Source organism: Pseudochaenichthys georgianus, chromosome 11, assembly GCF_902827115.2.
Source record: "Pseudochaenichthys georgianus chromosome 11, fPseGeo1.2, whole genome shotgun sequence".
NCBI lineage: Eukaryota > Metazoa > Chordata > Actinopteri > Perciformes > Channichthyidae > Pseudochaenichthys > Pseudochaenichthys georgianus.
The window spans coordinates 11,109,941-11,173,439 of NC_047513.1; the positions used below are offsets into that span (position 1 = coordinate 11,109,941).

The 63,499-nt window shown below is 40.1% G+C and overlaps 1 protein-coding gene and 5 gene segments (V, D, J or C); 5 read left to right on the plus strand and 1 right to left on the minus strand.

Moving 5' to 3' along the window:
* Nucleotides 1–8,375, minus strand: part of LOC117454945 (CD209 antigen-like protein E) — a 16,768-nt gene extending 8,393 nt beyond the window's left edge. The window contains exons 1-5 of the mRNA XM_034094245.2: nt 8,105–8,375; nt 4,028–4,156; nt 1,959–2,135; nt 982–1,157; nt 171–286 (exon numbers count right to left, since the gene is read on the minus strand). Of these exons, the coding sequence (XP_033950136.1) occupies nt 171–286; nt 982–1,157; nt 1,959–2,135; nt 4,028–4,156; nt 8,105–8,213 (707 nt within the window). The 5' untranslated portion in view covers nt 8,214–8,375. The remainder of the gene's footprint in view (nt 1–170; nt 287–981; nt 1,158–1,958; nt 2,136–4,027; nt 4,157–8,104) is intronic.
* A 7,736-nt stretch (nt 8,376–16,111) lies between these two features.
* Nucleotides 16,112–18,051, plus strand: LOC117455493 (Ig kappa-b4 chain C region-like). The segment is given in 2 exon segments: nt 16,112–16,203; nt 17,570–18,051. A coding segment is annotated over 1 exon segment (261 nt).
* Nucleotides 18,052–26,595: 8,544 nt separating this feature from the next.
* On the plus strand, nt 26,596–28,311 carry LOC117455494 (Ig kappa-b4 chain C region-like). The segment is given in 2 exon segments: nt 26,596–26,681; nt 27,835–28,311. A coding segment is annotated over 1 exon segment (258 nt).
* Nucleotides 28,312–36,767: 8,456 nt separating this feature from the next.
* Nucleotides 36,768–38,522, plus strand: LOC117455495 (Ig kappa-b4 chain C region-like). The segment is given in 2 exon segments: nt 36,768–36,875; nt 38,038–38,522. A coding segment is annotated over 1 exon segment (267 nt).
* Nucleotides 38,523–47,676: 9,154 nt separating this feature from the next.
* LOC117455497 (Ig kappa-b4 chain C region-like) lies at nt 47,677–49,029 on the plus strand. The segment is given in 2 exon segments: nt 47,677–47,763; nt 48,554–49,029. A coding segment is annotated over 1 exon segment (258 nt).
* Nucleotides 49,030–57,524: 8,495 nt separating this feature from the next.
* On the plus strand, nt 57,525–59,283 carry LOC117455498 (Ig kappa-b4 chain C region-like). The segment is given in 2 exon segments: nt 57,525–57,632; nt 58,799–59,283. A coding segment is annotated over 1 exon segment (267 nt).
* The last annotated feature ends 4,216 nt before the right edge of the window (nt 59,284–63,499 follow it).

Here is a 63,499-nt window from a genome sequence, read left to right on the forward strand (position 1 = left end):
AATTGATGAATATGTGGGGGAGTACCTCTGCTGCAGCACTGGTCAATTTAACAGAAGCTCTAGCTAGTCCTTTGCACGATTGATGATTTTACTGACACTTACAATCACTGTAGTGGAGCTAATTTATCTCAAGTAAACCCCAGGAACCAATGAAAAAGGTTTTGACCTACCCTCCGACCAGCGGGGTGCCATCCACCCATTTCCATGTATCCTCCGTGTGCTCGTCACTGATCCCAAACCAGAAGGCATTCCAATGACCTCTGGGAAGAAGACTCCACAGAAACGTCTGAGAAGAAACACACACAAGGAGATGTTGAAATAGTTCCCACACCAAGGGTTCAGGTGAGGTGCTGGTCCCTTCTTCAAGATCAACACTGTTTATATACGTACAATTATATTCAAGGAACACATTCCTTTATTGTGTTTCTATGTTAGAGAGACAACTCATCCATATCTTTAATATATCACCAGACAGGATGTTGATAGAGCCTAAATTGAATTCAATGATTGTGTTTTTTTAGACTTGTGATATATATATTATATATATACACAAATACATATATATATTTATATTATTGCAACATATCCCAAAATATAAAAGCAAAATACTTGCAAGAGCATCAAATGTGAATTTATACGCCCCCCTAAAAATATGAATGAAAATAGTCCCAAACAAATGTACTAAAGTTTTAGTAATTTAAGAAACCTTAAGAAAATAAAAAATACATATATATTTGTGAAGAGTTTTAAATATTAACATTGTTGGAAACATCGAGCTTGGAGCTGAGAGCCACAGACAGAAAGTCAGTTCTTAGAGACCGGTCAACACATTGATGTTTTTTGGGGGGGATTTGGTGATTGTAAGATATGTATAGATTAACACGATCCTTTAACCTTCAATGCCATTGTGTTTTATCCCGTAAGCAAAATGTAATGGCGTTCCTCAGGACCCTTGGCAGTGTTGTGACCGTGCAGCTCTACCTGCTCCTCTGCTGTGTGGATGATGGCCAGGTGAGCTCCTTTGCTCTGGCAGAAGGACTGGCTCTCGGGCCAATCCCTTGTGGTTCTCGAGATGAAGTAACAGCTGCTGTTAAAGAGATGCCAGTCCACGGGGCAGACGAAAGGGGCCTTTGTTGTCGGTTGGATCACCTCAGGAGCTGATGAGAAAGAGAGATTAGGTATCAAGGAAGCAGAAGAAATGCACACTTCTATAACCTGATAGAATGTGCCAAAGTTTTACAGGAATGAGACTTATTGACACCTATGGAGCCATATGAAGCACAGCGCAAGTTCTTTCAGGAAGACTGGTTATATATTCATTCACCCCGCAGCTGTCAGCTCATCACGGGTGTTCTCTTTAACCTATTGCATTTCACCTCAATCTCTAGCAGTGTTGGGGTCGTTACTCAAAAAAAAGAATGTATTACACATTACACATTGCTTTAAAAAAAAAAAAAAGTAATATATTACTTTACTTCTTTACTCTCTACATATAGTTACATTACTCTTTACATTACTTTTGCGTTACTCAGCAACAGCCTATAGCTAAAACTTAAAACTTAGGCCTACATGTGAAGACATAACACAAGTTAATAACGGTGAACATTCTAGTTCGGAGTCAAAACTTTAAAATGGTTTTCCACTCTCCTGCAATCAGCTGTGACTTCAGGTGTTCATGCTGCCGCCTCCACCTCATCCACCTCCTTTCATTGCATCCAGTGCCAGGAGAGCTAATCTAAAGACCTCATCACACCTCCTCTTCATCCCTTCTCCTCATCAAATCTAGATCTTCAACATCACCACAAGTGTCTAGACCAAGTGTCTAGACCCCGGGGTTCCTATAAGCTCACGGCTGAATTTCCCCCTTTAGATATACGATTTCAGGATCGGGGTCTATGACTTGTCAATAAATAAATGTTCTTTAAACCAAAAAATGAAGTCTTTCCTGATGGAACTACCTTTAGTGTACGTCTTGGTAGCCAGTTTGGCCAGCAGCTCGTCCTTCTCTTTCTGCAGCTGGTTTTTCTCCTGCTCCAGTTTGCTGATGGAGGCGGTGAGAGCCGACACGTTTGCGCCCTGCGTCTGCTTCTGCACCTCTGAGGTCGCCTCACCCTCGCCCTGCAGCTTGTTCTTATCTGTGGAACATATGGAATGATGGACTGTTGGTTCATACGTATAGTTCATGTAATCAATTCACTTTAAGGAAGGATTTTAGAAGAAAATTCACACCCAACAAGACTACGGTGTGCCACCAGGAATGATGGGTAGGTGGACAATCTTTTCTAAATATGGCCCTTATTCAACGTTCAAGAACACTGTCCAGATAAATGATTTCTTCTGTACCAAAAGTGTAAAAAGTCGTAAAAACTATTGTAAATATATAATACTAGTAACAGTTAGTCCTTTTACTTTGTCAATGTCCTCTGAAAGCTATTGAAAAAACACACACACTATTTAATTGATAAATGAGTGCATTTAAAAAAATTCAAATATTTGCTTTTATTAAAAAATATCTTAGCATTTGTAGTTTATATTAAAAGCTACTTGGAGCTAGTATTAGGGTGTTTATGAGGATTACAATTACCTCTCTAATACATATGTTATATTGCTGTGAAAACATCTCCTTCAACAGCTGTATTGGTTTAAGTTTCTTGACAAAAAGCTTTATTTTTGCAAGATTGCAAGCATTGAATCCTATCTTGATGAAATTATCTATTCTTAGTTATACTCTTTTTTTACTAAATATAGATTGAAAGCATCATAGAGTATTTTAATCATATGCAACCTCCGTTAACGTCAGCTTTTTGGTCTGGTTTTTAGCGGGACTATGAAGCCGCAGACAGCTAACACTAACTGAGTTATACTTTCCCTTAAACTTTCTACCTAATGGATGAGAAAAAATGAAGTTAAAATGTGTTTTCTTTATCCCCAGAAATGTGTTTTTCACCAAAAAGTCTTACATTTTAATTGTATATTCTTAGAAAATGTACTCTCAAATCGGGAAAATTATCCAAATAAAAAAGTAATCTATGTATTTGACCTAGTATAATTGTTTTAATTCATCTACAGCACTTTGAAAATGTCCACTTCAGACTTCTTATCACTTCACCCTGAAGTCTCACTCTGGCTAACGGGCTCTTTAAAGCAGCTCATCGGCCTTCTGACTATTTCAACATAACAAGCAAACACGCACACACGCTTTACTGTATGTGTAAAAACAAATCAGGGATACATTGGGCAAATGTTCCTGAAAAATCAATGTTGCAAGGCTCCCCTCTTTTATCTTTCCTGAAACTGTTCATTCTGCAATTTTTAACTCACTGCTTCTGCTTTTTTTTCATCACAAGCGTGTCACAAAATTGTATTTTGTATTATCTTCCTGACTAGTATCCTGAAATGTTTGCTGGTGCTATTAGATTGTCAACAGTTATCAAACAACTGTGTTGACAGTTAATGTGGTAGAAGTATAGGAGTATACCCTCAACATTATTACATTAAATAAATATGACGTTAATACAAAGGAACTACAATGGTGTTTCCTTGGTAAAAGGAATGCAGAAAAAGCGAAATATAAACATGTGTTACTCCTCATAGCTCTCAAATTAGTAAACAAACGTATTCTTGCTTACTAGATTAGCATGAATACTTACTAGCGTATACGTATAGACATATGTGGAAATGATCATAGTTGAGAGATATAAAACACAACATGACATAAATATGAAACAAATATTTGTAGGCTTTGAACAGAAAAGGGATCACAAAACGATGTATGTTCTTTTCCTAACCAGCATTAAGATGGCATTTGCTACCACATAAAAACGTTTGCCTATGTTAAAGTTTTCAAATGTGCATCACTTTTTTTCTGTGTTTAATTAGCACTTGGATGTCTTTAATGGCACATTGCAGCTTCTAAATGTTGAAGTCTCCTCTGTGTTCAGCAAAAATCTCCACAGAGTTTCTTTCTAATGTATTGTTTTAACTTTAATACACACAGCAATAACATAAATAGTGTGTGTGTACTCACAGTGTGCCGTGACGGCTATGATGGAGAAGAGTAGGACGGCACACAGCGTGGCCAGGCACATGGTGGCGAGGCGGTAGGGCACGGGGCCGCTCGGCCTGGGGAGTACTCTGACTGGGGATACTGGGTGAGCTGGGAAAACACATTGGGAAAAAAGAAAACAATAACTTTCCATTCATGTTAAGGATAGGGAGTTAAAGAGGTCACATTTCTACATTGCAGTAAATGGAGAGGAGGCAAGCCCTCCTTTCCCTGTTTCATAAATGATTTCAAGTCCTTTTTGCTGTCCCTTGGAAAAATACAATCTTGTAACCTGTCTATAAAGATTTACAATGATATTTCCAAATGGTTATTATTTTAAGTAAGCTTAATGCCTCTTAAATGTTTTTGTGCCTTTATGCTTTTTCTTTCCCCCTGGCTCTTATTGGATGTATTATTTATGTGTTTTGTCTTATTGTGATTTCATGTCATTTTAATGTATATTTTTCTTTGCACTTATGTTGAGAACTTGACGATATCCTCACCGAGCTTTTGTATGTTCTATCTATGTTCAATAAAAAAATTAAAAAACAGGTCATAATTAATTTTGGAGTTTTGATTTTATATTAAAACATCTCCTTCAAACAACTGTATCCATTCAAGTTTCTCTCCAAAAAGTACATTTTAGAGCATGAAAGCACCTTAGTGTAAGTTGTATGACACTTCTGGCTGCTAACGCTAATAGCTCTTCTCCTGAAGAATTCAAAACAAATGTGTTGTTCACAATGTAGCATATCAAGGAAAAAGGAGGGGGTGCAATAATGAGTTTAGGAGTTTACTGCATCCCAAACATATTTTCCATAACTCTTAGGACGCTGTTAGTCACTAGCTCTGACAGTCGTATGGTACTCGTTATACAACTTTTAAATCCAACCAGGCTCTGTGAATAGAATTAAAATCTCAATGCATTGTCAGTAAAACTATTGTACAGGCAATTTACATTTCTGCACTTGATTCCAAAAATATACAGTCCCTATCATTATATCTGCAGCTGAACACTGTTAATCAATGCACATTACACTTTACCAATTATGCCCCCAACTTCACTCCCAGTATCACAAATGTTAGATGGACTTCTTAAGTGACTAAACTAAATATCTCATGTTTATTTGTAAAAAAAATATGAAACCATCAAATATATATGTTGTAATCTTTGCAGCAATGTTTAAAACACAATATCTCCGGGAGAACACATCAACCCTTCACTACATACAGCTCTGAAAAAACTTAAGAGACCACTGCAGCATTATCAGTTTCTCTGGTTTTACTTTTTATAGGTATGTCCTTGAGATGTTTTATTTTATTCTATAAACTGCTGACAAATGTCTCTGTGTTCGAATTCAACAGACACTGGAATGGAATGGTCTCTTAATTACAGATGTAGCACATTAAATCAACCATACACAATTCAACAAAAAATGCTTCTTTCGCTTTTTCATATAAACTAAAGCTCAAAATAATGTATTCAAACTAATTGTATTAATTCCCGCATGCTCTGTTCAGACTTGTCAAAAACAAACGTTTTCCAGGATGTTGCAAAACTGGCTGAACTCAAATAAACAAATCAAGCAAACAGCAGTTAGGGAAATAAAGCCCCAGGTGAATTGATTTATTCCCACACTGATTCAAGGGTGTGTCCTTATAGCTAATGCTGCGAGGATGTCACTTACAGCAATGCATCAATTGAAATTCATGATATTTAGTAAATTCAGAAAAAGCAACCATTTTTGTATATATCCATGTTGAATTTCTACCATGAGCATTTGTTTGGCCTTTCACCAAAGAACTGTTCTTTGTTTTAGATATTGATTTATTTTTAACTCTTTTTAATGCCAGGGAACTTACAAGGAAAAGCTTACAACCAAATGCTGAAGAGGTTTATTATTCAACAAGTTCAACATCTCAATTAAGCATGTTATAATCAGTAGCGTGGCGTGGGGAAACATTTAGGGGAAGCCAATAATACGTCCTTTCTTTTGGGTCGGGGTGTGGTGGTCAATGTAAAAACGTAACCAGATGAGTGATTACAGCACCCGGTATCATTTTACACACATTTGTATCATACAGATGCAGGACTTACACACGCCTGTTATCTAACCGACAGGTCCGCACGCACTCTCCAGCCCAAACTCTAATAAGCATTCATTCACAAACTAAATCAGGAGACCTTTAACGTTTTACGTCCGATTCACTCCTTTTTCCCTCGCTGTACACAGCTCCAGTTTGGGCATTGGCCTGTCATCAGATTTTATTTGTTGATGCTTCTGTAGCGGAAGTTTAGTACAATTATTTTTGATTAAATACTCCAAATCTCCACCCTCCATAATTACACTTGCTTCAGTTGCTTGCTACTTTCTAACGGCGGTGAGAGTGGTGCAGTGGCGCTATCTATCTTCTATCGATTAGATTTATGATTAGAAAATTATAAAAGGAGGGTGGACATGTGGATATTATCCGGCTGAACAAAACGTGCATTTATCGAACGGCCCGTCCACACAGCGGCGTGCGTTGAAGCTTCCAACGCTTCTGCCCATTCACTTTGAATGGGGTGACGTCACTTTTAGCCGAACTGCATTTTGGGAAGCGACGTGGAGCGTTGCTGGCGTTGCTCGCGTCAAAAGTTGAACATTGCTCAACTTTTGACGCCTCAACGGAGGCGTCAGCCAATGAAATCCCGTTTATGCAAATCTGCCTGTACAAGCGCTAGCCAATCAAACCGTGTGTATGCTGGGAGAGACTACGCAGGTCATTTCCTCATATTCAAAAAATTGAGCGGTAGTGAATCACCCGGTGCTGTATGATCAGTCTCTGTTCATCTACCGGGATACAAACCGGAGGAGCAAGGCATGGAGGGAGGTGGCAGAGACAGTGGATGAAACTGGTAGGTTTTCGCCTGTTTGGGGATTTTATATCCAGTTTACTTCGTTTTAACATTGCTATTGCTTTGTATGTCGGGGGCGGGAGATTCATGTGATTGGTTGTTGGTCGCAAAAAATCCCCAAGCTTCAGGATACTCCCACCTCCAAGCGTCAACGCACGCTGCTGTGTGGACGGGCCGTAACAGGTTCGTTTTCTACTGACCTTATTTCGAGCTATCTTCCAAAATCCTATGGAGAAATCCCATTGCTTTCTGTCGAGGGAACCCGAGCGCAGCTTACTTCCGGGTTTTAGGACCCTGAAGTAACACTAAATTGATGTGATTTGATTGGATTGTGAGGCAAGGGAAGCCAGCTGCCTCTGGCTTCCCTTGGCATGGCCCTGACCAATCACAGGTCGGCAGGGGCATGACGTGAGCCTCATCTGATTGGTCAATCCCTCCATTTTTTTCACCAAGGGAAGCCAATTTCGGCTGGCCTCCTCCAGGCCTCCTCTCGCCACAGAGAGTGCAATCTACTGTTTCACCATAACATCTAGAGGGGCGCTGTTTCACTCTTTGTAAAATACTCGATGAGAATGGGGGAGATACGGGCCGGCAGCAACACACAACAAAGAATTTCCAAAACTAAACGAAGTGTTTTTATTTATTTATTAAAATTATAACTACAATCCGAAAAAACAGGGGAAGCCTGGCTTCCCTTGGCCTCCAGGAGAAAACGCCACTGGTTATAATATAAATGTCGCAATAAGCAGTGAAACACTGAAACTAAATGACTGCTAGAGGAAAAGTCAATGACTGTCAGAGCAGAGGGTTCATCCTCCAGGGATCATAAATATGACGATGAATAGGATTCTGCTACATTTTTATAAACTAAACAATCTTGTTTTTAGCCTGTTTGGTTGAGTTAAGGTGTAATTTGACACCGTTGCGTATGCTTGGTATACTTTCATGTTATACAATCGTAATTGTTGCTCTTGTTTTGTAAAGCAACTTTTGTATTCGTAAGTCTTTACAGATGAGTGAACAACTGAGTTTTAGCACTGTGTTTTGATTTGTAAGGTGATCCAGTATTTTCTTCCTTAGCAGCAAGCAATAACTGTGAGAAAGCTCCTTTATAGTGAAAACACATCAGTTAGATTAAAGAATGAAAGTTTAATCCTTACCACCGAATTCTACATCTGGCCTGCGGTTCAGATCGTCGTAAACCCCGTCATCGTCTATCAGTTTGGAGTACATCCCCTCACGGGCCAGGGAGATCCCGGCAGTCGACATTATATTTACGTTTTAAATTAAAAACTACAACGTTTCAGTGTGGGGTTTAAAAAAAGCAGGCTCTGAGTCAGTGATCTCCTCTCCTCTCTCTGTTTCAATTGTTTTTAAAACTGTCCCTGGCTGGTGCCTCACTGGAGTGAAGCCATGAGTCAAGAACATGGTCAAGCACCGCAGCTCAGACGATTTCTGGTCATCCATTTCAAAATAAAAGCCCAGATGATTCAAAAGCGCTGCGGTTTTTTAAACATTTTACTAATGTTAAGTAGGTCAATTGCAATGTAAAACTTTGATACAATGGTGTTTTAATTTTACGAGGCCATATTAGTTGTATTATTACTGGATTTATGTCAAATGATAGCTATGCTGCATACTTTGTGTTACTTATTTTCTGGTACCCTTTTCTAAAAATAATACGTTTGTAATGTATTGTAGTCTGCTAGACCATTGTCTTCCCAAACTTTGAGTAGGAAACTTAATTTGTTATTAACTTAGAAAATAGTATATATATTCAAATAATTGAACATTTAATCTACTATAACAACTGTTTATTTATGACCTAATGATAATTATAAAAGCACTTGATTGTTCACATTTTTCACATGTTGGGAACTGAGAAACTCAGGTTCCCATTATTTATGACTAAATACAATTTCTAACTGCGGACATGATGCATTATTAAAAAGGGAAAGACACATGAACATGTTGAAGCAATGAAATACTTCCAGAAACCCTTCATAAGGGATGCCCTGTCAGAAAGTAACTAGTAAGAAAAAGGTCTGCTGGCAAACTCAAACAAAAAAGATCAAATTCATTGTGTTTTGCCCGGGACAGATCCAATGAATGCAGATGATGAGGAACTGTATTGAGCAACAGTGCAGAGTCTCTGCTTAGAGATGCCCTCCATCAGCGTGTAGTGGCACTCATCCACCACCTGAGGGTGCAGCAGAACAAACTATGTCAGACAGAGAATTATATATGTGTGTTGATAAAGAAACGAACATTTAATCCTGGAGATGAACTTTGACCTCCATGAGAGCAGAATAATTCATACTTGATAAATAGTTTTAGTTAAATGTTCAGGCAAAGCTTGACTGTTGCAGAATGGAGTCAGTACTTGTGGGTAGATGGAGGCATACTGCATCTGACTGAACACTAAATCTGTTGTTTCTGGGACAAAGCTTGCAGTAAATAGATTTAAAGTTTTGGATATGGACGGAAATGTTGATTTTATTCAATACTTACTTGTGCAAAGTGATTAAAAAGCAGTATATTTAAAAATGTCATGTTTGGAGGCAGAGCAGAGTGGATGTTTGAATTAGTTTTTGATTGTTCAAAGCATAAAAATACATCTTGTTCTAACTGACATTTGTAAAGCCATGTTTTTTCTCTTTATCATCAAGGCTCACTCAGATCTGCTTTACTACTCAATTAATTATTATTTCAAAAATAATTTTAAATTAATCTTTGAACTTATGCAACATTTCTAAATTGTGTAATATACTGTCTCAAATGTTTTAAACATGGATGTAATTTAAATACACATCAAGCAATTGATTGCTGACAGCTCATTCCATGCATTTTTTCATGTATAAAATAAGTACTTTAATTACAATTTTTGATTTTAATAACATAGTTAGGTCCTGGATGGATATCCTCGTGGATTCATCTTCCTATTATACACACATGCATTTCCAAACATCTGGACTACCTATGTTGCAAATGTATTATCTTTTCAATTTACACACGGCATCTATTGCACGTCTGTCCGTCCTGGGAGAGGGATCCCTCCTCTGTTGCTCTCCCTGAGGTTTCTCCCATTTTTCCCTTTAAACTGGGTTTTCTTTGGAAGTTTTTCCTTGTACGATGTGAGGGTCTAAGGACAGAGGGTGTCGTATTGTCATACTGATATTCTGTACACACTGTGAAGACCACTGAGACAAATGTAACATTTGTGATATTGGGCTATATAAATAAACATTGATTGATTGATTGATTGATTGATTGATTGATTGATTGATTGATTGATTGATTGATTGATTGACATGTGTCTTTTGGTGGTCTGATATATTTCAACAACTACTTAAAATGTGTCCTAATGTTGTACTTTATTTCCAGTGTAGTCTGACATATTTCAGGTGATTCTGTGTGAAGTGTCTCTGTGCTGATTTGCATGAGAGGCTTCTTAAAGGGAAGTGAAACAAATAGGCTCATTCCAATACCCCTCCTCGACTCCTCTCTTCCCCTCCTCCGGGACTTGACCCGGAAATCGATCAAGACACACCATTTTGAAGGACGTCCCAATAGCTGAAATGCACACGGAGGAGTCGAGGAGGGGTGAGGGAGGAAGGGTGCGGGAGGAGACAAAAGGGAGGATACACGCGAGCAGACTACGCGGAAGTGTTTTCACTACTCGCAAAAGCCCCGCCCCCACCTTCACAGCTGGTCCATTTCAACAGAGGAAAACCGACAACTGGAAGATGAGTGGAAAAGCGTCACATAAATGGATAAGTGCTCACAGCTCTGTGGGAATTATTAGCCTCATCCCAATACCCCTCATCGACTCCTCCTTTCCCTCACTCGCGTCCCTTCCTTGCATCTTAGCTCCGCCTCCGTAAGATGCGAGCAAGAGACACGAGGAGGTGACGCGAGAACAGAGGAGTCCTCAGGTATTGATTGGGATGTCCTCGTTCACTCAAACGTCACTCTTAAACGACGTCTGTTAATGATGACATGCGCACAGCTGTATCCCCTCTCATCGGGCTTAACTGAAGAACCCCTTAGAACCGGCCCATTTGTTGTTAAATATTTATTTAAATGAATGAATCTTTCTCTTGTCAAGGAATTCAATGTATGATGGTTGGTCCTGCTTTTGTGTTCCGTTTTGGTGTAAAATGTAGCCTACATTTAAATAAAAATATAATTATAATAATGTGAAAGCCTTTTAGAAATGAATTGCACATAATAATTCCCACGGAGCTGTGAGCACTTATACATTTATGTGACGCTTTTCCACTCATCTTCCAGTTGTCGGTTTTCCTCTGTTGAAATGGACCAGCTGTGAAGGTGGGGGCGGGGATTTTATACGCGAGTAGTGAAAACACTTCCGCGTAGTCTGCTCGCGTGTATCCTCCCTTTCGTCTCCTCCCTCACCCCTCCCTGACTCCTTCAAAATGGCGTGTCTTGATCGATTTCCGGGTCAAGTCCTGGAGGAGGGGAAGAGAGGAGTCGAGGAGGGGTATTGGGATGAGGCTATGGACTCCAGGATACTCTGCAACTTCTACAGATGCACCATACAGTAGAGAGCATCCTGACCTTCTACAGGTGCACCATAGAGAGCATCCTGCCCTTCTACAGGTGCACCATAGAGAGGATTCTGACCTTCTACAGGTGCACCATAGAGAGCATCCTGCCCTTCTACAGGTGCACCATAGAGAGGATTCTGACCTTCTACAGGTGCACCATAGAGAGCATCCTGACCTTCTACAGGTGCACCATAGAGAGGATCCTGACCTTGCAGGTGCACCATAGAGAGCATCCTGCCCTTCTACAGGTGCACCATAGAGAGGATTCTGACCTTCTACAGGTGCACCATAGAGAGCATCCTGACCTTCTACAGGTGCACCATAGAGAGGATCCTGACCTTGCAGGTGCACCATAGAGAGGATCCTGACCTTGCAGGTGCACCATAGAGAGGATCCTGACCTTACAGGTGCACCATAGAGAGAATCCTGACCTTGCAGGTGCACCACAGAGAGGATCCTGACTGGCATCACGGCCTGGTACGGCAGCTGCTCCGCCCTCAATCGTAAGACTCTACAGAGGGTGGTGAAAACGGCACAGAACATCACCAGGACGGAGCTGCCATCCATGGAGGACCTCTACTCCCAGCGGCTCAGGAGGAAAGCCCTCAGAATGATAAAAGACCCCCATCCACAAAATGTTCTGTCTGCTGCCGTCTGGCAGGCGGTACCGCAACATCAGGTCCAAAACCACCTGACTCAGAGACAGTTTCATCCCACAGGCCATAAGACTATTAAACACCTGAACCCTTTAAAGTACATCCATAAACATTCATCTGTTTGCATCTTGAAAATTATTTATCTAATATATCATATTCCAATTGTATATAGACTATTCATGAACTATTTCTGTTTTATTTGTATTTACTAGAACATCTAAAAACATTCTATTGCACTATTGTATACCAAACAAAACCACCAGACTCAGAGACAGCTTCATCACACAGCCTGTAAGACTATTAAACACCTGAGCTTGCACTATTTGAATTTGTATTTGTGTTTTTTGTAATACTGGTGTGTGTGTGTGTGTGTGTGTGTGTGTGTGTGTGTGTGTGTGTGTGTGTGTGTGTGTGTGTGTGTGTGTGTGTGTGTGTCCTCAGTGAAGTGTATCAGTCCCTGCAGTAGCTTCCAGCTGCAGCAGTCAGTTCAGTTCCTGTTCAGTCTGACTGAGGGAGGTTTTTGTACGATGCTTTTTCACTGTGTGAACACCCACTGACTGTTGGGGTAATGTGCACTCTGACAGGAGTAAACTGCTGCATCATCAGTCTGGACTCCACTGATGGTCAGAGTGAAGTCAGAGTTTGATCCACTGCCTGTAAAACGGTCTGAAACCCTGATTCTCGAGTGCTAGCACGGTAAATGAGCAGTTTAGGAGTTCCTCCATCTCTCTGTTGGTACCAGGCTAAAAAAAGTCCCCATTATAAACCGCCTGACTGGTCCTACATGTGATGGAGACGGAGCATCCCGGAGCAGAGCTCACTGCTCCAGACTGAGTCACTGTGAACTGGCCTCTGGACTCTGAGGACACAGAGACAAAGACATAAAGCAGAGTCATGGTTTTGTCCGCTTCATTCCAGAGGGACGGATGTTCACAGAGGAGAGGAGTTTGATTCTCTGGACTTTACCTGTGAAGCAGCAGCAGAGGAGAGTCCAGATGAGGACGCAGATCAAAGTCATGTTCTTGATGAGGAGGATTCCTGTGGCTTCTGTTGTCATGAAGGACAGCTGTCAGTCATCCAGTGCTCAACTCTCAGGACTATAAAGTGTCCCAGAGCACTGGAGCATGGTGCTGCTGATGCAAAGTGTCTCTCTATGGAAATGCTCTGACTGACTCCAGCAGGGACCTGGATTACTGATCACGAGGAAGAAGAGAAAGAAGATGGACCTCCCCTCCCACACACACACACACACACACACACACACACACACACACACACACACACACACACACACACACACACACACACACACACACACACACACACACACACACACACACACACACACACACACACACACACACACACACACACACACACACACACACACATTACAAGTACATAGGTGCACAGGAACATGTGCCAGGGAGCATATGGGGGTTCGGTGCCCTGCTCAAGGGCACTTTCAGGGCGGGCTCACTTGTTCTTTTTCAATTTCATATAATTCACTCTCACACAAATCAAACTCTCTTCCTCCACAACAATCTAAAATAAAGCTTTATAAAATGACAATGATTTACATTTTGCCCGATTGATTAGAGAGTTTTTCTTAAAGGCCCTGACACACCAAGCAGTCACCAGAGGACTAGCCGACGCTGAAGTCGGCTGTTGCCTGGCCGTGTTCTCCTGCGTTTTGGCCATGTGTCGCACGGGAACACACCGCACCGACTTCAGTGCGTGAGTGGCAATAACTCTCCTTACCAGCAGGCGGCGGTAGTGTGTATTCGTCATTCAAAAGAGGCAACAACCGGAAGACAGAGAAGAAGAAGAGTATCTTTTCTCCGTAATATCATACAGAGCTGGCCTCTCCTGGATCAAGGTGATGAGCAGGTCTTCGTTTGCATCATTCCAGATCGCCATGATGAGATGAAAATGAATAGCAGTCTGTGTGTGCCTTCTTAAATCGTTTGTTTACATCCCTCACTTCCGCTTCGCTTCTCATGCACTGATTTGCTAGCTGAACAGCCAATCAGAGTGATTATTTGGTCCGACTGCCAGACCCGATGCATGGCCGATTCAACATGTTGAATCGGCCATGCATCGGGTCTGGCAGTCCAAATAAGGCGTGTCACGGTCGACGGTGCGGGACACACCAACCTGACTAAGGCGCCGCAAATGCCCGACAGCCTCTGACTATGGGCTCAGAACAGTCTCATAATACACACATGCACACAGAAGGATTCACACTTGTATGTCATGATCTGCAAAAGGTTTCAAACTTGTATTTCCGGATCCACACTTGTGTTTTTCAATGCACACACAAATGTGTTCCGTTTCATATACATGTAAATAAAATCCAAATACATAAAAAAGTTTTACATGTGTATTTTTGATCCTCGCATATTTATTTTCCGTTTAAAACCGCTGCACCTGCAAACACAAACAGCGTTCTGTGCACGGATCGCTTTGCATTCGTGTGTGGGTTTTTTGAGACTCCCCTGACGGTCAGCCGATTCGTACTTGTAATGTTTTCTATCTATAGCCAATCAGATGTCTCCTTCATTCTAAACCAATCACACGAGCGCGCCCCCACGAGGGTAAGATTACTTCATATACGCATTTTGCGCAATCCGGTCAGCTCGCTAAACAGAGGGAGGAGCATCAGGCTCATGCAGAGCAGCGTGTCTCCATCAGACTCAGCAGCTGATCTGATCTCTCTCTCGCGTCCGGTTATACTTCACTCGCGTTTATGTCCATATCGATCAGATCCAGCTCTCCTGATCGGCCTCTATAGAGAGCACCGATCAAACTATTAAGAGTGAATATCGGCCGATAATGATCAGCGGGGCTCCCCCCGTTAACAGTCCAAGAATCTCCCTATGTCTATGGGCTCAGAACAGTCTCATAATACACACATGCACACAGAAGGATTCACTATCACTGGCTTCGTAGTGCACTGATCGATTAGGCTAACCTAACCTGTAGCTGCTCCCTCCACACTCACAACAACTTCATACAGACATAAATAAAGCAGCTGTATTCGCCATACAGGAAACACACATTTAAAACGGTTTTGCCTGATGTTTTTGTGTACACAAGCATTCATCAATGGTTCGGGAAGTGGCGCGGTGCCTTAATAATATAAAGGCTTGTATTTTCGTGCATTTTCTGTTCGGAAAGTGGCGCTGTACTGAGAGTGGAGGTGTCCTGAGATTAGGCTCCATGGACCTGTGAGCTCCGGACTGCGCAAAATGCGTACATGAAGCACTACGTCATGAACGCAATAAATCTACCCTCGTGGGGGCGCGCTCATGTGATTGGCTTAGAATTGAGGAGACATCTGATTGGCTATAGATAGAAATAATTACAAGTACGAATCGGCTGACCGTCAGGGGAGTCTCAAAAAACCCACACACGAATGCACAGCGATCCGTGCACAGAAAGCTGTTTGTGTTTGCAGGTTCAGAGGATTTAAACGGAAAACAAATATGTGAGGATCAAAAATACACATGTAAAACTTTTTTCTGTATTTGGATTTTATTTACATGAATATGAAACGGAATACATTTGTGTGTGCATTGAAAAACACAAGTGTGGATCCGGAAATACAAGTTTGAATCCTTTTGCGGATCATGAAATACAAGTGTGAATCCTTCTGTGCGCATGTGTGTATTATGAGACTGTTCTGAGCCCATATCTGACGGCCTCTGACTCCCAAAATCGGGTTGGTGTGTCAGGGCCTTAAGAAATAACGTGATTATATGCACTTAATTAAATATTTGTATTTTGCTTTTTAAATGTATAACAGCTCACAAAAAAAGATTCAATACTTTTCCATATCTTGTGAATTTGTTTTAAAAAATGTAAGCAGTTATTATATAAACTGGGTAAACTGTGGATGTGTTTGGTGAGTTTGTTTGTGTCAAAGTCAGAGAGCCGTGTCTCTACAGTGAGAGGTTTTTGTATGGTGGCTCAATGACTTTGTATCACTGTGGTACACGTTCGGTGGAGGAACCAGACTGGATGTTGGAAGTAAGTCAAATGTTAATTTATAAGAGAAATGTCTCTTTTGTTGTACTTTTTATTTAGCAAAGAGAAATAATTGCCTCTCCATGTCATTGTATAAATTCTTCTCAGATATATTTTGCACTGAGAGGCTAACTTTACTCCAGCAAAAGACGTTTAAATGTTTTCATGAGAGTTAAACATTGAACAGAAAATACATCATTATTTCCTCCTTTAATGGTGAAGTAGCATCTTGAGGGCTGGTAGGTTTAGTTCAGTGTGTCAAAGTCAGAGAGCCGTGTTACAGCGAGAGGTTTTTGTACGGCGGCTCAATGACTTTGTATCACAGTGGTTGACTTTTGGAGGAGGAACCAGACTGGATGTTGGAAGTAAGTTTCTGCACAAAAACTAAATATGATGTTGTTAAGAGACGTTTTAATTCTGTGTTAGAGTGTTTCAGAGATAGATTTATATTATTTTAATTGTAACTTTTAAGTATATTAGTATTCACTTTAGTATTTCTCTTCATCATTGAGCTTAAGTCGGAGAAGCTTTTCTTGAAATGTCTTTACACATTCCAAACATAATGTCATTTAAACAGCTTGGAATGTGAAAAGATGAAACTGCTGATTTTTCCTTAACTTATTCTTATTTGTCCATCTCGGTTCTCCCTTCAGTTCTCAAATAAATTACGAATACAGTTTTTTATAAACAGTTGAACAGAGTAAAGATAACGATGGATATAAAAAAACATGTTGAATTATTTCAGACATTATTTTAAAGTCTGTAAAACTGTGATTGAGATTCACATTGAGCACAATTGATTGCTCCATTTCCTGTATTTGTTCATTTATCCACTAAATAATTGAATAATGGTTTGTAGAGTTCAGGTTTTGGATGATTTGAACAACAACTACTTACAATGTGTCCTAATGTTGTCCTTTATTTCCAGTGTAGTCTGACATATTTCAGGTGATTCTGTGTGAAGTGTCTCTGTGCTGATTTGCATGAGAGGCTTCTTAAAGGGAAGTGAAACAATGTGTGAGTGAGAGACTGATGGAGCAGAACCAACATCCGCTGCTGTGTCTGTAAAGCCGGTGTGTCCTTGGGCAAGACACTTCGCCTGAACTTGCTCCTGTGGGTATTGTCCACAGTACATGACCATTGCATGTATATAAAAAAAAATATGTATATGTGTAATGTGTATCTGTAAAGCGCTTTGAGCACTGGAAAAAAAAAGCACTATAATAAATGCAAGGAATTATTATTATTATTAACATCTGACAGAAACTCCTTAAAGGAGAAACGCTCTCACAGTAAAGGTGTCCCAGTGTCTGCTGGTTGATTGACAGCTGTGTGCTCCCTGTCCTCTAATCTGATTGGTGTCTCCTAGGTGATGTCCGTCCCATCCTGACGGTGCTGCCCCCCTCCACAGAAGAGCTGCAGCAGGGGAAGGCCACGCTCATGTGCCTGGCCAACAAGGGCTTCCCCTCAGACTGGAGTCTGGCCTGGAAGGTGGACGGCAGCAGCAGCAGCAGCAGCAGCTGGGAGGAGAGCAGGAGCCCCGGGGTGCTGGAGAAGGACGTCCACTACAGCTGGAGCAGCACCCTGAGGCTCCCTGCAGACCAGTGGAGGAAGGCGCGCTCTGTGACCTGTGAGGCCACCCAGGGCTCCCAGACTCCGCTCTCAGAGACACTGAGGAGAGACCAGTGTTCCCAGTCCTGAGCTGACTCACTGGGACTCTGCTTCCTCTCTCTCACTGCTCTCAGTCTGCTCTCTGGCTCTCAGGACATGTTTCAACATCTACCTGTTTTTGCTTTGTCGATGGTTTCAACATTTTAAATAATAAAGATAAATGTGTGTATTTTAAAAGTGGTATATCTTCTGATTCCCTTTCTCTAAAATATTATATAAAAGGAACCTCATTCACTTTAATTCACAAAAGATTCATCCTAGTTTTATTTTTGTTAATCAAGATTGGTACCAATAACCATAGCATGAACATTTTAATGGTAAACCGCAAAGTTCTCTCTCATCACTAATGTTAGAGTAAATCCATGTGTGATGTTCATGTGTTGTTCAACTTTACCTTGAATATATTCTCAAAATCTAAATCAAAAATATTTCCAGGGTTATAAATAAAAAGCAGTAAATCATCTGCATAAAGTTAAATAACATGAATCTAAATTGATATTTTACCTATCTAGATGAAACATTACATACAGTACTACAGTCTCTGTCTTTTAGCAGAATTTAAACATAGATTTTTCGGTACTTGAATTGAAACTAATATTATACTAAAACAAACTCCTATCGTCTTTTCCTAACCACTACTCCATGACGTCTGAGGGAAACCTCACCAAGTTAATGAATAGTGGTTTTTATTATGTTGTTTTATGATTTATGAACCTGGACAACAGTGAAAAATATATTATTTATTAGGTTGGAATTGAAGTATAAACGTGAATTGAAACTTATTGTTGCTCACACGTATTAATCCACATGAATCCCAATACGTATGATTGTATGAAAATATTTTAAAGTAAATACAATTGTATTTATTATAAACCTGTTACTGTAGGCCTCAACCTATCACTGTGTATATCACCAATTAAACGTGTTTGATAACGTTTAAGAAACCTCAACTCAGTAAAGACTGAGAAATGTTGACTTTATTTGATAATTTTACAGTTATAAAGTGACATTCATATTTTGTCTTTTGATTATTATAGTGTTGAACGTTCAAAACCAATCCCTTGGGCAAGTTAAGATATAACTTGTAAAATGTTTAATAAGAAAGCTGAAGCAAAGTGTTCAGAAGAGAGTCTCACCCTGAACAAGGAGCCCCAGGGTGGCCAGCAGTAGAGTCAGTGACATCATCATTGTGCTGCCGGCGTGTCAGTGGCTCTGAAAGGTCTGGACAGCCGCTGATCCAACACATCCTCACTCCCAGGTCGGCCTATGTTGACGTTATGTCAAGTCCCCTGCCGGCTTTTTCCAACGCAAGGGGGGGGGCCTTAGCGTCCATTTTCAACGCAAGGGGGGGGGCCTTAGCGTCCATTTTCAACGCAAGGGGGGGGCCCTTAGCGTCCATTTTCAGCTTTCCGGGATGTCCATGTGCTTCTATGGACGCTCATGGAAGCACGGCATTCGTTTGTGTCAACTGCCCTTAAAGGCAATGAAGACACTACACTACCCAGAATCCCCAGCTATCGTTTGGACACCATGTGCTCTGTTTGACAAACCCCGTGATAGTCCTCAAGCTCTGTGATTGGAGAGTGTGCTCCGAGGGTTACCGAGCCTCGAACAGCACTTGAAATGGGATGGAACCACGGCAGACTGTTCAAAACTGGATTTGAACGGGTCCACCGCGTCCCCCCTCCCCCACCCCGTCCCCAGAACTACACATGCTGGCTATTCTGTTTCGCAACATGTTCTCTATGGCACGTCTCTACTGGGAGTTGTAGTTTTAAAAGACGTTTTCGTATTTCCCATAATAAGAAGTTGCCAGTATTAAACTGTGTACATCCCTGGAGGTTTAGGGGACAGGAAACACTCACATTTAAAACATATAATTAATAAATGGGTGAAAATTGCTGGTGCCCATAATGGGCAGTATTAATATATATACCCACACGCCAGCTAAGGTCAGAAGAGCTTTATTTAACAGCTGGACTTATGTTTGTGACCCCTCCTGTTGTTAATTGATAACATTACATTACATTACATTAATTGATAAGCCTGAAACATGCACTTGTCAAGGTTCAGAGGCACATTTTGCAAATATGGCAGTAGCCGTCGATCAGCTTAAGATAAGATATACTTTATTGATCCCAAGTTGGAACATTTGCGTTACATCAGCATGTGTAACAGTTAAATATGCAGTGGTGTTTATTTGAAAATCATTTAGTATAATCACACAAATTCTGTGTTTTATATTTAACAATTCTGTGTTCTTTATTTATTGATTGTTCAATACCTGACAAGGCCGGAGATGAAATATCTGCATACATCATAAGAGTATAATACATTATGTATAATATCAGTTAAAATAAGTGCTTCAACATAGTTAACATTGCTGGAAGTATGCACAAATATTGATAGATGTCTTGTAATGCACTGTTGAGGAACCTGCGACCCAAGTTTTTCATTCAATGCAGAACTACACCATAGTTGTGTAGGCCTATATGATATGTCAATAAACCTTAGAACATCTTGAAATCTTGAATGGAATGTGCAAAATAGTCATTATATACAGTCTTTAATTAACTATTAGTAGAGAATAACGAGTAATGAATATACTTTATAGGGATCCTATTAATATCTAATAATAAAAATAATGAAATTCAATAACATGCTTTAACCACCAGGTGTCTCTTTATATCATCTGTGCACCTTTATGGTGTAAATACAGCCTATCTACCAATTGGATCAAATATAAAAGTGAGCCGAATTAGTGTTGATACGGCAAGGAGACGTATTGTGTGAAAAGAAATGTAAGATGTTGTTTAATGGCTGATATATTTATGATCCACGTCACGTTTTCAGTTCCTCGTGTTTGTTATTACATTACATTACATTACATTGCATTTAGCTGACGCTTTTATCCAAAGCGACTTACAATAAGTACATTCGACCAGGAAGACACAACCTTGAGGAAAACAGAATCATATAAGAACATCAGGTTTCAAAAAGCCAATCGTTTCAAGTGCTGCTCAACTGGCTAAGCCAGTCCTTTATTAGTATATAAGTGCTCTGTTAGCAGTTCTTTGTTAGTCATTCTATCGCTCGAAGTGGAGTCGAAAGAGATGAGTTTTCAGTCTGCGCCGGAAGGTGTGTAAGCTTTCTGCGGTCCTGATTTCAATGGGGAGCTCATTCCACCATTTTGGAGCCAGGATAGCAAACCCACGTGTTTTTGCTGATGGGAACTTGAGTCCCCCTCGCAGCGAGGGTGCAGCGAGTCGTTTGGTTGATGCAGAGCGTAGTGCACGTGCTGGGGTGTACGGTTTAACCATGTCCTGGATGTAGGAAGGGCCAGATCCATTCGCAGCATGATACGCAAGTACCAGTGTCTTGAAGTGGATTCTAGCAGTTACCGGAAGCCAGTGGAGGGAGCGGAGGAGCGGCGTGGTGTGGGAACATTTTGGAAGGTTGAAGACCAGACGAGCCGCTGCATTCTGGATGAGCTGCAGAGGTCGGATGGCACATGCAGGTAGACCAGCCAGGAGGGAGTTGCAGTAGTCTAGGCGTGAGGTGACGAGAGCCTGGACCAGAACCTGCGTCGATTTCTGGGTCAGCTGTGGGCGTATCTTCCTGATGTTGAAAAGCGTGTATCTGCAGCAGCGGGTTGTAGCAGCGATGTTTGCAGTAAACGACAGGTTGTTATCTAGGATAACACCCAGATTCCTTGCAGTCTGAGTCGGGGAAACAACAGAGGGGCCGATGTTGATAGTTAGGTCAAGAGAGGGACAATCTTTTCCCGGAAGGAAAAGCACTTCAGTTTTGTCAAGGTTGAGCTTGAGATGATGATCAGACATCCACTGAGAGATGTCAGCTAAACAAGCAGAGATGCGTGCGACGACCTGGGTCTCTGAGCGGGGAAAGGACATAATTAATTGGGTGTCGTCAGCGTAGCAGTGGTATGAAAAACCATGCGGGCTAATGACAGATCCGAGCGAGTTTGTGTACAGGGAGAAGAGGAGAGGACCAAGAACAGAGCCCTGAGGGACCCCTGTAGTTAATTGACAAGGGTCGGACTCAGACCCTCTCCAAGTAACCCTGTAGGTGCGGTCTTTGAGGTATGAGGTGAGGAGGGAAAGTGCAGAGCCTGAAACTCCAAGTTCTTGGAGAGTGCGAAGGAGGATCTGATGGTTCACCGTGTCGAATGCAGCAGAAAGGTCCAACAGGATGAGGACAGAGGAGAGGGAGGCTGCTTTAGCAGTGTGCAGTTCTTCAGTGACAGCAATGAGAGCAGTTTCTGTGGAGTGACCTGCCTTGAAACCAGACTGGTGCGGATCCAGAAGGTTTGTCTTCTCATCAGGGCTATAAATACAGAACTACGGCAGATATGTAATATTTAATGCAGCCGAACCGTGTACTACAATGCCGTTATGTGATGACTTTCAAAGAGAAAAGCAAGCACACTCGGAATAAGGTATTATTTTATTTTTTTTAAATGTTTTCGGTCTGTTTCCGGTATTTGTTAATGACGATGTGCTGTGAGATGTGAGATTGGAATTGCACAAGGGGAAATAACGTATCTTTAGATGCGGATTTTGTTAAACTAATATGTTTGCGCTGTGGACCAACACTATACATTGACGGGGAAGGGGGTAGCAATACAGATAACACCATTAAACAGTTACACAACATAACATAAATAATATCGATAGCAGCGTCCCTAGGAACCTCCTTGGTAACAATGAAAACGTTGGACGCAATTTCCTGAAGTAATCTTCGTAATAACTAGCAAACTAAAGATCATGTACATCCACTGCACACATAATCTGAAATAACAACTCATATTTCTCGCATCAAATGACATCAAAACGCATTTTAATGGCCAAACTAACTTTAAAATAGGCATTTTACACCCAGAATAAAACGAAGTTCGGCCATGTTTTCTTTTTCTGCAGGGAGAAATGATAGCTGGGGATTCTGGGTAGTGTAGTGTCTTCTGCCACCCTTTACTCCGAAAAAAGATTTGTTTCTCCGAATCGAAGGGGAAAAATACAAAAGCATTGCACACAATTTAAACCAATCAATGTTGTGTAATTAACAAGGATAATCTGGTGTTTTTTAGTCGATGAGTAGTGCAGATATCACTGTAAAATCAATCGTCAGTAAGGGGAATATTTACTTCCGGGTGTACAATTCTCCGCTATCCAATGAGAATGGACGCTCACATTGCCTTTAAGGGCAGTGGACACAAACGAATGCCGTGCTTCCATGAGCGTCCATAGAAGCACATGGACATCCCGGAAAGCTGAAAATGGACGCTAAGGCCCCCCCCCTTGCGTTGAAAATGGACGCTAAGGCCCCCCCCCCTTGCGTTGAAAATGGACGCTAAGGCCCCCCCCCTTGCGTTGAAAATGGACGCTAAGGCCCCCCCCCTTGCGTTGGAAAAAGCCGGCAGGGGACTTGACATAACGTCAATATAGGCCGACCTGGGAGTGAGGATGTGTTGGCTGATCACCTCTGGCCTCTTAACGTCTGGGAGCAGAGAGGCAGGACCCATATGCAAACACACAGAGTCAGTGAAGTGTAGCTGTCCTCAAACAGCATGGTGTTCCCCCTCAGTGCTGACAGCATTCACTGTTTCCTGTTTCACTCCATAATGGGCTCTCAAAGATTACTATGTCCAACACAAGTTCATTTGGTTCACACAAAGCAGCAAGTTGAGCCTGTTGGTGAGAATATTTTAAAGTGTATTAGACAGAATGATGTCTTTAATGGCTGATCACATTATGGTCATTAAGATGAAACAAGGCAGTTTTATATGATGTGAAGATGAATATCATTGGTGGGGAATATAATTGTATGATGAATATACTCAGAGAAGATACCTGAGATGCTGATGCTTTTCTTTCATCTCCATAAAGTTGTATTATTAAAATTCTCAGAAGCTCCTTTTTCCTCATCTGTTCAAATGTACTGTCTGAAATAGGGCGAACACTTTAGATCAGACTGTTGAGCAGCATGAAGTGTTGGATTCACATCTGTTGTTTACCGTTTACATTATTTGTTAAGTTGAATCCCAATGTGCTTCAAGCTAAGCTGGAGATGATCATTTACAGATGTATTCGTCCATTTAAACTGTGTCACTCCATTTCTTCTTTACTTTCACAGCCATCACTCACTGAAATATCCAAAGGACTGTTAAATAAACTTTGACCGGCTCTTTGAAAAGCTCTCATGTAACAGCTTGGTTTGTATTCATGGCTCCACATTAAATAAAGAATCCAGTTTAAGATACTTGGGATCCCTTTTAGAGCTCTGCATGGTCAGACAGCCTCCTTTATCTCTGACCTCCTACAGGGCTGTATCACTAGGAGGTCAGGAACGTCTCATGATCAGGGCTTGCTGGATTTACCTCACTACAGACTTTAAAGTGAAGGAACCTTTGATTTGAAGTCTGGACTTTTGATCTTTGGGAGTCACTCCAGTTAGACAGAAGTGAACACTGTTCAAAAAAGAAGCTCCCAGAGCACTGGAGCATGGTGCTGCTGATGCAAAGTGTCTCTCGATGGAAAAGATTATACCTGGATTATTGATCACGAGGAAGAAGATAAGGAAGATGGACCTCCCCTGGGGAAAATTCTGTTTCCTCTCTGTTTTCTGTTTTCACACACACACACACACACACACACACACACACACACACACACACACACACACACACACACACACACACACACACACACACACACACACACACACACACACACACACACACACACACACACACACGCACACGCGCACACACACACACACACACACACACACACACACACACACACACACACACACACACACACACACACACACACACTACTACTCCTTTGAGTGAACAGGTAAAGGAGTTTTTATGTACAAATGACATCCTGTCTAAACATCAGTCAGGCTTCAGAAAGAAACACAGCACCATCACTGCCACAATGAAAGTGGTGAATGACATTACTACTATTTTAGATAATAAGCAGAGTTGTGCAGCTCTGTTTATTGACCTTTCCAAAGCGTTTGATACCGTCGATCATTGCATCTTAAAGCAGAGGCTACTCAGTATTGGCCTATCCAGCCTTGCAGTGGGGTGGTTTGTGAACTACCTCTCTGAAAGGTCCCAATGTGTTCATTTAGATGGACTGTCTTCTGAGTGGTTAAACATGTCTAATGGTGTACCACAAGGTTCTGTTTTAGGACCACTTTTATTCTCCATATATATTAACAGCGTAGGTGATAATGTGGATGAAGCTACTTTACATTTTTATGCGGATGATACTGTGATGTATTGTGCAGGTCCCACCATTAAGGAGGCTGTTGTTAAATTACAGGCTGTTTTTAACACTATTCAGACTCAGCTCTCTGAATTAAAGCTTCTTTTAAATGTGGATAAAACCAAGGTAATGCTCTTTTCAAAAGCAAAAAAGAGACCAGAGCCTGTTTTAGATATTGTAACTACGCAAGGAACAAAACTTGAAGTTGTTGCCTGTTACAAATACCTTGGTATCTGGCTTGATGATTGTCTCTCTTTTAAACTTCATGTCAATAACCTGCTTAAAAAGCTGAGGGTTAGGCTAGGGTTCTTTATCAGAAACAAGTCCTGTTTCTCGCTTGAGGCCAGGAAAAGGCTCTGTGACCTTTTGACCTGTGCTGGACTATGGGGATCTGATGTATATGAATGCACCTGCCCATTGCCTGGTCAAGTTAGATGCTGCGTATCACAGTGCACTGAGATTTGTGACAAACTGTAAAGCATTAACCCATCACTGTACCCTGTATGCAAGGGCTGGTTTGCCTTCGCTAACTGTACGGAGGCTCAGTCACTGGTACATTTTTATATACAAAGCCATGTTAGGGAAACTTCCATCTTACGGAAAATTGTAAGTGTCTACTGCCTGAGATCGAATGCTGTGGTTTTATTAAATGTGCCAACTGCTAGGACTTAGGGAAGACAGCTATTAGATGCGCAGCTCCTCTGTCTTGGAATAGTCTGCAAATTAAATGGAAACTGAACAATCTGGTGCCACTAAATGTTTTTAAAGCTCGGTTGGATACTAATCAATCGGAAGCTATTGGTACCTGTTTATGTGGATAGTTATGTAAATGATGCTGTCTGATGTCCTTTTGTTGTTCTGTTTATGTTTTTATGTTTCATGTGGAACTACTTGAGCAGGTCTCCCTTGAAAAAGAGATCAATGATCTCAATGGGATTTATCTGTATAAATAAAGGTTTGAAATTAAATGAAATGACTACAAGTACATAGGAACATACAGGAACATGTGCCAGGGATCACATGGGGGTTCGGTGCCCTGCTCAAGGGCACTGCCGTCCGGAATGGGTCAGGGGTCAGGGCTCACTTGTTCTTTCCAAAAAGTATTTTTCAATTTCATATAATTCACTCTCACTCAAATCAAAACTCTCTTCCTCCACCACAATCTAAAATAAAGCTTTATAAAATGACATTGATTTACATTTTGCCCGTTTGATTAGAGAGTTTTTCTTTAGCAATTGCGTGATTATATGTACTTCATTCAATATTTGTATTTTGCTTTTTAAATGTATAACAGCTCACACAAAAAGATTCAATACTTTTTTTGTGAATTTGTTTTAAAAAATGTAAGCAGTTATTATATAAACTGGGTAAACTGTGGATGTGTTTGGTGAGTTTGTTTGTGTCAAAGTCAGAGAGCCGTGTCTCTACAGTGAGAGGTTTTTGTACGGCGGCTCAATGACTTTGTATCACTGTGGTACACGTTCGGTGGAGGAACCAGACTGGATGTTGGAAGTAAGTCAAATGTTCATTTATAAGAGAAATTTCTCTTTTGTTGTACTTTTTATTTAGCAAAGATAAATAGTTGCCTCTCCATGTCATTGTATACATTCTTCTCAAATATTTTGCACTGAGAGGCTAACTTTACTCCAGCAAAACACTTTTAAATGTTTTCATGAGAGTTAAACATTGAACAGAAAATACATCCTTATTTCCTCCTTTAATGGTGAAGTAGCATCTTGAGGGCTGGTAGGTTTAGTTCAGTGAGTCAAAGTCAGAGAGCCGTGTCTCTACAGCGAGAGCTTTTTGTACGGCGGCTCAATGACTTTGTATCACTGTGGTTGACTTTTGGAGGAGGAACCAGACTGGATGTTGGAAGTAAGTTTCTGCACAAAAACTAAATATGATGTTAAGAGACGTTTTAATTCTGTGTTGGAATATTTGAGAGATAGATTTTTTTTAATTGTAACTTTTAAGTATATTAGTATTCACTTTTGTATTTCTCTTCATCTTTGAGCTTAAGTCGGAGAAGCTTTTCTTGAAATGTCTTTACACATTCCAAACATAATGTCATTTAAACAGCTTGGAATGTGAAAATATGAAACTGCTCATTTTTCCTTAACTTATTCTTATTTTTCCATCTCGGTTCTCCCTTCTGTTCTCAAATAAATTACGAATACAGTTTTTTATAAACAGTTGAACAGAGTAAAGATAACGATGGATATTAAAAAACGTGTTGAATTATTTCAGACATTATTCTAAAGTTTGTAAATCTGTGATTGAGATTCACATTGAGCACAATTGATTGCTCCATTTCCTGTATTTGTTCATTTATCTACTAAATAATTGAATAATGGTTTGTAGAGTTCAGGTTTTGGATGATTTGAACAACAACTACTTAAAATGTGTCCTAATGTTGTACTTTATTCCCAGTGTAGTCTGACATATTTCAGGTGATTCTGTGTGAAGTGTCTCTGTGCTGATTTGCATGAGAGGCTTCTTGAAGGGAAGTGAAACAATGTGTGAGTGAGAGACTGATGGAGCAGAACCAACATCTGACAGAAAGTCCTTAAAGGAGAAACGCTCTCACAGTAAAGGTGTCCCAGTGTCTGCTGGTTGATTGACAGCTGTGTGCTCCCTGTCCTCAAATCTGATTGGTGTATCCTAGGTGATGTCCGTCCCACCCTGACGGTGCTGCCCCCCTCCACAGAAGAGCTGCAGCAGGGGAAGGCCACGCTCATGTGCCTGGCCAACAAGGGCTTCCCCTCAGACTGGAGTCTGGCCTGGAAGGTGGACGGCAGCAGCAGCAGCAGCAGCTGGGAGGAGAGCAGGAGCCCCGGGGTGCTGGAGAAGGACGCCCACTACAGCTGGAGCAGCACCCTGAGGCTCCCTGCAGACCAGTGGAGGAAGGCGCGCTCTGTGACCTGTGAGGCCACCCAGGGCTCCCAGACTCCGCTCTCAGAGACACTGAGGAGAGACCAGTGTTCCCAGTCCTGAGCTGACTCACTGGGACTCTGCTTCCTCTCTCTCACTGCTCTCAGTCTGCTCTCTGGCTCTCAGGACATGTTTCAACATCTACCTGTTTTTGCTTTGTCGATGGTTTCAACATTTTAAAATAATAAAGATAAATGTGTGTATTTTAAAAGTGGTATGTCTTCTGATTCCCTTTCTCTAAAATATTATATAAAAGGAACCTCATTCACTTTAATTCACAAAAGATTCATCCTAGTTTTATATTTGTTAATCAAGATTGGTACCAATAACCATAGCATGAACATTTTAATGGTAAACCGCAAAGCTCTCTCTCATCACTAATGTTAGAGTAAATCCATGTGTGATGTTCATGTGTTGTTAAACTTTACCTTGAATATATTCTCAAAATCTAAATCAAAAATATTTCCAGGGTTATAAATAAAAAGCAGTAAATGATCTGCATAAAGTTAAATAACATGAATCTAAATTGATATTTTACCTATCTAGATGAAACATTACATACAGTACTACAGTCTCTGTCTTTTAGCAGAATTAAAACGTTGATTTTTCGGTACTCGAATTGAAACTAATATTATACTAAAACAAAGCTCCTATCGTCTTTTCCTAACCACTACTCCATGACGTCTGAGGGAAACCTCACCGAGTTAATGAATAGTGGTTTTTATGGTGCTGTTTTATGATTTATGAACCTGGACAACAGTGAAAAATATATTATTCATTAGGTTGGAATTTAAGTATAAACGTAAATTGAAACTTGTTGTTGCTCACATGTATTAATCCAGATGAATCCTAATACGGATGATTCAACCCAGTCTCACGGCATTTCGTGTTCACCAACACGATTTTTAATCTATTGATTCGTGTTCACCAACACGATTTGCCCCTTTTTTTTCGTGTTGCACAGCACGATTTTAAAAGCAATGTATTTCTACTGCCTGCAGCACGTCTTTTTCTCCGGTCGGGTCGTGGGAGACCGGAAGCTGTGTGGTTCATAAACACATGTTCTTACTCAATATCAAGCCACAATTATTGCTTTTATTTTAAATCGTATAATTTCGGACTTTTGTTGCCATCTGTGAGGAAAATAAATGGGGCTCAGAGCCTCAGAATACGGATATCTGTATTTTTAAATATTTTTTTCCTTCTAATTCGTTATTCTTTTCAAAATAACACACTGTTATTTACTCACCAATAACACACAATTATCCTTGCTTTTATTTATTGGTTTAATTCCATAATCTCGGGCTTTTTTGGCGTCCGTCAGTAACTGAATTTCAAAATAAAAATAACCGGAAACAGACGTAGGCCTATAAGGGACATTTCGAGCATCATTGCGATTGTCAACATTTCTGAGTTTAGGATGGCCGAAGACACTACACTACCCATAATCCCCAGCTATCGTTTAGGACTACAGTCCCCGTAAGGTTAAGCAGAGCGTCACACAGCTGTGGAATGGAATGGAACGAAACCACGCCAGACTATCCAAAACTGGAATCGAACGCCCTCCCAGAACTACACATGCTGGCTATTGTGTTTCGCAAAATGTTCTATGGGACGTCTCTACTGAACGTATTCGTTTTTCCCACAATTAGAAGTTGCCAGTATTAAACACATTGGTGTTATCAAATGTAAAACATATAATTAATAAATGGGTGAAAATCGCTTGTGTCCATAATGCGCAGCATTAATATATACCCACATGACAGCTCATTGTTACTTTGTAATTCTACTCCACTACAATTCAGAGGTTAACCTGGTATTTTTACTCCACTGCATTTATTTGAGTTACTTTGCAGATTCTGATTAATTATGTGAAATATAAACAACCCTTAAATCAGACTTTAGTTACACCTGAGTAAAATTCAGGGAAGGTGATTGTCAAGTGCCAACAATCAGGAGAGATATTTGATTGTTGGTGCTTGAGAAGACTAAACATGTATCTGCAATTGACATGAATGGAAACGAGTAATAAAGTATATTCATTACTCGTTATTCTCTACTAATAGTTAATTAAAGACTGTATATTATGGCTATTTTGCACATCCCTTTCAATATTTCAAGATTTTCAAAGGTTTATTGACATATCATACACACAACTACGGTGTAGTTATGCAATGAATGAAACACTTGGGTCACAGGTTCCTCAACAGTGCATTACAAGACATCTATCAATATGTGTGTACCTCCACCATTAAACATATTCATATTCTGCACATTTCTTATGCTATCTACATACATAAGAGTATAATTCACATAATATCAGTTAAAATAAGTGCTTCAACATAGTTGACATTGCAGGAAAGCAATATATTAGACGTTAAGTACTTTGTCAGGCTTAATATTTATCTGTAGATAGATACCCCCAAAGTTTTTTTCTTATTTAAAAGAAGACCTTAATCTGTTATTTAATGTTTAAATAAAGGTTAATTCGTTTTTCTGTTTTGCACCTCCTCCTATTAATATCTGTGTACATCCTGCACTAAACTGTTTTATTGTAGAGATCACTTATAGTATCTTCTTGATTTTTTATATTCTATATTTCTATCACAGACCTTCTACTTTCCCCCTATGAAAGTATGTACTCTTCATATTTGTATTCAAATAATATTTGATGAAAAAAATATTAACAAGTACATTATTGTTTTTATGTGTTATATTATAACTAGGGCTGTCAAACGATTACAAATTTTAATCAGATTAATCACAGTTTAAAAATTAATTAATCATGATTAATCACCATTCGAACTATGTCCAAAATATGCCATTTATTTATGTATATTGTTGTGGGAATGGAAAGATAAATGAAAGCAGGCGGATATATCCATTTAACATACAGTATGTATGTTTATTATAACATTTTTCTGCATGTCAAAATGAAAGACAACCCACACACCTATCAATCATCAAACCGTGGGGTCTTAATTCATTACGTGTTGATTTCTATCAACGGGGGAGTACTTCAGGAAAGTCGACAGAGGGGGGGGGGGGGGGGGCGCGCTAGTGGAGTACTTCGTGACCACAGAGTGTGAACGTTGTGCTCAGCTGTTTTAGCGCAGTTCTCCAGTGATGGGGGGAGTCTCCCTCCGCAGCCGGTTGGCGTAGTTTTGGCACAGTTCCGTTGTACAGACCGACGTTAACAGCAGCCCTGTCTGTGCACACGGAGACCGACTCTGTCGTCCGGTGATCTAACCGCCTTCTGGAAAAGCTTCACAAGTACGTCGGTACGCAAATGCGCTTTGTGACACAAGTGACGGTACGCATTTCAGATTACGCACATAACCTGCGTACCAGTTATGTGTACCCCTGTACCAGAGCCATATTATTACTATCATATGGCTCTGCCCTGTACTACAGCAAGAGTATTCTCCGTCGGGACTTCCTGCAACAACACCACGCCGTTATCAAAGATGTTCTATTGAGAAGACGATCACTATGTGACAAAAGTTTTCAAAACCGTGGCTACTGAAATCAATCTTACTAACTGCTGTCTGTGCAATTTACTCCGCGCGAGTTGGCAGACTTTATTTTGCTTTCTTTAACATCATTTTTCATGGTGGGGCTAAGCCATTTCTTGGTATGGGTGTAGCCTACCCCAGCCATACCCTGGCGCTGCCACTGGTGGCACGTATGGGGCGGGCCATTCTGCACATGCGTTAAATGCGTTAAATATTTTAACGCAATTAATTCAAAAAATTAATTACCGCCGTTAACGCGATAATTTTGACAGCACTAATTATAACACATAAAAACAATAATTCAATAACGTGCTTTAACCACTAGGCGGTGCACACAAGGTACACACAGCCATAATAACTTTGTATTATTAGTGTAGGACACGTTTTATTCATGCTTTCACATAATTTTACAGCATATTGCTATACTATTTCAGACTCAGTATTTACATTCTTACATTCAAAGAAAATCAGTAATATCTTTAAAAACTACAGTCCTTTTATATCAGCTGTGCACCGTTATGGTGTAAATTTAACCTATCTGTGAATTAGATCAAATGTAAAAGTCAGCCGAATTAGTGTTGATACTGCAAGGAGACGTATTGTGTGAAGAGAAATTGAAGATGTTGTTTAATTGTTGATATATTTATGATCCACGTCAAGTATTCAGTTTCGGCGCCATTTCTTCCAGTTTTTCCAAAGGTCTTCTCATCAGGGCTCTATAAATAAAGAACTACGGCAGATCTGTAATATACAATGCAGCCGAACCGTGTATTACAATGCCGTTATGTGATGACTTTCAAAGAGAAAAGCAAGAACACTCGGAATTAAGTATTATTTTATTCTTTTAAAATGTTTTCCGGATTTTATATCATATAAACACCAAATCCCAGCATGCATTGCGGCTAAAACATCCAATAAGCGGGCTTAAAGCCATAGCTGAGGATCTTGGGTAATCGTTCGAAATGCCTACGTCTGTTTCCGTTTTTTTTTATTTTGAAATTCAGTTCCTGACGGACGCCAAAAAAGCCAGAGATTATGGAATTAAACCAATAAATAAAAGCAAGGATAATTGAGTGTTATTGGTGAGTAAATAACAGTGTGTTATTTTGAAAAGCATAACAAATTAGAAGGAAAAAAAGATTGAAAAAATACAGATTTCAGTATCCTGAGGCTCTGAGCCCCATTTATTTTCCTCACAGACGGCAACAAAAGTCTGAAATTATACGATTTCAAATAAAAGCAATAACTGTGGCTTGATATTGAGTAAGAACATGTTTTTATGAACCACACAGCTTCCGGTCTTCCTCGACCCGACCGGAGAAAAAGACGTGCTGCAGCCTGCAGGCACGAAACACGTTACCAGTAGAAATACATTGCTTTTAAAATCGTGCTGTGCAACACGAAAAAAAGGGGCAAATCGTGTTGGTGAACACGAATCAATAGATTACAAATCGTGTTGGTGAACACGAAATGCCGTGAGACTGGGTTGGATGATTGTATGAATATATTTTTAAGTAAATACAATTGTATTTATTATAAACTTGTTAGGCCACAATCTACCACTGTGTATATCACCAATCAAACGTGTTTGATAACGTTTAAGAACCCTCAACTCCGTAAAGACTGAGAAATGTTGACTTTATTTGATAATTTTACAGTTATAAAGTGACATTCATATTTTGTCTTTTGATTATTATAGTGTTGAACGTTCAAAAGCAATCCCTTGGGCAAGTTACAATATAACTTGTAAAATGTTTAATAAGCACCGTAACTTTCATGATATTTAGTTCTCGGTCACTGTCGGTTGTTTCCGTGAACGGCCGAATGTTGTGTCCAGGTTAATGTCGCGGCCGCAAGGTATTGTGGGACAACCTTTTCTGCTTTCCTTTCCTAAAGGAGTGTTTCCTAATCAAAGGAATGTTTCCTAAAGCTAAAGCCTTATGTTGTTAAATTAATGTACACTGAACTGTAAAACAACTTACCACTATTTACCTCTGTCAAGGATCTGATTAGAAGGATTGACTATACAGTGACGCGTCCTAAAACCCGGAAGTAAACTCCTTCCGGTTCCTTCGACAAAAAGCAATGCAATTTCTCCATAGGATTTTGGAAAATAGCTCGAAATAAGTTCTGTGGTTGACACAGATTTAAGAGACAGATCAGACAGCCGGATAATATCCACATGTCTACATACATTTATAATTTTCTAATCATAAATCTATCGATTAGATTTCAAGCAAACATGAAAAATTACAAATGAAGCATTCACTAAATATTTCTAAATGAATCTATATTAATGTATTGATTATCGGTCCAAATGTTAATTAGAATATACATTTGAATGGGACGGCATTAAAGAGTGGTAATTAAAGCTTTTAGCAAACTTATAATTACTCACAAACAACAAACAACAACAAATTACCTTAATAATAGCAATTGTTTGCAGGCTGAAAGTGTTATTTTGTTATTAGTTTAAAATTGTATATTAATCAAACATATATATATTTTTTTATTTCTATGCAGCTGTTCATTCAGATCACTTCCTCTTTATTTGAGGAGGTTTTTGTACGACGTTGTATCACTGTGTGAACGGGAAGCTGCTACCCTGCTGACAATAATAATCTCCTGCATCTACAGTCTGAACTCCAGTGACGGTGAGAGTGAAGACAGTCCCAGATCCACTTCCACTGAAACGATTTGAAACTCCAGACTGAAGATTTGTAGCAGAATAAACCAAGAGTTTAGGAGCTTCTCCAGGTTTCTGAAGGTACCAGTTAAGGTAAGTACTAACACTTGTACTGGCTGTGCATTTGATAGAAAGAGTCTGTCCTGGAACAACAGACAGAGATCCAGGAGACTGAGTCAGGAGGACTTCTCCTGATGAATCTGGAAAACATGAAAACAGCAGAAGGGTTATTGAGACAAACAGCGTGGAGAAAGATGATCAACACCCAAACAGAAGAGCATCCTCTCTTTAACATGGAGACCAGATGGAAGAAGGTGCATGCTGCTTGTCTCAGTGCTTCTCCATCACAGCAGATCATCATGTTGGGGAACCTGGTTGCATCCTGAAGCAAAGTTTTCAGAAGAGAGTCTCACCCTGAACAAGGAGCCCCAGGGTGGCCAGCAGTAGAGTCAGTGACATCATCATTGTGCTGCCGGCGTGTCAGTGGCTCTGAAAGGTCTGGACAGCCGCTGATCACCTCTGGCCTCTTAACGTCTGGGAGCAGAGAGGCAGGACCCATATGCAAACACACAGAGTCAGTGAAGTGTAGCTGTCCTCAAACAGCATGGTGTTCCCCCTCAGTGCTGACAGCATTCACTGTTTCCTGTTTCACTCCATAATGGGCTCTCAAAGATGACTATGTCGAATACAAGTTCATTTGGTTCACACAAAGCAGCAAGTTGAGCCTGTTGGTGAGAATATTTTAAAGTGTAGAAATATATGTTGTTTAGCACACGTGAAAGAAACAAAGGTTATTGATACAGATTGTTAAAAGGTTTCACACCAGAATACAAATCCAGCGTTGCAAGTTTTCTTATACAGTAGCTACTTTAATTTACATGATTCATTTTGACAAAAATGTAAAGTCTGATGTCGGCAATTCGTCCTTTTTGTAAATCTAAAAGGAGAGTGGCATCAGACAGAATACTTTCTTTAACGGCTGATCACATTATGGTCATTAAGATGAAACAAGGCAGTTTTATATGATGTGAAGATGAATATCATTGGTGGGGAATATAATTGTATGATGAATATACTCAGAGAAGATACCTGAGATGCTGATGCTTTTCTTTCATCTCCATAAAGTTGTATTATTAAAATTCTCAGAAGCTCCTTTTTCCTCATCTGTTCAAATGTACTGTCTGAAATAGGGCGAACACTTTAGATCAGACTGTTGAGCAGCATGAAGTGTTGGATTCACATCTGTTGTTTACCGTTTACATTATTTGTTAAGTTGAATCCCAATGTGCTTCAAGCTAAGCTGGAGAGGATCATTTACAGATTGATTCGTCCATTTAAACTGTGTCTCTCCATTTCTTCTTTACTTTCACAGCCATCACTCACTGAAATGTCCAAAGGACTGTTACAGGAACTTTGACCGGCTCTTTGAAAAGCTCTCATGTAACAGCTTGGTTTGTATTCATGGCTCCACATTAAATAAAGAATCCAGTTTAAGATACTTGGGATCCCTTTTAGAGCTCTGCATGGTCAGACAGCCTCCTTTATCTCTGACCTCCTACAGGGCTGTATCACTAGGAGGTCAGGAACGTCTCATGATCAGGGCTTGCTGGATTTACCTCACTACAGACTTTAAAGTGAAGGAACCTTTGATTTGAAGTCTGGTCTTTTGATCTTTGGGAGTCACTCCAGTTAGACAGAAGTGAACACTGTTCAAAAAGAAGCTCCCAGAGCACTGGAGCATGGTGCTGCTGATGCAAAGTGTCTCTCTATGGAAAAGCTCTGACTGACTCCAACAGGGACCTGGATTACTGATCACGAGGAAGAAGAGAAAGAAGATGGATCTCCCCTGGAGAACAATTCTGTTTCCTCTCTGTTTTCCGTACACACACACACACACACACACACACACACACACACACACACACACACACACACACACACACACACACACACACACACACACACACACACGCACGCACGCACGCACACACACACACACACACACACACACACACACACACACACACACACACACACACACACACACACACACACACATTACAAGTACATAGGAACATACAGGAACATGTGCCAGGGAGCACATGGGGGTTTGGTGCCCTGCTCAAAGGCACTGCCGCCCTGAAAGGGTCGGGGCTAACTTGTTCTTTCCAAAAAGTATTTTTCTATTTCATATAATTCACTCAATGCTCTCTTCCTCCACAACAATCTAAAATAAAGCTTTATAAAATGACAATGATTTACATTTTGCCCGATTGATTGGAACGTTTTTCTTAAGAAATTGCGTAATTATATGTACTTAATTAAATATTTGTATTTTGCTTTTTAAATGCTCACAAAAAAAGATCCAATACTTTTCCATATCTTGTGAATTTGTTTAAAAAAATGTAAGCAGTTATTATATAAACTGGGTAAACTGTGGATGTGTTTGGTGAGTTTGTTTGTGTCAAAGTCAGAGAGCCGTGTCTCTACAGTGAGAGGTTTTTGTACGGCGGCTCAATGACTTTGTATCACTGTGGTACACGTTCGGTGGAGGAACCAGACTGGAGTTTGGAAGTAAGTCAAATATTAATTTATAAGAGCATTTTTCTTTTGTTGTACTTTTTATTTAGCAAACTAAGAGAAATAGTTGGCTCTCCGTGTCTTTTTATAAATTCTTCTCAAATATTTTGCACTGAGAGGCTAACTTTACTCCAGCAAAAGACGTTTAAATGTTTTCATGAGAGTTAAACATTGAACAGAAAATACATCCTTATTTCCTCCTTTAATGGTGAAGTAGCATCTTGAGGGCTGGTAGGTTTAGTTCAGTGAGTCAAAGTCAGAGAGCCGTGTCTCTACAGCGAGAGGTTTTTGTACGGCGGCTCAATGACTTTGTATCACTGTGGTTGACTTTTGGAGGAGGAACCAGACTGGATGTTGGAAGTAAGTTTCTGCACAAAAACTAAATATGATGTTAAGAGACTTTTCAATTCTGTGTTGGAGTGTTTGAGAGATAGATTTATATTATTTTAATTGTAACTTTTAAGTAGTATTAGTATTCAATTTTGTATTTCTCTTCATCTTTGAGCTTAAGTCGGAGAAGCTTTTCTTGAAATGTCTTTACACATTCCAAACATAATGTCATTTAAACAGCTTGGAATGTGAAAAGATGAAACTGCTGATTTTTCCTTAACTTATTCTTATTTGTCCATCTCGGTTCTCCCTTCGGTTCTCAAATAAATTACGAATACAGTTTTTTATAAACAGTTGAACAGAGTAAAGATAACGATGGATATTAAAAAATGTGTTGAACTATTTCAGACATTATTCTAAAGTTTGTAAAACTGTGATTGAGATTCACATTGAGCACAATTGATTGCTCCATTTCCTGTATTTGTTCATTTATCCACTAAATAATTGAATAATGGTTTGTAGAGTTCAGGTTTTGGATGATTTGAACAACAACTACTTAAAATGTGTCCTAATGTTGTACTTTATTTCCAGTGTAGTCTGACATATTTCAGGTGATTCTGTGGGACGTGTCTCTGTGCTGATTTGCATGAGAGGCTTCTTAAAGGGAAGTGAAACAATGTGTGAGTGAGAGACTGATGGAGCAGAACCAACATCTGACAGAAAGTCCTTAAAGGAGAAACGCTCTCACAGTAAAGGTGTCCCAGTGTCTGCTGGTTGATTGACAGCTGTGTGCTCCCTGTCCTCTAATCTGATTGGTGTCTCCTAGGTGATGTCCGTCCCACCCTGACGGTGCTGCCCCCCTCCACAGAAGAGCTGCAGCAAGGGAAGGCCACGCTCATGTGCCTGGCCAACAAGGGCTTCCCCTCAGACTGGAGTCTGGCCTGGAAGGTGGACGGCAGCAGCAGCAGCAGCAGCAGCAGCAGCTGGGAGGAGAGCAGGAGCCCCGGGGTGCTGGAGAAGGACGCCCACTACAGCTGGAGCAGCACCCTGAGGCTCCCTGCAGATCAGTGGAGGAAGGCGCGCTCTGTGACCTGTGAGGCCACCCAGGGCTCCCAGACTCCGCTCTCAGAGACACTGAGGAGAGACCAGTGTTCCCAGTCCTGATCTGACTCACTGGGACTCTGCTTCCTCTCTCTCACTGCTCTCAGTCTGCTCTCTGGCTCTCAGGACATGTTTCAACATCTACCTGTTTTTGCTTTGTCGATGGTTTCAACATTTTAAATAATAAAGATGAATGTGTGTATTTTAAAAGTGGTATGTCTTCTGATTCCCTTTCTCTAAAATATTATATAAAAGGAACCTCATTCACTTTAATTCACAAAAGATTCATCCTAGTTTTATTTTTGTTAATCAAGATTGGTACCAATAACCATAGCATGAACAGTTTAATGGTAAACCGCAAAGCTCTCTCTTATCACTAATGTTAGAGTAAATATATGTGTAATGTTCATGTGTTGTTAAACTTTACCTTGAACATATTCTCAAAATCTGAATCAAAAATATTTCCAGGATTATAAAAAGCAGTAAATGATCTGCATAGAGTTAAATAACATGAATCTAAATTGATATGTTACCTATCTAGATGAAACATTACATACAGTACTACAGTCTCTGTCTTTTCAGCAGAATTTAAACATTGATTTTTCGGTACCGAGTTAATGAATAGTGGTTTTTATGGTGCTGTTTTATGATTTGTGAACCTGGACAACAGTGAAAAATATATTATTCATTAGGTTGGAATTGAAATATAAACGTGAATTGAAACTTATTGTTGCTCACACGTATTAATACACATGAATCCCAATACGTATGATTGTATACAAATATGTTTAAGTAAATACAATTGTATTTATTATAAATGTGTTAGGCCTCAACCTATCACTGTGTATATCACCAATTAAACGTGTTTGATAAAGTTTAAGAAACCTCAACTCAGTAAAGACTGAGAAATGTTGACTTTATTTGATAATTTTACAGTTATAAAGTGACATTCATATTTTGTCTTTTGATTATTATAGTGTTGAACGTTCAAAATTAGTGATGTCCCGATCACCTTTTTTTGCTCCCGATCCGATTCAGATCATTTGATTTTGAGAATCTGCCGATACCGATTTTTCCCGATCCGATCTTTATGCAATGCATTAAGAGAAAAAAAAGGTAACAGATAACGGCTGGTCATCCAACGCGATGAATTCAGCTATCTTGGCTGTTATCTTTTTGGCCTTTTCACTGTTCTGGGGCAGTTTCTCTTTCCTTTTAAAAGTCTCTGAAAGTGTCGGTTGTTTCAGTGCCGTTACCTGAGTGGCCGCTGTGTACTCGTCGTGTTGTTGTTGGTGTTTGTTTCTCAGGTGGCGTATTAGTTTGGTCGTGTTGAACGTAGTTCTGTTCTTTCCACCACGCAGAACCTCCGCCTTGCAAACATTGCATCTGGCTGTTACACTGCCTTCGCTTTCAATTTTATAATACTTCCAAACTTCTGACATTTTCTCTGTCCCGACTCCCGAGTCACCAGCTGAACGTAGCCTCTCGTTAGCTTTCTGCTACTATTAGACACTGCGCCCTGCCCACACTGTTGCCAGATTAGAGAGAAATAAGCAACCAGGTCTTTGAAAACAAGCCCAAAAGAAGCAACACATACATGATGTTGTGTAATTTTAAACCAAAACTAAGGCCTCAGGATGACTTTAAGACGTGAACATGGTCATTTTTGTTTTGTAACATTAAATAATAAAAATATTTTATAAAAAAAAAACTATTTTAATTCCCGATCCACGATTTTTTTCTCCCGATTCCGATCTTTTGAAAATCACGTGATCAGCTCCGATCCCCGATCACGTGATCAGATCGGGACATCTCTATTCAAAACCAATCCCTTTGGCAAGTTACAATATCACTTGTAAAATGTTTAATAAGCACCGTAACTTTCATGATATTTAGTTCTCGGTCACTGTCGGTTGTTTCCGTCAACGGCCGAATGTTGTGTCCAGGTTAATGTCGTGGACGCAAGGTATTGTGGGACAACCTTTTCTGCTTTCCTTTCCTAAAGGAGTGTTTCCTAATCAAAGGAGTGTTTCATAGCTAAAGGAGGCTATAAAGGAAGTTTCAAAGCTCCTTTCCTATCATCTTGAGAATTCCAACGGCTCATGTCATGGCTGCCACTGAGGCTCTCCCGGGTCATTTCACTCCGTTAGAAATCTTCCTAAACTAAACTGACAATTCGAACGCAACTTAAGACCTATTCATCAGCTGTTTTCAAGCATTATATAAATATAACTAGAGAATGCCATTCCTGAAGAAATTGCTAGTGGGAATGCTTTATGCTGAAAAGCTGACGCTGAATTGCTATGCTGAAATGTAATGTGTGAGAAGAAAGTGAGGAATTTAGATTGAAATGATACATGAACACTGGGGGCTTGAATGTGTGATGAGAGAAGAAAAGAAAGTAAAAAGAATTGGAAAAGCAGCAGAATATTTGAACTGCAAACTTTTGAACTAACTTGATGCCGAATGATCTGTCGCCATGCCAAAGGCATTTGATGACATCCCATAATACGCTTAGATGCGTTCATTGCTGCATCGTTACCAAACCTGTGAAGTTTTGGGCCGTTTGGAGCATTTTCACTGAAGTTATGAGAAAACCGTTTTTCATGGTGAGCATTGTTTTGCCATAGCAACGGCATTTGAAGAAATCTCAAAACTGTCCCGTAGATGTCTTCACGGCAGAACTGTTAGCACACGTGAAGTTTGAGCACTTTTTGAACATTTTCATAGGTGTTATACATTACATTAGGAGGTTACATTACTCTCTCTCTTCTCTTGATCACCCTCTCAATCTTCTATCGCCCTTTCTCTCTTCTCTTGATCGCCCTCACTCTCTTCTCTTGAATGTCCTCTCTCTCTTCTCTTGATCGCCCTCTCTCTCTTCTCTCTCTTCTCTTGCTCGCCCTTTCTCTATTATCTTGAACGCCCTCTCTCTCTTCTCTTGATCGCCCTCTCTCTTCTCTCTCTTCTCTTGCTCGGCCTCTCTCTCTTCTCTTGATCGCCCTCTCACTCTTCTATCGCCCTCTTTCTCTTCTCTTGATCGCCCTCTCTCTTCTCTTGATCGCCCTCTCACTCTTCTATTGCCCTCTTTCTCTTCTCTTGATCACCCTCTCACTCTTCTATCACCTTCTCTCTCTTCTATTGCCCTCTCTTTCTTCTCTTGATCGCCCTCTCTCTCTTGATCACCCTCTCACTCTTCTCTCTCTTCTCTTGATCGCCCTCTCTCTTCTCTCTCTTCTCCTCTCTCTCTTCTCTCTCTTCTCTTGATTGCCCTCTCCCTTCTCTCTCTCTTCTCTTGCTCGCCCTCTCTCTTCCCTTGATCGCTCTTTCACTTCTCTTGATCGCCCTCTCTTCTCTTGATCACCCTCTCACTCTTCTATTACACTCTCTCTCTTCTCTTGATCGCCCTCTCTCTTCTCTTGATCACCCTCTCACTCTTCTATTGCCCTCTCTCTCTTCTCTTGATCAACCTCTCTCTCTTCTCTTGATCGCCCTCTTGATCTTCCATGGAAATGCATCCGAGGACCATTAACCTTTATCTGAAGTCTGGTGTTCGGGAACCTAGTTAGGATGCCACCTGGGCGCCTCCCTAGGGAGGTGTTCTAGGCACGTCCAGCTGGGAAGAGACCAAGGGGTAGACCTAGGACCAGGTGGAGGGATTATATCTCTTCGCTGGCCTGGGAGCGCCTTGGGATCCCCCAGTCAGAGCTGGTTGATGTCGCCAGGGAAAAGAAAGTTTGGGGCTCTCTGCTGGAACTGCTACCCCCGCGACCCGACCACGGATAAGCGGGAGAAGATGGATGGATGGATGGATGGATGGATGAAGTCTGCTGCTCTGTGCATGTCAGTTGGAGTGATGACATCATCGTGTAACATGACAAAGGTCAGATATTTGAGTTAATGAGGTGTGCAGAGGTCACAGGTTTCCATTGTTCTGAATGAGAGATAAACCTTTTACATGTGAACGTTTTGTGGAAGAACCGTAACAGATATCTGTGAAATTTCAAAACGTGAAGCATGTCAAGGAAGTTGAGTATCTGAAGTGTCATTTTGGTGTACTTTCGGGTTAATAATGTGGCCTTTTTGGCAGTTTAACTAAAGATGTGCGGCTGCTACCGTGAGGAAATATCAGCCTGAAATTACAATGGGCTTTAATGGAGGCATGTTGGAAGTTTTTGTCACTTCATGCCCTCAAGAGGCCTTTTGTTTAATTATTGTGCTTAATTATTTGTCATTATTCAAGCTACGAGATGTTTTCCTACGTTTGTCATGAAAAAGTATGTCTCAGGAATGTAGGGTTTGGGAATTATGGCGGTTTTAAAAAATATATATGATGGCAAATTTCAAGATTTCCTACCCTCTAGCTGTGACATCACACACTCTAGTTAATGTTAAAATCTGAAGACAACCTCTTTAACAAGGTCTGAACAATGTTTAATATTTCAAAAAGTATGAATCTGATTTAAAAGTTGTTTAATATGAATAATGTCAGAAATATGTGTAACATTTTAAAGTTGGAATGAGGATTCTGAGTGAAAGTATGAAGGAACAGTTATCAGTTGAAGTCGCATGAACATTTTGAAGATTTTTCAAGTCTGAAGAGTTTCTCCATTGACTTCAATGTTAAAAATGTGATGAATTATGGGATGTATCTCTGGAATCATGAAATTTATAAATGAGAAAAGTAATAGCCATCGATTCCAGACCGAGTTGAACGTTTTGATGTTTGAACAGAGTTTCTGCGATGTTCAATGCAGGAGGAGAAGAGGTGCAAAATTCCGGCGGAATAATACACTTTTTGTCCGTAGCATAACATATAGTTGGAATGCTACATCAGTATTCCCACTAAATTACCTTAATAATAGCAATTGTTTGCATGCTGAAAGTGTTATTTTGTTATTAGTTTAAAATTGTATATTAATCAAAGATATCTTTTTTTCTTTTTCTATGCAGTTGTTCATTCAGTTCACTTCCTCTTTATTTGAGGAGGTTTTTGTACGACGTTGTATCACTGTGTGAATGGCCAGCTGTTATACTGCTGACAATAATAATCTCCTGCATCTTCAGTCTGAACTCCAGTGACGGTCAGAGTGAAGACAGTCCCAGATCCACTTCCACTGAAACGATTTGAAACTCCAGACTGAAGAGTTGTAGCAGAATAAACCAAGAGTTTAGGAGCTTCTCCAGGTTTCTGAAGGTACCAGTTAAGGTTGCTACGAACACTTGTACTGGCTGTGCATTTGATAGAAAGAGTCTGTCCTGGAACAACAGACAGAGATCCAGGAGACTGAGTCAGGAGGACTTCTCCTGATGAACCTGGAAAACATGAAAACAGCAGAAGGGTTATTGAGACAAACAGCGTGGAGAAAGATGATCAACACCCAAACAGAAGAGCATCCTCTCTTTAACATGGAGACCAGATGGAAGAAGGTGCATGCTGCTTGTCTCAGTGCTTCTCCATCACAGCAGATCATCATGTTGGGGAACCTGGTTGCATCCTGAAGCAACGTGTTCAGAAGAGAGTCTCACCCTGAACAAGGAGCCCCAGGGTGGCCAGCAGTAGAGTCAGTGACATCATCATTGTGCTGCCGGCGTGTCAGTGGCTCTGAAAGGTCTGGACAGCCGCTGATCACCTCTGGCCTCTTAACGTCTGGGAGCAGAGAGGCAGGACCCATATGCAAACACACAGAGTCAGTGAAGTGTAGCTGTCCTCAAACAGCATGGTGTTCCCCCTCAGTGCTGACAGCATTCACTGTTTCATGTTTCACTCCATAATGGGCTCTCAAAGATGACTATGTCGAATACAAGTTCATTTGGTTCACACAAAGCAGCAAGTTGAGCCTGTTGGTGAGAATATTTTAAAGTGTAGAAATATATGTTGTTTAGCACACGTGAAAGAAACAAAGGTTATTGATACAGATTGTTAAAAGGTTTCACACCAGAATACAAATCCAGCGTTGCAAGTTTTCTTATACAGTAGCTACTTTAATTTACATGATTCATTTTGACAAAAATGTAAAGTCTGATGTCGGCAATTCATCCTTTTTGTAAATCTAAAAGGAGAGTGGCATCAGACAGAATGATGTCTTTAACGGCTGATCACATTATGGTCATTAAGATGAAACAAGGCAGTTTTATATGATGTAAAGATGAATATCATTGGTGGGGAATATAATTGTATGATGAATATACTCAGAGAAGATAGCTGAGATGCTGATGCTTTTCTTTCATCTCCATAAAGTTGTATTATTAAAATTCTCAGATGCTCCTTTTTCCTCATCTGTTCAAATGTACTGTCTGAAATAGGGCGAACACTTTAGATCAGACTGTTGAGCAGCATGAAGTGTTGGATTCACATCTGTTGTTTACCGTTTACATTATTTGTTAAGTTGAATCCCAATGTGCTTCAAGCTAAGCTGGAGATGATCATTTACAGATTGATTTGTCCATTTAAACTGTGTCTCTCCATTTCTTCTTTACTTTCACAGCCATCACTCACTGAAATGTCCAAAGGACTGTTACATCAACTTTGACCGGCTCTTTGAAAAGCTCTCATGTAACAGCTTGGTTTGTATTCATGGCTCCACATTAAATAGAGAATCCAGTTTAAGATACTTGGGATCCCTTTTAGAGCTCTGCATGGTCAGACAGCCTCCTTTATCTCTGACCTCCTACAGGGCTGTATCACTAGGAGGTCAGGAACGTCTCATGATCAGGGCTTGCTGGATTTACCTCACTACAGACTTTAAAGTGAAGGAACCTTTGATTTGAAGTCTGGTCTTTTGATCTTTGGGAGTCACTCCAGTTAGACAGAAGTGAACACTGTTCAAAAAAGAAGCTCCCAGAGCACTGGAGCATGGTGCTGCTGATGCAAAGTGTCTCTCTATGGAAAAGATTATACCTGGATTATTGATCACGAGGAAGAAGATAAGGAAGATGGACCTCCCCTGGGGAAAATTCTGTTTCCTCTCTGTTTTCTGTTTTCACACACACACACACACACACACACACACACACACACACACACACACACACACACACACACACACACACACACACACACACACGCACACACGCGCACACACACACACACACACACACACACACACACACACACACACACACACACTACTACTCCTTTGAGTGAACAGGTAAAGGAGTTTTTATGTACAAATGACATCCTGTCTAAACATCAGTCAGGCTTCAGAAAGAAACACAGCACCATCACTGCCACAATGAAAGTGGTGAATGACATTACTACTATTTTAGATAATAAGCAGAGTTGTGCAGCTCTGTTTATTGACCTTTCCAAAGCGTTTGATACCGTCGATCATTGCATCTTAAAGCAGAGGCTACTCAGTATTGGCCTATCCAGCCTTGCAGTGGGGTGGTTTGTGAACTACCTCTCTGAAAGGTCCCAATGTGTTCATTTAGATGGACTGTCTTCTGAGTGGTTAAACATGTCTAATGGTGTACCACAAGGTTCTGTTTTAGGACCACTTTTATTCTCCATATATATTAACAGCGTAGGTGATAATGTGGATGAAGCTACTTTACATTTTTATGCGGATGATACTGTGATGTATTGTGCAGGTCCCTCCATTAAAGAGGCTGTTGTTAAATTACAGGCTGTTTTTAACACTATTCAGACTCAGCTCTCTGAATTAAAGCTTCTTTTAAATGTGGATAAAACCAAGGTAATGCTCTTTTCAAAAGCAAAAAAGAGACCAGAGCCTGTTTTAGATATTGTAACTACGCAAGGAACAAAACTTGAAGTTGTTGCCTGTTACAAATACCTTGGTATCTGGCTTGATGATTGTCTCTCTTTTAAACTTCATGTCAATAACCTGCTTAAAAGGCTGAGGGTTAGGCTAGGGTTCTTTATCAGAAACAAGTCCTGTTTCTCGCTTGAGGCCAGGAAAAGGCTAGTCACTGTGACCTTTGTACCTGTGCTGGACTATGGGGATCTGATGTATATGAATGCACCTGCCCATTGCCTGGTCAAGTTAGATGCTGCGTATCACAGCGCACTGAGATTTGTGACAAACTGTAAAGCATTAACCCATCACTGTACCCTGTATGCAAGGGCTGGTTTGCCTTCGCTAACTGTACGGAGGCTCAGTCACTGGTACATTTTTATATACAAAGCCATGTTAGGGAAACTTCCATCTTACAGAAAATTGTAAGTGTCTACTGCCTGAGATCGAATGCTGTGGTTTTATTAAATGTGCCAACTGCTAGGACTTAGGGAAGACAGCTATTAGATGCGCAGCTCCTCTGTCTTGGAATAGTCTGCAAATTAAATGGAAACTGAACAATCTGGTGCCACTAAATGTTTTTAAAGCTCGGTTGGATACTAATCAATCGGAAGCTATTGGTACCTGTTTATGTGGATAGTTATGTAAATGATGCTGTCTGATGTCCTTTTGTTGTTCTGTTTATGTTTTTATGTTTCATGTGGAACTACTTGAGCAGGTCTCCCTTGAAAAAGAGATCAATGATCTCAATGGAATTTATCTGTATAAATAAAGGTTTGAAATTAAATGAAATGACTACAAGTACATAGGAACATACAGGAACATGTGCCAGGGATCACATGGGGGTTCGGTGCCCTGCTCAAGGGCACTGCCGTCCGGAATGGGTCAGGGGTCAGGGCTCACTTGTTCTTTCCAAAAAGTATTTTTCAATTTCATATAATTCACTCTCACTCAAATCAAAACTCTCTTCCTCCACCACAATCTAAAATAAAGCTTTATAAAATGACATTGATTTACATTTTGCCCGTTTGATTAGAGAGTTTTTCTTTAGAAATTGCGTGATTATATGTACTTCATTCAATATTTGTATTTTGCTTTTTAAATGTATAACAGCTCACACAAAAAGATTCAATACTTTTTTTGTGAATTTGTTTTAAAAAATGTAAGCAGTTATTATATAAACTGGGTAAACTGTGGATGTGTTTGGTGAGTTTGTTTGTGTCAAAGTCAGAGAGCCGTGTCTCTACAGTGAGAGGTTTTTGTACGGCGGCTCAATGACTTTGTATCACTGTGGTACACGTTCGGTGGAGGAACCAGACTGGATGTTGGAAGTAAGTCAAATGTTCATTTATAAGAGAAATTTCTCTTTTGTTGTACTTTTTATTTAGCAAAGATAAATAGTTGCCTCTCCATGTCATTGTATACATTCTTCTCAAATATTTTGCACTGAGAGGCTAACTTTACTCCAGCAAAACACTTTTAAATGTTTTCATGAGAGTTAAACATTGAACAGAAAATACATCCTTATTTCCTCCTTTAATGGTGAAGTAGCATCTTGAGGGCTGGTAGGTTTAGTTCAGTGAGTCAAAGTCAGAGAGCCGTGTCTCTACAGCGAGAGCTTTTTGTACGGCGGCTCAATGACTTTGTATCACTGTGGTTGACTTTTGGAGGAGGAACCAGACTGGATGTTGGAAGTAAGTTTCTGCACAAAAACTAAATATGATGTTAAGAGACGTTTTAATTCTGTGTTGGAATATTTGAGAGATAGATTTTTTTTAATTGTAACTTTTAAGTATATTAGTATTCACTTTTGTATTTCTCTTCATCTTTGAGCTTAAGTCGGAGAAGCTTTTCTTGAAATGTCTTTACACATTCCAAACATAATGTCATTTAAACAGCTTGGAATGTGAAAATATGAAACTGCTCATTTTTCCTTAACTTATTCTTATTTTTCCATCTCGGTTCTCCCTTCTGTTCTCAAATAAATTACGAATACAGTTTTTTATAAACAGTTGAACAGAGTAAAGATAACGATGGATATTAAAAAACGTGTTGAATTATTTCAGACATTATTCTAAAGTTTGTAAATCTGTGATTGAGATTCACATTGAGCACAATTGATTGCTCCATTTCCTGTATTTGTTCATTTATCTACTAAATAATTGAATAATGGTTTGTAGAGTTCAGGTTTTGGATGATTTGAACAACAACTACTTAAAATGTGTCCTAATGTTGTACTTTATTCCCAGTGTAGTCTGACATATTTCAGGTGATTCTGTGTGAAGTGTCTCTGTGCTGATTTGCATGAGAGGCTTCTTGAAGGGAAGTGAAACAATGTGTGAGTGAGAGACTGATGGAGCAGAACCAACATCTGACAGAAAGTCCTTAAAGGAGAAACGCTCTCACAGTAAAGGTGTCCCAGTGTCTGCTGGTTGATTGACAGCTGTGTGCTCCCTGTCCTCAAATCTGATTGGTGTATCCTAGGTGATGTCCGTCCCACCCTGACGGTGCTGCCCCCCTCCACAGAAGAGCTGCAGCAGGGGAAGGCCACGCTCATGTGCCTGGCCAACAAGGGCTTCCCCTCAGACTGGAGTCTGGCCTGGAAGGTGGACGGCAGCAGCAGCAGCAGCAGCTGGGAGGAGAGCAGGAGCCCCGGGGTGCTGGAGAAGGACGCCCACTACAGCTGGAGCAGCACCCTGAGGCTCCCTGCAGACCAGTGGAGGAAGGCGCGCTCTGTGACCTGTGAGGCCACCCAGGGCTCCCAGACTCCGCTCTCAGAGACACTGAGGAGAGACCAGTGTTCCCAGTCCTGAGCTGACTCACTGGGACTCTGCTTCCTCTCTCTCACTGCTCTCAGTCTGCTCTCTGGCTCTCAGGACATGTTTCAACATCTACCTGTTTTTGCTTTGTCGATGGTTTCAACATTTTAAATAATAAAGATGAATGTGTGTATTTTAAAAGTGGTATGTCTTCTGATTCCCTTTCTCTAAAATATTATATAAAAGGAACCTCATTCACTTTAATTCACAAAAGATTCATCCTAGTTTTATATTTGTTAATCAAGATTGGTACCAATAACCATAGCATGAACATTTTAATGGTAAACCGCAAAGTTCTCTCTTATCACTAATGTTAGAGTAAATCCATGTGTGATGTTCATGTGTTGTTAAACTTTACCTTGAATATATTCTCAAAATCTAAATCAAAAATATTTCCAGGGTTATAAATAAAAAGCAGTAAATGATCTGCATAAAGTTAAATAACATGAATCTAAATTGATATTTTACCTATCTAGATGAAACATTACATACAGTACTACAGTCTCTGTCTTTTAGCAGAATTAAAACGTTGATTTTTCGGTACTCGAATTGAAACTAATATTATACTAAAACAAAGCTCCTATCGTCTTTTCCTAACCACTACTCCATGACGTCTGAGGGAAACGTCAGCGAGTTAATGAATAGTGGTTTTTATGGTGCTGTTTTATGATTTATGAACCTGGACAACAGTGAAAAATATATTATTCATTAGGTTGTAATTTAAGTATAAACGTAAATTGAAACTTGTTGTTGCTCACATGTATTAATCCAGATGAATCCTAATACGGATGATTCAACCCAGTCTCACGGCATTTCGTGTTCACCAACACGATTTTTAATCTATTGATTCGTGTTCACCAACACGATTTGCCCCTTTTTTTTAGTGTTGCACAGCACGATTTTAAAAGCAATGTATTTCTACTGCCTGCAGCACGTCTTTTTCTCCGGTCGGGTCGTGGGAGACCGGAAGCTGTGTGGTTCATAAACACATGTTCTTACTCAATATCAAGCCACAATTATTGCTTTTATTTTAAATCGTATAATTTCGGACTTTTGTTGCCGTCTGTGAGGAAAATAAATGGGGCTCAGACAATAAATGGGGCTCAGAGCCTCAGAATACGGATATCTGTATTTTTAAATATTTTTTTCCTTCTAATTCGTTATTCTTTTCAAAATAACACACTGTTATTTACTCACCAATAACACACAATTATCCTTGCTTTTATTTATTGGTTTAATTCCATAATCTCGGGCTTTTTTGGCGTCCGTCAGTAACTGAATTTCAAAATAAAAATAACCGGAAACAGACGTAGGCCTATAAGGGACATTTCGAGCATCATTGCGATTGTCAACATTTCTGAGTTTAGGATGGCCGAAGACACTACACTACCCATAATCCCCAGCTATCGTTTAGGACTACAGTCCCCGTAAGGTTAAGCAGAGCGTCAAACAGCTGTGGAATGGAATGGAACGAAACCACGCCAGACTATCCAAAACTGGAATCGAACACCCCCCCAGAACTACACATGCTGGCTATTGTGTTTCGCAAAATGTTCTATGGGACGTCTCTACTGAACGTATTCGTTTTTCCCACAATTAGAAGTTGCCAGTATTAAACACATTGGTGTTATCAAATGTAAAACATATAATTAATAAATGGGTGAAAATCGCTTGTGTCCATAATGCGCAGCATTAATATATACCCACATGACAGCTCATTGTTACTTTGTAATTCTACTCCACTACAATTCAGAGGTTAACCTGGTATTTTTACTCCACTGCATTTATTTGAGTTACTTTGCAGATTCTGATTAATTATGTGAAATATAAACAACCCTTAAATCAGACTTTAGTTACACCTGAGTAAAATTCAGGGAAGGTGATTGTCAAGTGCCAACAACCAGGAGAGATATTTGATTGTTGGTGCTTGAGAAGACTAAACATGTATCTGCAATTGACATGAATGGAAACGAGTAATAAAGTATATTCATTACTCGTTATTCTCTACTAATAGTTAATTAAAGACTGTATATTATGGCTATTTTGCACATCCCTTTCAATATTTCAAGATTTTCAAAGGTTTATTGACATATCATACACACAACTACGGTGTAGTTATGCAATGAATGAAACACTTGGGTCACAGGTTCCTCAACAGTGCATTACAAGACATCTATCAATATGTGTGTACCTCCACCATTAAACATATTCATATTCTGCACATTTCTTATGCTATCTACATACATAAGAGTATAATTCACATAATATCAGTTAAAATAAGTGCTTCAACATAGTTGACATTGCAGGAAAGCAATATATTAGACGTTAAGTACTTTGTCAGGCTTAATATTTATCTGTAGATAGATACCCCCAACGTTTTTTTCTTATTTAAAAGAAGACCTTAATCTGTTATTTAATGTTTAAATAAAGGTTAATTCGTTTTTCTGTTTTGCACCTCCTCCTATTAATATCTGTGTACATCCTGCACTAAACTGTTTTATTGTAGAGATCACTTATAGTATCTTCTTGATTTTTTATATTCTATATTTCTATCACAGACCTTCTACTTTCCCCCTATGAAAGTATGTACTCTTCATATTTGTATTCAAATAATATTTGATGAAAAAAATATTAACAAGTACATTATTGTTTTTATGTGTTATATTATAACTAGGGCTGTCAAACGATTAACATTTTTAATCAGATTAATCACAGTTTAAAAATTAATTAATCATGATTAATCACCATTCGAACTATGTCCAAAATATGCCATTTATTTATGTATATTGTTGTGGGAATGGAAAGATAAATGAAAGCAGGCGGATATATCCATTTAACATACAGTATGTATGTTTATTATAACATTTTTCTGCATGTCAAAATGAAAGACAACCCACACACCTATCAATCATCAAACCGTGGGGTCTTAATTCATTACGTGTTGATTTCTATCAACGGGGGAGTACTTCAGGAAAGTCGACAGAGGGGGGGGGGGGGGGGCGCGCTAGTGGAGTACTTCGTGACCACAGAGTGTGAACGTTGTGCTCAGCTGTTTTAGCGCAGTTCTCCAGTGATGGGGGGAGTCTCCCTCCGCAGCCGGTTGGCGTAGTTTTGGCACAGTTCCGTTGTACAGACCGACGTTAACAGCAGCCCTGTCTGTGCACACGGAGACCGACTCTGTCGTCCGGTGATCTAACCGCCTTCTGGAAAAGCTTCACAAGTACGTCGGTACGCAAATGCGCTTTGTGACACAAGTGACGGTACGCATTTCAGATTACGCACATAACCTGCGTACCAGTTATGTGTACCCCTGTACCAGAGCCATATTATTACTATCATATGGCTCTGCCCTGTACTACAGCAAGAGTATTCTCCGTCGGGACTTCCTGCAACAACACCACGCCGTTATCAAAGATGTTCTATTGAGAAGACGATCACTATGTGACAAAAGTTTTCAAAACCGTGGCTACTGAAATCAATCTTACTAACTGCTGTCTGTGCAATTTACTCCGCGCGAGTTGGCAGACTTTATTTTGCTTTCTTTAACATCATTTTTCATGGTGGGGCTAAGCCATTTCTTGGTATGGGTGTAGCCTACCCCAGCCATACCCTGGCGCTGCCACTGGTGGCACGTATGGGGCGGGCCATTCTGCACATGCGTTAAATGCGTTAAATATTTTAACGCAATTAATTCAAAAAATTAATTACCGCCGTTAACGCGATAATTTTGACAGCACTAATTATAACACATAAAAACAATAATTCAATAACGTGCTTTAACCACTAGGCGGTGCACACAAGGTACACACAGCCATAATAACTTTGTATTATTAGTGTAGGACACGTTTTATTCATGCTTTCACATAATTTTACAGCATATTGCTATACTATTTCAGACTCAGTATTTACATTCTTACATTCAAAGAAAATCAGTAATATCTTTAAAAACTACAGTCCTTTTATATCAGCTGTGCACCGTTATGGTGTAAATTTAACCTATCTGTGAATTAGATCAAATGTAAAAGTCAGCCGAATTAGTGTTGATACTGCAAGGAGACGTATTGTGTGAAGAGAAATTGAAGATGTTGTTTAATTGTTGATATATTTATGATCCACGTCAAGTATTCAGTTTCGGCGCCATTTCTTCCAGTTTTTCCAAAGGTCTTCTCATCAGGGCTCTATAAATAAAGAACTACGGCAGATCTGTAATATACAATGCAGCCGAACCGTGTATTACAATGCCGTTATGTGATGACTTTCAAAGAGAAAAGCAAGAACACTCGGAATTAAGTATTATTTTATTCTTTTAAAATGTTTTCCGGATTTTATATCATATAAACACCAAATCCCAGCATGCATTGCGGCTAAAACATCCAATAAGCGGGCTTAAAGCCATAGCTGAGGATCTTGGGTAATCGTTCGAAATGCCTACGTCTGTTTCCGTTTTTTTTTATTTTGAAATTCAGTTCCTGACGGACGCCAAAAAAGCCAGAGATTATGGAATTAAACCAATAAATAAAAGCAAGGATAATTGAGTGTTATTGGTGAGTAAATAACAGTGTGTTATTTTGAAAAGCATAACAAATTAGAAGGAAAAAAAGATTTAAAAAATACAGATTTCAGTATCCTGAGGCTCTGAGCCCCGTTTATTTCCCTCACAGACGGCAACAAAAGTCTGAAATTATACGATTTCAAATAAAAGCAATAACTGTGGCTTGATATTGAGTAAGAACATGTTTTTATGAACCACACAGCTTCCGGTCTTCCTCGACCCGACCGGAGAAAAAGACGTGCTGCAGCCTGCAGGCACGAAACACGTTACCAGTAGAAATACATTGCTTTTAAAATCGTGCTGTGCAACACGAAAAAAAGGGGCAAATCGTGTTGGTGAACACGAATCAATAGATTACAAATCGTGTTGGTGAACACGAAATGCCGTGAGACTGGGTTGGATGATTGTATGAATATATTTTTAAGTAAATACAATTGTATTTATTATAAACTTGTTAGGCCACAATCTACCACTGTGTATATCACCAATCAAACGTGTTTGATAACGTTTAAGAACCCTCAACTCCGTAAAGACTGAGAAATGTTGACTTTATTTGATAATTTTACAGTTATAAAGTGACATTCATATTTTGTCTTTTGATTATTATAGTGTTGAACGTTCAAAAGCAATCCCTTGGGCAAGTTACAATATAACTTGTAAAATGTTTAATAAGCACCGTAACTTTCATGATATTTAGTTCTCGGTCACTGTCGGTTGTTTCCGTGAACGGCCGAATGTTGTGTCCAGGTTAATGTCGCGGCCGCAAGGTATTGTGGGACAACCTTTTCTGCTTTCCTTTCCTAAAGGAGTGTTTCCTAATCAAAGGAATGTTTCCTAAAGCTAAAGCCTTATGTTGTTAAATTAATGTACACTGAACTGTAAAACAACTTACCACTATTTACCTCTGTCAAGGATCTGATTAGAAGGATTGACTATACAGTGACGCGTCCTAAAACCCGGAAGTAAACTCCTTCCGGTTCCTTCGACAAAAAGCAATGCAATTTCTCCATAGGATTTTGGAAAATAGCTCGAAATAAGTTCTGTGGTTGACACAGATTTAAGAGACAGATCAGACAGCCGGATAATATCCACATGTCTACATACATTTATAATTTTCTAATCATAAATCTATCGATTAGATTTCAAGCAAACATGAAAAATTACAAATGAAGCATTCACTAAATATTTCTAAATGAATCTATATTAATGTATTGATTATCGGTCCAAATGTTAATTAGAATATACATTTGAATGGGACGGCATTAAAGAGTGGTAATTAAAGCTTTTAGCAAACTTATAATTACTCACAAACAACAAACAACAACAAATTACCTTAATAATAGCAATTGTTTGCAGGCTGAAAGTGTTATTTTGTTATTAGTTTAAAATTGTATATTAATCAAACATATATATATTTTTTTATTTCTATGCAGCTGTTCATTCAGATCACTTCCTCTTTATTTGAGGAGGTTTTTGTACGACGTTGTATCACTGTGTGAACGGGAAGCTGCTACCCTGCTGACAATAATAATCTCCTGCATCTTCAGTCTGAACTCCAGTGACGGTCAGAGTGAAGACAGTCCCAGATCCACTTCCACTGAAACGATTTGAAACTCCAGACTGAAGAGTTGTAGCATAATAAACCAAGAGTTTAGGAGCTTCTCCAGGTTTCTGAAGGTACCAGTGAAGGTAATTACTAACACTTGTACTGGCTGTGCATTTGATAGAAAGAGTCTGTCCTGGAACAACAGACAGAGATCCAGGAGACTGAGTCAGGAGGATTTCTCCTGATGAACCTGGAAAACATGAAAACAGCAGAAGGGTTATTGAGACAAACAGCGTGGAGAAAGATGATCAACACCCAAACAGAAGAGCATCCTCTCTTTAACATGGAGACCAGATGGAAGAAGGTGCATGCTGCTTGTCTCAGTGCTTCTCCATCACAGCAGATCATCATGTTGGGGAACCTGGTTGCATCCTGAAGCAAAGTTTTCAGAAGAGAGTCTCACCCTGAACAAGGAGCCCCAGGGTGGCCAGCAGTAGAGTCAGTGACATCATCATTGTGCTGCCGGCGTGTCAGTGGCTCTGAAAGGTCTGGACAGCCGCTGATCACCTCTGGCCTCTTAACGTCTGGGAGCAGAGAGGCAGGACCCATATGCAAACACACAGAGTCAGTGAAGTGTAGCTGTCCTCAAACAGCATGGTGTTCCCCCTCAGTGCTGACGGCATTCACTGTTTCCTGTTTCACTCCATAATGGGCTCTCAAAGATTACTATGTCCAACACAAGTTCATTTGGTTCACACAAAGCAGCAAGTTGAGCCTGTTGGTGAGAATATTTTAAAGTGTAGAAATATATGTTGTTTAGCACACGTGAAAGAAACAAAGGTTATTGATACAGATTGTTAAAAGGTTTCACACCAGAATACAAATCCAGCGTTGCAAGTTTTCTTATACAGTAGCTACTTTAATTTACATGATTCATTTTGACAAAAATGTAAAGTCTGATGTCGGCAATTCGTCCTTTTTGTAAATCTAAAAGGAGAGTGGCATCAGACAGAATGATGTCTTTAACGGCTGATCACATTATGGTCATTAAGATGAAACAAGGCAGTTTTATATGATGTGAAGATGAATATCATTGGTGGGGAATATAATTGTATGATGAATATACTCAGAGAAGATAGCTGAGATGCTGATGCTTTTCTTTCATCTCCATAAAGTTGTATTATTAAAATTCTCAGAAGCTCCTTTTTCCTCATCTGTTCAAATGTACTGTCTGAAATAGGGCGAACACTTTAGATCAGACTGTTGAGCAGCATGAAGTGTTGGATTCACATCTGTTGTTTACCGTTTACATTATTTGTTAAGTTGAATCCCAATGTGCTTCAAGCTAAGCTGGAGATGATCATTTACAGATTGATTCGTCCATTTAAACTGTGTCTCTCCATTTCTTCTTTACTTTCACAGCCATCACTCACTGAAATGTCCAAAGGACTGTTACATGAACTTTGACCGGCTCTTTGAAAAGCTCTCATGTAACAGCTTGGTTTGTATTCATGGCTCCACATTAAATAGAGAATCCAGTTTAAGATACTTGGGATCCCTTTTAGAGCTCTGCATGGTCAGACAGCCTCCTTTATCTCTGACCTCCTACAGGGCTGTATCACTAGGAGGTCAGGAACGTCTCATGATCAGGGCTTGCTGGATTTACCTCACTACAGACTTTAAAGTGAAGGAACCTTTGATTTGAAGTCTGGACTTTTGATCTTTGGGAGTCACTCCAGTTAGACAGAAGTGAACACTGTTCAAAAAGAAGCTCCCAGAGCACTGGAGCATGGTGCTGCTGATGCAAAGTGTCTCTCTATGGAAAAGCTCTGACTGACTCCAACAGGGACCTGGATTACTGATCACGAGGAAGAAGAGAAAGAAGATGGACCTCCCCTGGGGAACAATTCTGTTTCCTCTCTGTTTTCCGTACACACACACACACACACACACACACACACACACACACACACACACACACACACACACACACACACACACACACACACACACACACACACACACGCACACACGCACACACACACACACACACACACACACACACACACACACACACACACACACACACACACACACACACACACACACACACACACATTACAAGTGCATAGGTGCACAGGAACATGTGCCAGGGAGCACATGGGGGTTTGGTGCCCTGCTCAAGGGCACTGCCGCCCGGAATGGGTCAGGGCTAACTTGTTCTTTCCAAAGAGTATTTTTCTATTTCATATAATTCACTCCCACTCAAATCAAGCTCTCTTCCTCCACAACAATCTAAAATAAAGCTTTATAAAATGACAATGATTTACATTTTGCCCGATTGATTAGAGACGTTTTTCTTAAGAAATTGCGTAATTATATGTACTTAATTAAATATTTGTATTTTGCTTTTTAATGTATAACAGCTCACAAAAAAAGATCAATACTTTTCATTTGTGAATTTGTTTTAAAAAAATGTAAGCAGTTATTATATAAACTGGGTAAACTGTGGATGTGTTTGGTGAGTTTGTTTGTGTCAAAGTCAGAGAGCCGTGTCTCTACAGTGAGAGGTTTTTGTACGGCGGCTCAATGACTTTGTATCACTGTGGTACACGTTCGGTGGAGGAACCAGACTGGAGTTTGGAAGTAAGTCAAATATTAATTTATATGAGAAATGTCTCTTTTGTTGTACTTTTTATTTAGCAAACTAAGAGAAATAGTTGGCTCTCCGTGTCTTTTTATAAATTCTTCTCAAATATTTTGCACTGAGAGGCTAACTTTACTCCAGCAAAAGACGTTTAAATGTTTTCATGAGAGTTAAACATTGAACAGAAAATACATCCTTATTTCCTCCTTTAAGTGGTGAAGTAGCATCTTGAGGGCTGGTAGGTTAGTTCAGTGATGTCAAAGTCAGAGAGCCGTGTCTCTACAGCGAGAGGTTTTTGTACGGCGGCTCAATGACTTTGTATCACTGTGGTTGACTTTTGGAGGAGGAACCAGACTGGATGTTGGAAGTAAGTTTCTGCACAAAAACTAAATATGATGTTAAGAGACGTTTCAATTCTGTGTTGGAGTGTTTGAGAGATAGATTTATATTATTTTAATTGTAACTTTTAAGTATATTAGTATTCAATTTTAGTATTTCTCTTCATCTTTGAGCTTAAGTCGGAGAAGCTTTTCTTGAAATGTCTTTACACATTCCAAACATAATGTCATTTAAACAGCTTGGAATGTGAAAAGATGAAACTGCTGATTTTTCCTTAACTTATTCTTATTTTTCCATCTCGGTTCTCCCTTCGGTTCTCAAATAAATTACGAATACAGTTTTTTATAAACAGTTGAACAGAGTAAAGATAACGATGGATATTAAAAAAATGTGTTGAACTTATTTCAGACATTATTCTAAAGTTTGTAAAACTGTGATTGAGATTCACATTGAGCACAATTGATTGCTCCATTTCCTGTATTTGTTCATTTATCCACTAAATAATTGAATAATGGTTTGTAGAGTTCAGGTTTTGGATGATTTGAACAACAACTACTTAAAATGTGTCCTAATGTTGTACTTTATTTCCAGTGTAGTCTGACATATTTCAGGTGATTCTGTGGGACGTGTCTCTGTGCTGATTTGCATGAGAGGCTTCTTAAAGGGAAGTGAAACAATGTGTGAGTGAGAGACTGATGGAGCAGAACCAACATCTGACAGAAAGTCCTTAAAGGAGAAACGCTCTCACAGTAAAGGTGTCCCAGTGTCTGCTGGTTGATTGACAGCTGTGTGCTCCCTGTCCTCTAATCTGATTGGTGTCTCCTAGGTGATGTCCGTCCCACCCTGACGGTGCTGCCCCCCTCCACAGAAGAGCTGCAGCAAGGGAAGGCCACGCTCATGTGCCTGGCCAACAAGGGCTTCCCCTCAGACTGGAGTCTGGCCTGGAAGGTGGACGGCAGCAGCAGCAGCAGCAGCAGCAGCAGCTGGGAGGAGAGCAGGAGCCCCGGGGTGCTGGAGAAGGACGCCCACTACAGCTGGAGCAGCACCCTGAGGCTCCCTGCAGATCAGTGGAGGAAGGCGCGCTCTGTGACCTGTGAGGCCACCCAGGGCTCCCAGACTCCGCTCTCAGAGACACTGAGGAGAGACCAGTGTTCCCAGTCCTGATCTGACTCACTGGGACTCTGCTTCCTCTCTCTCACTGCTCTCAGTCTGCTCTCTGGCTCTCAGGACATGTTTCAACATCTACCTGTTTTTGCTTTGTCGATGGTTTCAACATTTTAAATAATAAAGATGAATGTGTGTATTTTAAAAGTGGTATGTCTTCTGATTCCCTTTCTCTAAAATATTATATAAAAGGAACCTCATTCACTTTAATTCACAAAAGATTCATCCTAGTTTTATTTTTGTTAATCAAGATTGGTACCAATAACCATAGCATGAACAGTTTAATGGTAAACCGCAAAGCTCTCTCTTATCACTAATGTTAGAGTAAATATATGTGTAATGTTCATGTGTTGTTAAACTTTACCTTGAACATATTCTCAAAATCTGAATCAAAAATATTTCCAGGATTATAAAAAGCAGTAAATGATCTGCATAGAGTTAATAACATGAATCTAAATTGATATGTTACCTATCTAGATGAAACATTACATACAGTACTACAGTCTCTGTCTTTTCAGCAGAATTTAAACATTGATTTTTCGGTACCGAGTTAATGAATAGTGGTTTTTATGGTGCTGTTTTATGATTTGTGAACCTGGACAACAGTGAAAAATATATTATTCATTAGGTTGGAATTGAAATATAAACGTGAATTGAAACTTATTGTTGCTCACACGTATTAATACACATGAATCCCAATACGTATGATTGTATACAAATATGTTTAAGTAAATACAATTGTATTTATTATAAATGTGTTAGGCCTCAACCTATCACTGTGTATATCACCAATTAAACGTGTTTGATAAAGTTTAAGAAACCTCAACTCAGTAAAGACTGAGAAATGTTGACTTTATTTGATAATTTTACAGTTATAAAGTGACATTCATATTTTGTCTTTTGATTATTATAGTGTTGAACGTTCAAAATTAGTGATGTCCCGATCACCTTTTTTTGCTCCCGATCCGATTCAGATCATTTGATTTTGAGAATCTGCCGATACCGATTTTTCCCGATCCGATCTTTATGCAATGCATTAAGAGAAAAAAAAGGTAACAGATAACGGCTGGTCATCCAACGCGATGAATTCAGCTATCTTGGCTGTTATCTTTTTGGCCTTTTCACTGTTCTGGGGCAGTTTCTCTTTCCTTTTAAAAGTCTCTGAAAGTGTCGGTTGTTTCAGTGCCGTTACCTGAGTGGCCGCTGTGTACTCGTCGTGTTGTTGTTGGTGTTTGTTTCTCAGGTGGCGTATTAGTTTGGTCGTGTTGAACGTAGTTCTGTTCTTTCCACCACGCAGAACCTCCGCCTTGCAAACATTGCATCTGGCTGTTACACTGCCTTCGCTTTCAATTTTATAATACTTCCAAACTTCTGACATTTTCTCTGTCCCGACTCCCGAGTCACCAGCTGAACGTAGCCTCTCGTTAGCTTTCTGCTACTATTAGACACTGCGCCCTGCCCACACTGTTGCCAGATTAGAGAGAAATAAGCAACCAGGGTCTTTGAAAACAAGCCCAAAAGAAGCAACACATACATGATGTTGTGTAATTTTAAACCAAAACTAAGGCCTCAGGATGACTTTAAGACGTGAACATGGTCATTTTTGTTTTGTAACATTAAATAATAAAAATATTTTATAAAAAAAAAACTATTTTAATTCCCGATCCACGATTTTTTTCTCCCGATTCCGATCTTTTGAAAATCACGTGATCAGCTCCGATCCCCGATCACGTGATCAGATCGGGACATCTCTATTCAAAACCAATCCCTTTGGCAAGTTACAATATCACTTGTAAAATGTTTAATAAGCACCGTAACTTTCATGATATTTAGTTCTCGGTCACTGTCGGTTGTTTCCGTCAACGGCCGAATGTTGTGTCCAGGTTAATGTCGTGGACGCAAGGTATTGTGGGACAACCTTTTCTGCTTTCCTTTCCTAAAGGAGTGTTTCCTAATCAAAGGAGTGTTTCATAGCTAAAGGAGGCTATAAAGGAAGTTTCAAAGCTCCTTTCCTATCATCTTGAGAATTCAACGGCTCATGTCATGGCTGCCACTGAGGCTCTCCCGGGTCATTTCACTCCGTTAGAAATCTTCCTAAACTAAACTGACAATTCGAACGCAACTTAAGACCTATTCATCAGCTGTTTTCAAGCATTATATAAATATAACGAGAGAATGCCATTCCTGAAGAAATTGCTAGTGGGAATGCTTTATGCTGAAAAGCTGACGCTGAATTGCTATGCTGAAATGTAATGTGTGAGAAGAAAGTGAGGAATTTAGATTGAAATGATACATGAACACTGGGGGCTTGAATGTGTGATGAGAGAAGAAAAGAAAGTAAAAGAATTGGAAAAGCAGCAGAATATTTGAACTGCAAACTTTTGAACTAACTTGATGCCGAATGATCTGTCGCCATGCCAAAGGCATTTGATGACATCCCATAATACGCTTAGATGCGTTCATTGCTGCATCGTTACCAAACCTGTGAAGTTTTGGGCCGTTTGGAGCATTTTCACTGAAGTTATGAGAAAACCGTTTTTCATGGTGAGCATTGTTTGCCATAGCAACGGCATTTGAAGAAATCTCAAAACTGTCCCGTAGATGTCTTCACGGCAGAACTGTTAGCACACGTGAAGTTTGAGCACTTTTTGAACATTTTCATAGGTGTTATACATTACATTAGGAGGTTACATTACTCTCTCTCTTCTCTTGATCACCCTCTCACTCTTCTATCGCCCTCTCTCTCTTCTCTTGATCGCCCTCTCTCTCTTCTCTCGCTCTCTCTCTTCTCTTGATCGCCCTCTCTCTCTTCTCTCTCTTCTCTTGCTCGCCCTTTCTCTATTATCTTGAACGCCCTCTCTCTCTTCTCTTGATCGCCCTCTCTCTTCTCTCTCTTCTCTTGCTCGGCCTCTCTCTCTTCTCTTGATCGCCCTCTCACTCTTCTATCGCCCTCTTTCTCTTCTCTTGATCGCCCTCTCTCTTCTCTTGATCGCCCTCTCACTCTTCTATTGCCCTCTTTCTCTTCTCTTGATCACCCTCTCACTCTTCTATCACCTTCTCTCTCTTCTATTGCCCTCTCTTTCTTCTCTTGATCGCCCTCTCTCTCTTGATCACCCTCTCACTCTTCTCTCTCTTCTCTTGATCGCCCTCTCTCTTCTCTCTCTTCTCCTCTCTCTCTCTTCTCTCTCTTCTCTTGATTGCCCTCTCCCTTCTCTCTCTCTTCTCTTGCTCGCCCTCTCTCTTCCCTTGATCGCTCTTTCACTTCTCTTGATCGCCCTCTCTTCTCTTGATCACCCTCTCACTCTTCTATTACACTCTCTCTCTTCTCTTGATCGCCCTCTCTCTTCTCTTGATCACCCTCTCACTCTTCTATTGCCCGCTCTCTCTTCTCTTGATCAACCTCTCTCTCTTCTCTTGATCGCCCTCTTGATCTTCCATGGAAATGCATCCGAGGACCATTAACCTTATCTGAAGTCTGGTGTTCGGGAACCTAGTTAGGATGCCACCTGGGCGCCTCCCTAGGGAGGTGTTCTAGGCACGTCCAGCTGGGAAGAGACCAAGGGGTAGACCTAGGACCAGGTGGAGGGATTATATCTCTTCGCTGGCCTGGGAGCGCCTTGGGATCCCCCAGTCAGAGCTGGTTGATGTCGCCAGGGAAAAGAAAGTTTGGGGCTCTCTGCTGGAACTGCTACCCCCGCGACCCGACCACGGATAAGCGGGAGAAGATGGATGGATGGATGGATGGATGGATGAAGTCTGCTGCTCTGTGCATGTCAGTTGGAGTGATGACATCATCGTGTAACATGACAAAGGTCAGATATTTGAGTTAATGAGGTGTGCAGAGGTCACAGGTTTCCATTGTTCTGAATGAGAGATAAACCTTTTACATGTGAACGTTTTGTGGAAGAACCGTAACAGATATCTGTGAAATTTCAAAACGTGAAGCATGTCAAGGAAGTTGAGTATCTGAAGTGTCATTTTGGTGTACTTTCGGGTTAATAATGTGGCCTTTTTGGCAGTTTAACTAAAGATGTGCGGCTGCTACCGTGAGGAAATATCAGCCTGAAATTACAATGGGCTTTAATGGAGGCATGTTGGAAGTTTTTGTCACTTCATGCCCTCAAGAGGCCTTTTGTTTAATTATTGTGCTTAATTATTTGTCATTATTCAAGCTACGAGATGTTTTCCTACGTTTGTCATGAAAAAGTATGTCTCAGGAATGTAGGGTTTGGGAATTATGGCGGTTTTAAAAAATATATATGATGGCAAATTTCAAGATTTCCTACCCTCTAGCTGTGACATCACACACTCTAGTTAATGTTAAAATCTGAAGACAACCTCTTTAACAAGGTCTGAACAATGT